Source organism: Lepisma saccharinum, chromosome 14 (assembly GCF_977018435.1).
Source record: "Lepisma saccharinum chromosome 14, izLepSacc3.1, whole genome shotgun sequence".
Classification (NCBI taxonomy): Eukaryota; Metazoa; Arthropoda; class Insecta; order Zygentoma; family Lepismatidae; genus Lepisma; species Lepisma saccharinum.
The window spans coordinates 2,594,720-2,666,808 of record NC_139242.1 but is presented as its reverse complement, the minus strand read 5'-3'; positions in this window follow the sequence as shown (position 1 = coordinate 2,666,808).

Below are 72,089 nucleotides of genomic sequence, written 5' to 3'. Positions count from 1 at the left end.
ACAATGTAATACATACTAAGGCCTCACGTTTTACAAAACATTATATAAAATTTCAAACTCGCATATCTTCGTTACTATAGAAGATACAGACGTGGTTTTACACTCAATGTAATCAGGTCGAAGATCTTTATTGCCTCATCATAAAAAATTTAATCCATGTGTAATATTCATGCTTAGTTACTATGGAAACTCTCATAACAAAAAAGGAAACAATATATTTGTGCACGATTTTAGTCGTCGTCTTGGAGATTAGAAATAACCACTTTGATTGTTGAAACAATGTAATACATACTAAGGCCTCACGTTTTACAAATACATTATATAAAATTTCAAATTCGCATATCTCCGTTACTATAGAAGATACAGATGTGGTTTTTCACTCAATGTAATCAGGTCGAAGATAACTCTATTGCCTCATCATAAAAAAATTAATCTATGTGTAATAATCATGCTTAGTAACTATGGAAACTCTCATAACAATAAAGTAAAGAATCTATTTGTGCATGATTGTTGTCGTCGTCGTGGAGATTTGAAATAACCACTTTGATTGTTGAAACAATGTAATACATACTAAGGCCTCACGTTTTACAAATACATTATATAAAATTTCAAACTCGCATATCTCCGTTACTATAGAAGATACAGATGTGGTTTTTCACTCAATGTTATCAGGTCGAAGATCTCAATTGCCTCATCACAAAAAATTTAATACATGTGTAATATTCATACTTAGTTACTATGGAATCTCTCATTACAATAAAGTAAACAATCTATTTGTGTATGATTGGAGTCGTCGTCGAGGATATTTGAAATAACCACTTTGATTGTTGAAACAATCTAATTCATACTAAGGCCTGACGTTTTACAAATACATTATATAAAATTTCAAACTCGCATATCTCCGTTACTATAGTAGATACAGATGTGCTTTTACACTCAATGTAATCAGGTCGAAGATTTCTATTGCCTCATCATAGAAAAATTAATCCATGTGTAATATTCATGTTTAGTTATTATGGAAACTCTCACAACAATAAAGTAAACAATCTATTTGTGCATGATTGTAGTCGTCGTCGTGGAGATTTGAAATAACCGCTTTGATTGTTGAAACAATCTAATTCATACTAAGGCCTGACGTTTTACAAATACATTATATAAAATTTCAAACGAGCACATCTCCGTTACTATAGAAGATACACACGTGGTTTTACACTCAATGTAATCAGGTCGAAGATCTCTATTGCCTCGTCATAAAATATTTAATCCATGTGTAATATTCACGATTAGTTACTATGGAAACTCTCATAACAAAAAAGGAAACAATATATTTGTGCATCATTTTAGTCGTCGTCTTGGAGATTTGAAATAACCACTTTGATTGTTGAAACAATGTAATACATACTAAGGCCTCACGTTTTACAAATACATTATATAAAATTTCAATCGCGCATATCTCCGTAACTATAGAAGATACAGATGTGGTTTTTCACTCAATGTAATCAGGTCGAAGATAACTCTATTGCCTCAACATAAAATATTTAATCCATGTGTAATATTCATGCTTAGTTACTATGGAAACTCTCATAACAATAAAGTAAAGAATCTATTTGTGCATGATTGTTGTCGTCGTCGTGGAGATTTGAAATAACCACTTTGATTGTTGAAATAATGTAATTCATACTAAGGCTTCAAGTTTTACAAATACATTATATACAATTTAAACGCGCATATCTCCGTTACTATAGAAGATACAGACGTGGTTTTACACTCAATGTTATCAGGTCGAAGATCTCAATTGCCTCATCACAAAAAATTTAATACATGTGTAATATTCATGCTTAGTTACTATGGAATCTCTCATTACAATAAAGTAAACAATCTATTTGTGTATTATTGGAGTCGTCGTCGAGGAGATTTGAAATAACCACTTTGATTGTTGAAACAATCTAATTCATACTAAGGCCTGACGTTTTACAAATACATTATATAAAATTTCAAACTCGCATATCTCCGTTACTGTAGTAGATACAGATGTGGTTTTACACTCAATTTAATCAGGTCGAAGATTTCTATTGCCTCATCATAAAAAATGTAATCCATGTGTAATATTCATGTTTAGTTACTATGGAAACTCTCATAACAATAAAGTAAACAATCTATTTGTCCATGATTGTAGTCGTCGTTGTGGAGATTTGAAATAACCACTTTGATTGTTGAAATAATGTAATTCATACTAAGGCCTCACGTTTTACAAATACATTATATAAAATTTCAAACTCGCATATCTCCGTTACTATAGTAGATACAGATGTGGTTTTACACTCAATGTAATCAGGTCGAAGATTTCTATTGCCTCATCATAAAAAATTTAATCCATGTGTAATATTCATGTTTAGTTACTATGGAAACTCTCATAACAATAAAGTAAACAATCTATTTGTGCATGATTGTAGTCGTCGTCGTGGAGATTTGAAATAACCACTTTGATTGTTGAAACAATCTAATTCATACTAAGGCCTGACGTTTTACAAATACATTATATAAAATTTCAAACTCGCATATCTCCGTTACTATAGTAGATACAGATGTGGATTTACACTCAATGTAATCAGGTCGAAGATTTCTATTGCCTCATCATAAAAAATTTAATCCATGTGTAATATTCATGCTTAGTTACTATGGAAACTCTCATAACAAAAAAGGAAACAATCTATTTGTGCATGATTTTAGTCGTCGTCTTGGAGATTTGAAATAACCACTTTGATTGTTGAAACAATGTAATACATACTAAGGCCTCACGTTTTACAAATACATTATATAAAATTCCAAACTCGCATATCTCCGTTACTATAGAAGATACAGAAGTGGTTTTACACTCAATGTAATCAGTTCGAAGATCTATTTTGCCTCATCTGGAAATATTTAGTCCATGTGTAATATTCATGATTAGTTACTATGGAAACTCTCATAACAATAAAGTAAACAATCTATTTGTGCATGATTGTAGTCGTCGTCTTGGACATTTGAAATAAACACTTTGATTGTTGAAAAAATGTAATACATACTAAGGCCTCACGTTTTACAAAACATTATATAAAATTTCAAACTCGCATATCCCCGTTACTATAGAAGATACAGACGTGGTTTTACACTCAATGTAATCAGGTCGAAGATCTTTATTGCCTCATCATAAAAAATTTAATCCATGTGTAATATTCATGCTTAGTTACTATGGAAACTCTCATAACAAAAAAGGAAACAATCTATTTGTGCATGATTTTAGTCGTCGTCTTTTAGATTTGAAATAAACACTTTGATTGTTGAAACAATGTAATACATACTAAGGCCTCACGTTTTACAAAACATTAAATAAAATTTCAAACGCGCATATCTCCGTTACTATAGAAGATACAGAAGTGGTTTTACACTCAATTTAATCAGGTCGAAGATCTCTTTTGCCTCCTCTGGAAAAAATTAATCCATGTGTAATATTCATGATTAGTTACTATGGAAACTCTCATAACAATAAAGTAAACAATCTATTTGTGCATTATTGTAGTCGTCGTATTGGACGTTTGAAATAAACACTTTGATTGTTGAAACAATGTAATACATACTAAGGCCTCACGTTTTACAAATACATTATATAAAATTTCAAACTCGCATATCTCCGTTACTATAGAAGATACAGATGTGGTTTTTCACTCAATGTAATCAGGTCGAAGATAACTCTATTGCCTCATCATAAAATATTTAATCTATGTGTAATATTCATGCTTAGTAACTATGGAAACTCTCATAACAATAAAGTAAAGAATCTATTTGTGCATGATTGTTGTCGTCGTCGTGGAGATTTGAAATAACCACTTTGATTGTTGAAACAATGTAATACATACTAAGGCCTCACGTTTTAAAAATACATTATATAAAATTTCAAACTCGCATATCTCCGTTACTATAGAAGATACAGATGTGGTTTTTCACTCAATGTTATCAGGTCGAAGAACTCAATTGCCTCATCACAAAAAATTTAATACATGTGTAATATTCATACTTAGTTACTATGGAATCTCTCATTACAATAAAGTAAACAATCTATTTGTGTATGATTGGAGTCGTCGTCGAGGAGATTTGAAATAACCACTTTGATTGTTGATACAATCTAATTCATACTAAGGCCTGACGTTTTACAAATACATTATATAAAATTTCAAACTCGCATATCTCCGTTACTATAGTAGATACAGATGTGGTTTTACACTCAATGTAATCAGGTCGAAGATTTCTATTGCCTCATCATAAAAAAATTAATCCATGTGTAATATTCATGTTTAGTTACTATGGAAACTCTCATAACAATAAAGTAAACAATCTATTTGTCCATGATTGTAGTCGTCGTCGTGGAGATTTGAAATAACCACTTTGATTGTTGAAATAATGTAATTCATACTAAGGCTTCAGGTTTTACAAATACATTATATACAATTTCAAACGCGCATATCTCCGTTACTATAGAAGATACAGACGTGGTTTTACACTCAATGTTATCAGGTCGAAGATCTCAATTGCCTCATCACAAAAAATTTAATACATGTGTAATATTCATGCTTAGTTACTATGGAATCTCTCATTACAATAAAGTAAACAATCTATTTGTGTATGATTGGAGTCGTCGTCGAGGATATTTGAAATAACCACTTTGATTGTTGAAACAATCTAATTCATACTAAGGCCTGACGTTTTACAAATACATTATATAAAATTTCAAACGAGCACATCTCCGTTACTATAGAAGATACACACGTGGTTTTACACTCAATGTAATCAGGTCGAAGATCTCTATTGCCTCGTCATAAAATATTTAATCCATGTGTAATATTCACGATTAGTTACTATGGAAACTCTCATAACAAAAAAGGAAACAATATATTTGTGCATCATTTTAGTCGTCGTCTTGGAGATTTGAAATAACCACTTTGATTGTTGAAACAATGTAATACATACTAAGGCCTCACGTTTTACAAATACATTATATAAAATTTCAATCGCGCATATCTCCGTAACTATAGAAGATACAGATGTGGTTTTTCACTCAATGTAATCAGGTCGAAGATAACTCTATTGCCTCAACATAAAATATTTAATCCATGTGTAATATTCATGCTTAGTTACTATGGAAACTCTCATAACAATAAAGTAAAGAATCTATTTGTGCATGATTGTTGTCGTCGTCGTGGAGATTTGAAATAACCACTTTGATTGTTGAAATAATGTAATTCATACTAAGGCTTCAAGTTTTACAAATACATTATATACAATTTAAACGCGCATATCTCCGTTACTATAGAAGATACAGACGTGGTTTTACACTCAATGTTATCAGGTCGAAGATCTCAATTGCCTCATCACAAAAAATTTAATACATGTGTAATATTCATGCTTAGTTACTATGGAATCTCTCATTACAATAAAGTAAACAATCTATTTGTGTATTATTGGAGTCGTCGTCGAGGAGATTTGAAATAACCACTTTGATTGTTGAAACAATCTAATTCATACTAAGGCCTGACGTTTTACAAATACATTATATAAAATTTCAAACTCGCATATCTCCGTTACTGTAGTAGATACAGATGTGGTTTTACACTCAATTTAATCAGGTCGAAGATTTCTATTGCCTCATCATAAAAAATGTAATCCATGTGTAATATTCATGTTTAGTTACTATGGAAACTCTCATAACAATAAAGTAAACAATCTATTTGTCCATGATTGTAGTCGTCGTTGTGGAGATTTGAAATAACCACTTTGATTGTTGAAATAATGTAATTCATACTAAGGCCTCACGTTTCACAAATACATTATATAAAATTTCAAACTCGCATATCTCCGTTACTATAGTAGATACAGATGTGGTTTTACACTCAATGTAATCAGGTCGAAGATTTCTATTGCCTCATCATAAAAAATTTAATCCATGTGTAATATTCATGTTTAGTTACTATGGAAACTCTCATAACAATAAAGTAAACAATCTATTTGTGCATGATTGTAGTCGTCGTCGAGGAGATTTGAAATAACCACTTTGATTGTTGAAACAATCTAATTCATACTAAGGCCTGACGTTTTACAAATACATTATATAAAATTTCAAACTCGCATATCTCCGTTACTGTAGTAGATACAGATGTGGTTTTACACTCAATTTAATCAGGTCGAAGATTTCTATTGCCTCATCATAAAAAATTTAATCCATGTGTAATATTCATGTTTAGTTACTATGGAAACTCTCATAACAATAAAGTAAACAATCTATTTGTGCATGATTGTAGTCGTCGTCGTGGAGATTTGAAATAACCACTTTGATTGTTGAAACAATCTAATTCATACTAAGGCCTGACGTTTTACAAATACATTATATAAAATTTCAAACTCGCATATCTCCGTTACTATAGTAGATACAGATGTGGATTTACACTCAATGTAATCAGGTCGAAGATCTTTATTGCCTCATCATAAAAAATTTAATCCATGTGTAATATTCATGCTTAGTTACTATGGAAACTCTCATAACAAAAAAGGAAACAATCTATTTGTGCATGATTTTAGTCGTCGTCTTTTAGATTTGAAATAAACACTTTGATTGTTGAAACAATGTAATACATACTAAGGCCTCACGTTTTACAAAACATTAAATAAAATTTCAAACGCGCATATCTCCGTTACTATAGAAGATACAGAAGTGGTTTTACACTCAATTTAATCAGGTCGAAGATCTCTTTTGCCTCCTCTGGAAAAAATTAATCCATGTGTAATATTCATGATTAGTTACTATGGAAACTCTCATAACAATAAAGTAAACAATCTATTTGTGCATTATTGTAGTCGTCGTATTGGACGTTTGAAATAAACACTTTGATTGTTGAAACAATGTAATACATACTAAGGCCTCACGTTTTACAAATACATTATATAAAATTTCAAACTCGCATATCTCCGTTACTATAGAAGATACAGATGTGGTTTTTCACTCAATGTAATCAGGTCGAAGATAACTCTATTGCCTCATCATAAAATATTTAATCTATGTGTAATATTCATGCTTAGTAACTATGGAAACTCTCATAACAATAAAGTAAAGAATCTATTTGTGCATGATTGTTGTCGTCGTCGTGGAGATTTGAAATAACCACTTTGATTGTTGAAACAATGTAATACATACTAAGGCCTCACGTTTTAAAAATACATTATATAAAATTTCAAACTCGCATATCTCCGTTACTATAGAAGTTACAGATGTGGTTTTTCACTCAATGTTATCAGGTCGAAGAACTCAATTGCCTCATCACAAAAAATTTAATACATGTGTAATATTCATACTTAGTTACTATGGAATCTCTCATTACAATAAAGTAAACAATCTATTTGTGTATGATTGGAGTCGTCGTCGAGGAGATTTGAAATAACCACTTTGATTGTTGATACAATCTAATTCATACTAAGGCCTGACGTTTTACAAATACATTATATAAAATTTCAAACTCGCATATCTCCGTTACTATAGTAGATACAGATGTGGTTTTACACTCAATTTAATCAGGTCGAAGATTTCTATTGCCTCATCATAAAAAAATTAATCCATGTGTAATATTCATGTTTAGTTACTATGGAAACTCTCATAACAATAAAGTAAACAATCTATTTGTCCATGATTGTAGTCGTCGTCGTGGAGATTTGAAATAACCACTTTGATTGTTGAAATAATGTAATTCATACTAAGGCTTCAGGTTTTACAAATACATTATATACAATTTCAAACGCGCATATCTCCGTTACTATAGAAGATACAGACGTGGTTTTACACTCAATGTTATCAGGTCGAAGATCTCAATTGCCTCATCACAAAAAATTTAATACATGTGTAATATTCATGCTTAGTTACTATGGAATCTCTCATTACAATAAAGTAAACAATCTATTTGTGTATGATTGGAGTCGTCGTCGAGGATATTTGAAATAACCACTTTGATTGTTGAAACAATCTAATTCATACTAAGGCCTGACGTTTTACAAATACATTATATAAAATTTCAAACGAGCACATCTCCGTTACTATAGAAGATACACACGTGGTTTTACACTCAATGTAATCAGGTCGAAGATCTCTATTGCCTCGTCATAAAATATTTAATCCATGTGTAATATTCACGATTAGTTACTATGGAAACTCTCATAACAAAAAAGGAAACAATATATTTGTGCATCATTTTAGTCGTCGTCTTGGAGATTTGAAATAACCACTTTGATTGTTGAAACAATGTAATACATACTAAGGCCTCACGTTTTACAAATACATTATATAAAATTTCAATCGCGCATATCTCCGTAACTATAGAAGATACAGATGTGGTTTTTCACTCAATGTAATCAGGTCGAAGATAACTCTATTGCCTCAACATAAAATATTTAATCCATGTGTAATATTCATGCTTAGTTACTATGGAAACTCTCATAACAATAAAGTAAAGAATCTATTTGTGCATGATTGTTGTCGTCGTCGTGGAGATTTGAAATAACCACTTTGATTGTTGAAATAATGTAATTCATACTAAGGCTTCAAGTTTTACAAATACATTATATACAATTTAAACGCGCATATCTCCGTTACTATAGAAGATACAGACGTGGTTTTACACTCAATGTTATCAGGTCGAAGATCTCAATTGCCTCATCACAAAAAATTTAATACATGTGTAATATTCATGCTTAGTTACTATGGAATCTCTCATTACAATAAAGTAAACAATCTATTTGTGTATTATTGGAGTCGTCGTCGAGGAGATTTGAAATAACCACTTTGATTGTTGAAACAATCTAATTCATACTAAGGCCTGACGTTTTACAAATACATTATATAAAATTTCAAACTCGCATATCTCCGTTACTGTAGTAGATACAGATGTGGTTTTACACTCAATTTAATCAGGTCGAAGATTTCTATTGCCTCATCATAAAAAATGTAATCCATGTGTAATATTCATGTTTAGTTACTATGGAAACTCTCATAACAATAAAGTAAACAATCTATTTGTCCATGATTGTAGTCGTCGTTGTGGAGATTTGAAATAACCACTTTGATTGTTGAAATAATGTAATTCATACTAAGGCCTCACGTTTCACAAATACATTATATAAAATTTCAAACTCGCATATCTCCGTTACTATAGTAGATACAGATGTGGTTTTACACTCAATGTAATCAGGTCGAAGATTTCTATTGCCTCATCATAAAAAATTTAATCCATGTGTAATATTCATGTTTAGTTACTATGGAAACTCTCATAACAATAAAGTAAACAATCTATTTGTGCATGATTGTAGTCGTCGTCGTGGAGATTTGAAATAACCACTTTGATTGTTGAAACAATCTAATTCATACTAAGGCCTGACGTTTTACAAATACATTATATAAAATTTCAAACTCGCATATCTCCGTTACTATAGTAGATACAGATGTGGATTTACACTCAATGTAATCAGGTCGAAGATTTCTATTGCCTCATCATAAAAAATTTAATCCATGTGTAATATTCATGCTTAGTTACTATGGAAACTCTCATAACAAAAAAGGAAACAATCTATTTGTGCATGATTTTAGTCGTCGTCTTGGAGATTTGAAATAACCACTTTGATTGTTGAAACAATGTAATACATACTAAGGCCTCACGTTTTACAAATACATTATATAAAATTCCAAACTCGCATATCTCCGTTACTATAGAAGATACAGAAGTGGTTTTACACTCAATGTAATCAGTTCGAAGATCTATTTTGCCTCATCTGGAAATATTTAGTCCATGTGTAATATTCATGATTAGTTACTATGGAAACTCTCATAACAATAAAGTAAACAATCTATTTGTGCATGATTGTAGTCGTCGTCTTGGACATTTGAAATAAACACTTTGATTGTTGAAACAATGTAATACATACTAAGGCCTCACGTTTTACAAAACATTATATAAAATTTCAAACTCGCATATCCCCGTTACTATAGAAGATACAGACGTGGTTTTACACTCAATGTAATCAGGTCGAAGATCTTTATTGCCTCATCATAAAAAATTTAATCCATGTGTAATATTCATGCTTAGTTACTATGGAAACTCTCATAACAAAAAAGGAAACAATCTATTTGTGCATGATTTTAGTCGTCGTCTTTTAGATTTGAAATAAACACTTTGATTGTTGAAACAATGTAATACATACTAAGGCCTCACGTTTTACAAAACATTAAATAAAATTTCAAACGCGCATATCTCCGTTACTATAGAAGATACAGAAGTGGTTTTACACTCAATTTAATCAGGTCGAAGATCTCTTTTGCCTCCTCTGGAAAAAATTAATCCATGTGTAATATTCATGATTAGTTACTATGGAAACTCTCATAACAATAAAGTAAACAATCTATTTGTGCATTATTGTAGTCGTCGTATTGGACGTTTGAAATAAACACTTTGATTGTTGAAACAATGTAATACATACTAAGGCCTCACGTTTTACAAATACATTATATAAAATTTCAAACTCGCATATCTCCGTTACTATAGAAGATACAGATGTGGTTTTTCACTCAATGTAATCAGGTCGAAGATAACTCTATTGCCTCATCATAAAATATTTAATCTATGTGTAATATTCATGCTTAGTAACTATGGAAACTCTCATAACAATAAAGTAAAGAATCTATTTGTGCATGATTGTTGTCGTCGTCGTGGAGATTTGAAATAACCACTTTGATTGTTGAAACAATGTAATACATACTAAGGCCTCACGTTTTAAAAATACATTATATAAAATTTCAAACTCGCATATCTCCGTTACTATAGAAGATACAGATGTGGTTTTTCACTCAATGTTATCAGGTCGAAGAACTCAATTGCCTCATCACAAAAAATTTAATACATGTGTAATATTCATACTTAGTTACTATGGAATCTCTCATTACAATAAAGTAAACAATCTATTTGTGTATGATTGGAGTCGTCGTCGAGGAGATTTGAAATAACCACTTTGATTGTTGATACAATCTAATTCATACTAAGGCCTGACGTTTTACAAATACATTATATAAAATTTCAAACTCGCATATCTCCGTTACTATAGTAGATACAGATGTGGTTTTACACTCAATTTAATCAGGTCGAAGATTTATATTGCCTCATCATAAAAAAATTAATCCATGTGTAATATTCATGTTTAGTTACTATGGAAACTCTCATAACAATAAAGTAAACAATCTATTTGTCCATGATTGTAGTCGTCGTCGTGGAGATTTGAAATAACCACTTTGATTGTTGAAATAATGTAATTCATACTAAGGCTTCAGGTTTTACAAATACATTATATACAATTTCAAACGCGCATATCTCCGTTACTATAGAAGATACAGACGTGGTTTTACACTCAATGTTATCAGGTCGAAGATCTCAATTGCCTCATCACAAAAAATTTAATACATGTGTAATATTCATGCTTAGTTACTATGGAATCTCTCATTACAATAAAGTAAACAATCTATTTGTGTATGATTGGAGTCGTCGTCGAGGATATTTGAAATAACCACTTTGATTGTTGAAACAATCTAATTCATACTAAGGCCTGACGTTTTACAAATACATTATATAAAATTTCAAACTCGCATATCTCCGTTACTATAGTAGATACAGATGTGCTTTTACACTCAATGTAATCAGTTCGAAGATTTCTATTGCCTCATCATAAAATATTTAATCAATGTGTAATATTCATGCTTAGTAACTATGGAAACTCTCATAACAATAAAGTAAAGAATCTATTTGTGCATGATTGTTGTCGTCGTCGTGGAGATTTGAAATAACCACTTTGATTGTTGAAACAATGTAATACATACTAAGGCCTCACGTTTTACAAATACATTATATAAAATTTCAAACTCGCATATCTCCGTTACTATAGAAGATACAGATGTGGTTTTTCACTCAATGTTATCAGGTCGAAGAACTCAATTGCCTCATCACAAAAAATTTAATACATGTGTAATATTCATACTTAGTTACTATGGAATCTCTCATTACAATAAAGTAAACAATCTATTTGTGTATGATTGGAGTCGTCGTCGAGGAGATTTGAAATAACCACTTTGATTGTTGATACAATCTAATTCATACTAAGGCCTGACGTTTTACAAATACATTATATAAAATTTCAAACTCGCATATCTCCGTTACTGTAGTAGATACAGATGTGGTTTTACACTCAATGTAATCAGGTCGAAGATTTCTATTGCCTCATCATAAAAAAATTAATCCATGTGTAATATTCATGTTTAGTTACTATGGAAACTCTCATAACAATAAAGTAAACAATCTATTTGTCCATGATTGTTGTCGTTTTCGTGGAGATTTGAAATATCCACTTTGATTGTTGAAATAATGTAATTCATACTAAGGCTTCAAGTTTACAAATACATTATATACAATTTAAACGCGCATATCTCCGTTACTATAGAAGATACAGACGTGGTTTTACACTCAATGTTATCAGGTCGAAGATCTCAATTGCCTCATCACAAAAAATTTAATACATGTGTAATATTCATGCTTAGTTACTATGGAATCTCTCATTACAATAAAGTAAACAATCTATTTGTGTATTATTGGAGTCGTCGTCGAGGAGATTTGAAATAACCACTTTGATTGTTGAAACAATCTAATTCATACTAAGGCCTGACGTTTTACAAATACATTATATAAAATTTCAAACTCGCATATCTCCGTTACTGTAGTAGATACAGATGTGGTTTTACACTCAATTTAATCAGGTCGAAGATTTCTATTGCCTCATCATAAAAAAATTAATCCATGTGTAATATTCATGTTTAGTTACTATGGAAACTCTCATAACAATAAAGTAAACAATCTATTTGTCCATGATTGTAGTCGTCCTCGTGGAGATTTGAAATAACCACTTTGATTGTTGAAATAATGTAATTCATACTAAGGCCTCACGTTTTACAAATACATTATATAAAATTTCAAACTCGCATATCTCCGTTACTATAGTAGATACAGATGTGGTTTTACACTCAATGTAATCAGGTCGAAGATTTCTATTGCCTCATCATAAAAAATTTAATCCATGTGTAATATTCATGCTTAGTTACTATGGAAACTCTAATAACAAAAAAGGAAACAATCTATTTGTGCATGATTTTAGTCGTCGTCTTGGAGATTTGAAATAACCACTTTGATTGTTGAAACAATGTAATACATACTAAGGCCTCACGTTTTACAAATACATTATATAAAATTCCAAACTCGCATATCTCCGTTACTATAGAAGATACAGAAGTGGTTTTACACTCAATGTAATCAGTTCGAAGATCTATTTTGCCTCATCTGGAAAAATTTAGTCCATGTGTAATATTCATGATTAGTTAGTATGGAAACTCTCATAACAATAAAGTAAACAATCTATTTGTGCATGATTGTAGTCGTCGTCTTGGACATTTGAAATAAACACTTTGATTGTTGAAACAATGTAATACATACTAAGGCCTCACGTTTTACAAAACATTATATAAAATTTCAAACTCGCATATCCCCGTTACTATAGAAGATACAGACGTGGTTTTACACTCAATGTAATCAGGTCGAAGATCTTTATTGCCTCATCATAAAAAAATTAATCCATGTGTAATATTCATGCTTAGTTACTATGGAAACTCTCATAACAAAAAAGGAAACAATCTATTTGTGCATGATTTTAGTCGTCGTCTTTTAGATTTGAAATAAACACTTTGATTGTTGAAACAATGTAATACATACTAAGGCCTCACGTTTTACAAAACATTAAATAAAATTTCAAACGCGCATATCTCCGTTACTATAGAACATACAGAAGTGGTTTTACACTCAATTTAATCAGGTCGAAGATCTCTTTTGCCTCCTCTGGAAAAAAATAATCCATGTGTAATATTCATGATTAGTTACTATGGAAACTCTCATAACAATAAAGTAAACAACCTATTTGTGCATTATTGTAGTCGTCGTATTGGACGTTTGAAATAAACACTTTGATTGTTGAAACAATGTAATACATACTAAGGCCTCACGTTTTACAAAACATTATATAAAATTTCAAACTCGCATATCTTCGTTACTATAGAAGATACAGACGTGGTTTTACACTCAATGTAATCAGGTCGAAGATCTTTATGGCCTCATCATAAAAAATTTAATCCATGTGTAATATTCATGCTTAGTTACTATGGAAACTCTCATAACAAAAAAGGAAACAATATATTTGTGCATGATTTTAGTCGTCGTCTTGGAGATTTGAAATAACCACTTTGATTGTTGAAACAATGTAATACATACTAAGGCCTCACGTTTTACAAATACATTATATAAAATTTCAAACTCGCATATCTCCGTTACTATAGAAGATACAGATGTGGTTTTTCACTCAATGTAATCAGGTCGAAGATTACTCTATTGCCTCATCATAAAATATTTAATCAATGTGTAATATTCATGCTTAGTAACTATGGAAACTCTCATAACAATAAAGTAAAGAATCTATTTGTGCATGATTGTTGTCGTCGTCGTGGAGATTTGAAATAACCACTTTGATTGTTGAAACAATGTAATACATACTAAGGCCTCACGTTTTACAAATACATTATATAAAATTTCAAACTCGCATATCTCCGTTACTATAGTAGATACAGATGTGGATTTACACTCAATGTAATCAGGTCGAAGATTTCTATTGCCTCATCATAAAAAATTTAATCCATGTGTAATATTCATGCTTAGTTACTATGGAAACTCTCATAACAAAAAAGGAAACAATCTATTTGTGCATGATTGTAGTCGTCGTCGTGGAGATTTGAAATAACCACTTTGATTGTTGAAAGCAATCTAATTCATACTAAGGCCTGACGTTTTACAAATACATTATATAAAATTTCAAACTCGCATATCTCCGTTACTATAGTAGATACAGATGTGGATTTACACTCAATGTAATCAGGTCGAAGATTTCTATTGCCTCATCATAAAAAATTTAATCCGTGTGTAATATTCATGCTTAGTTACTATGGAAACTCTCATAACAAAAAAGGAAACAATCTATTTGTGCATGATTTTAGTCGTCGTCTTGGAGATTTGAAATAACCACTTTGATTGTTGAAACAATGTAATACATACTAAGGCTTCACGTTTTACAAATATATTATATAAAATTCCAAACTCGCATATCTCCGTTACTATAGAAGATACAGAAGTGGTTTTACACTCAATGTAATCAGTTCGAAGATCTATTTAGCCTCATCTGGAAAAATTTAGTCCATGTGTAATATTCATGATTAGTTACTATGGAAACTCTCATAACAATAAAGTAAACAATCTATTTGTGCATGATTGTAGTCGCCGTCTTGGACATTTGAAATAAACACTTTGATTGTTGAAACAATGTAATACATACTAAGGCCTCACGTTTTACAAAACATTATATAAAATTTCAAACTCGCATATCAACGTTACTATAGAAGATACAGACGTGGTTTTACACTCAATGTAATCAGGTCGAAGATCTTTATTGCCTCATCATAAAAAATTTAATCCATGTGTAATATTCATGCTTAGTTACTATGGAAACTCTCATAACAAAAAAGGAAACAATCTATTTGTGCATGATTTTAGTCGTCGTCTTTTAGATTTGAAATAAACACTTTGATTGTTGAAACAATGTAATACATACTAAGGCCTCACGTTTTACAAAACATTAAATAAAATTTCAAACGCGCATATCTCCATTACTATAGAAGATACAGAAGTGGTTTTACACTCAATTTAATCTGGTCGAAGATCTCTTTTGCCTCCTTTGGAAAAAATTAATCCATGTGTAATATTCATGATTAGTTACTATGGAAACTCTCATAACAATAAAGTAAACAATCTATTTGTGCATTATTGTAGTCGTCGTATTGGACGTTTGAAATAAACACTTTGATTGTTGAAACAATGTAATACATACTAAGGCCTCACGTTTTACAAAACATTATATAAAATTTCAAACTCGCATATCTTCGTTACTATAGAAGATACAGACGTGGTTTTACACTCAATGTAATCAGGTCGAAGATCTTTATGGCCTCATCATAAAAAATTTAATCCATGTGTAATATTCATACTTAGTTACTATGGAAACTCTCATAACAAAAAAGGAAACAATATATTTGTGCATGATTTTAGTCGTCGTCTTGGAGATTTGAAATAACCACTTTGATTGTTGAAACAATGTAATACATACTAAGGCCTCACGTTTTACAAATACATTATATAAAATTTCAAACTCGCATATCTCCGTTACTATAGAAGATACAGATGTGGTTTTTCACTCAATGTAATCAGGTCGAAGATTACTCTATTGCCTCATCATAAAATATTTAATCTATGTGTAATATTCATGCCTAGTAACTATGGAAACTCTCATAACAATAAAGTAAAGAATCTATTTGTGCATGATTGTTGTCGTCGTCGTGGAGATTTGAAATAACCACTTTGATTGTTGAAACAATGTAATACATACTAAGGCCTCACGTTTTAAAAATACATTATATAAAATTTCAAACTCGCATATCTCCGTTACTATAGAAGATACAGATGTGGTTTTTCACTCAATGTTATCAGGTCGAAGATCTCAATTGCCTCATCACAAAAAATTTAATACATGTGTAATATTCATACTTAGTTACTATGGAATCTCTCATTACAATAAAGTAAACAATCTATTTGTGTATGATTGGAGTCGTCGTCGAGGAGATTTGAAATAACCACTTTGATTGTTGATACAATCTAATTCATACTAAGGCCTGACGTTTTACAAATACATTATATAAAATTTCAAACTCGCATATCTCCGTTACTGTAGTAGATACAGATGTGGTTTTACACTCAATTTAATCAGGTCGAAGATTTCTATTGCCTCATCATAAAAAAATTAATCCATGTGTAATATTCATGTTTAGTTACTATGGAAACTCTCATAACAATAAAGTAAACAATCTATTTGTCCATGATTGTAGTCGTCGTCGTGGAGATTTGAAATAACCACTTTGATTGTTGAAATAATGTAATTCATACTAAGGCCTCACGTTTTACAAATACATTATATAAAATTTCAAACTCGCATATCTCCGTTACTATAGTAGATACAGATGTGGTTTTACACTCAATGTAATCAGGTCGAAGATTTCTATTGCCTCATCATAAAAAATTTAATCCATGTGTAATATTCATGTCTAGTTACTATGGAAACTCTCATAACAATAAAGTAAACAATCTCTTTGTGCATGATTGTAGTCGTCGTCGTGGAGATTTGAAATAACCACTTTGATTGTTGAAAGCAATCTAATTCATACTAAGGCCTGACGTTTTACAAATACATTATATAAAATTTCAAACTCGCATATCTCCGTTACTATAGTAGATACAGATGTGGATTTACACTCAATGTAATCAGGTCGAAGATTTCTATTGCCTCATCATAAAAAATTTAATCCATGTGTAATATTCATGCTTAGTTACTATGGAAACTCTCATAACAAAAAAGGAAACAATCTATTTGTGCATGATTTTAGTCGTCGTCTTGGAGATTTGAAATAACCACTTTGATTGTTGAAACAATGTAATACATACTAAGGCTTCACGTTTTACAAATATATTATATAAAATTCCAAACTCGCATATCTCCGTTACTATAGAAGATACAGAAGTGGTTTTACACTCAATGTAATCAGTTCGAAGATCTATTTAGCCTCATCTGGAAAAATTTAGTCCATGTGTAATATTCATGATTAGTTACTATGGAAACTCTCATAACAATAAAGTAAACAATCTATTTGTGCATGATTGTAGTCGTCGTCTTGGACATTTGAAATAAACACTTTGATTGTTGAAACAATGTAATACATACTAAGGCCTCACGTTTTACAAAACATTATATAAAATTTCAAACTCGCATATCAACGTTACTATAGAAGATACAGACGTGGTTTTACACTCAATGTAATCAGGTCGAAGATCTTTATTGCCTCATCATAAAAAATTTAATCCATGTGTAATATTCATGCTTAGTTACTATGGAAACTCTCATAACAAAAAAGGAAACAATCTATTTGTGCATGATTTTAGTCGTCGTCTTTTAGATTTGAAATAAACACTTTGATTGTTGAAACAATGTAATACATACTAAGGCCTCACGTTTTACAAAACATTAAATAAAATTTCAAACGCGCATATCTCCGTTACTATAGAAGATACAGAAGTGGTTTTACACTCAATTTAATCAGGTCGAAGATCTCTTTTGCCTCCTTTGGAAAAAATTAATCCATGTGTAATATTCATGATTAGTTACTATGGAAACTCTCATAACAATAAAGTAAACAATCTATTTGTGCATTATTGTAGTCGTCGTATTGGACGTTTGAAATAATCACTTTGATTGTTGAAACAATGTAATACATACTAAGGCCTCACGTTTTACAAATACATTATATAAAATTTCAAACTCGCATATCTCCGTTACTATAGAAGATACAGATGTGGTTTTTCACTCAATGTAATCAGGTCGAAGATTACTCTATTGCCTCATCATAAAATATTTAATCAATGTGTAATATTCATGCTTAGTAACTATGGAAACTCTCATAACAATAAAGTAAAGAATCTATTTGTGCATGATTGTTGTCGTCGTCGTGGAGATTTGAAATAACCACCTTGATTGTTGAAACAATGTAATACATACTAAGGCCTCACGTTTTACAAATACATTATATAAAATTTCAAACTCGCATATCTCCGTTACTATAGTAGATACAGATGTGGATTTACACTCAATGTAATCAGGTCGAAGATTTCTATTGCCTCATCATAAAAAATTTAATCCATGTGTAATATTCATGCTTAGTTACTATGGAAACTCTCATAACAAAAAAGGAAACAATCTATTTGTGCATGATTGTAGTCGTCGTCGTGGAGATTTGAAATAACCACTTTGATTGTTGAAAGCAATCTAATTCATACTAAGGCCTGACGTTTTACAAATACATTATATAAAATTTCAAACTCGCATATCTCCGTTACTATAGTAGATACAGATGTGGATTTACACTCAATGTAATCAGGTCGAAGATTTCTATTGCCTCATCATAAAAAATTTAATCCATGTGTAATATTCATGCTTAGTTACTATGGAAACTCTCATAACAAAAAAGGAAACAATCTATTTGTGCATGATTTTAGTCGTCGTCTTGGAGATTTGAAATAACCACTTTGATTGTTGAAACAATGTAATACATACTAAGGCTTCACGTTTTACAAATATATTATATAAAATTCCAAACTCGCATATCTCCGTTACTATAGAAGATACAGAAGTGGTTTTACACTCAATGTAATCAGTTCGAAGATCTATTTAGCCTCATCTGGAAAAATTTAGTCCATGTGTAATATTCATGATTAGTTACTATGGAAACTCTCATAACAATAAAGTAAACAATCTATTTGTGCATGATTGTAGTCGCCGTCTTGGACATTTGAAATAAACACTTTGATTGTTGAAACAATGTAATACATACTAAGGCCTCACGTTTTACAAAACATTATATAAAATTTCAAACTCGCATATCAACGTTACTATAGAAGATACAGACGTGGTTTTACACTCAATGTAATCAGGTCGAAGATCTTTATTGCCTCATCATAAAAAATTTAATCCATGTGTAATATTCATGCTTAGTTACTATGGAAACTCTCATAACAAAAAAGGAAACAATCTATTTGTGCATGATTTTAGTCGTCGTCTTTTAGATTTGAAATAAACACTTTGATTGTTGAAACAATGTAATACATACTAAGGCCTCACGTTTTACAAAACATTAAATAAAATTTCAAACGCGCATATCTCCATTACTATAGAAGATACAGAAGTGGTTTTACACTCAATTTAATCTGGTCGAAGATCTCTTTTGCCTCCTTTGGAAAAAATTAATCCATGTGTAATATTCATGATTAGTTACTATGGAAACTCTCATAACAATAAAGTAAACAATCTATTTGTGCATTATTGTAGTCGTCGTATTGGACGTTTGAAATAAACACTTTGATTGTTGAAACAATGTAATACATACTAAGGCCTCACGTTTTACAAAACATTATATAAAATTTCAAACTCGCATATCTTCGTTACTATAGAAGATACAGACGTGGTTTTACACTCAATGTAATCAGGTCGAAGATCTTTATGGCCTCATCATAAAAAATTTAATCCATGTGTAATATTCATACTTAGTTACTATGGAAACTCTCATAACAAAAAAGGAAACAATATATTTGTGCATGATTTTAGTCGTCGTCTTGGAGATTTGAAATAACCACTTTGATTGTTGAAACAATGTAATACATACTAAGGCCTCACGTTTTACAAATACATTATATAAAATTTCAAACTCGCATATCTCCGTTACTATAGAAGATACAGATGTGGTTTTTCACTCAATGTAATCAGGTCGAAGATTACTCTATTGCCTCATCATAAAATATTTAATCTATGTGTAATATTCATGCCTAGTAACTATGGAAACTCTCATAACAATAAAGTAAAGAATCTATTTGTGCATGATTGTTGTCGTCGTCGTGGAGATTTGAAATAACCACTTTGATTGTTGAAACAATGTAATACATACTAAGGCCTCACGTTTTAAAAATACATTATATAAAATTTCAAACTCGCATATCTCCGTTACTGTAGAAGATACAGATGTGGTTTTTCAACAATGTTATCAGGTCGAAGATCTCAATTGCCTCATCACAAAAAATTTAATACATGTGTAATATTCATACTTAGTTACTATGGAATCTCTCATTACAATAAAGTAAACAATCTATTTGTGTATGATTGGAGTCGTCGTCGAGGAGATTTGAAATAACCACTTTGATTGTTGATACAATCTAATTCATACTAAGGCCTGACGTTTTACAAATACATTATATAAAATTTCAAACTCGCATATCTCCGTTACTGTAGTAGATACAGATGTGGTTTTACACTCAATTTAATCAGGTCGAAGATTTCTATTGCCTCATCATAAAAAAATTAATCCATGTGTAATATTCATGTTTAGTTACTATGGAAACTCTCATAACAATAAAGTAAACAATCTATTTGTCCATGATTGTAGTCGTCGTCGTGGAGATTTGAAATAACCACTTTGATTGTTGAAATAATGTAATTCATACTAAGGCCTCACGTTTTACAAATACATTATATAAAATTTCAAACTCGCATATCTCCGTTACTATAGTAGATACAGATGTGGTTTTACACTCAATGTAATCAGGTCGAAGATTTCTATTGCCTCATCATAAAAAATTTAATCCATGTGTAATATTCATGTCTAGTTACTATGGAAACTCTCATAACAATAAAGTAAACAATCTCTTTGTGCATGATTGTAGTCGTCGTCGTGGAGATTTGAAATAACCACTTTGATTGTTGAAAGCAATCTAATTCATACTAAGGCCTGACGTTTTACAAATACATTATATAAAATTTCAAACTCGCATATCTCCGTTACTATAGTAGATACAGATGTGGATTTACACTCAATGTAATCAGGTCGAAGATTTCTATTGCCTCATCATAAAAAATTTAATCCATGTGTAATATTCATGCTTAGTTACTATGGAAACTCTCATAACAAAAAAGGAAACAATCTATTTGTGCATGATTTTAGTCGTCGTCTTGGAGATTTGAAATAACCACTTTGATTGTTGAAACAATGTAATACATACTAAGGCTTCACGTTTTACAAATATATTATATAAAATTCCAAACTCGCATATCTCCGTTACTATAGAAGATACAGAAGTGGTTTTACACTCAATGTAATCAGTTCGAAGATCTATTTAGCCTCATCTGGAAAAATTTAGTCCATGTGTAATATTCATGATTAGTTACTATGGAAACTCTCATAACAATAAAGTAAACAATCTATTTGTGCATGATTGTAGTCGTCGTCTTGGACATTTGAAATAAACACTTTGATTGTTGAAACAATGTAATACATACTAAGGCCTCACGTTTTACAAAACATTATATAAAATTTCAAACTCGCATATCAACGTTACTATAGAAGATACAGACGTGGTTTTACACTCAATGTAATCAGGTCGAAGATCTTTATTGCCTCATCATAAAAAATTTAATCCATGTGTAATATTCATGCTTAGTTACTATGGAAACTCTCATAACAAAAAAGGAAACAATCTATTTGTGCATGATTTTAGTCGTCGTCTTTTAGATTTGAAATAAACACTTTGATTGTTGAAACAATGTAATACATACTAAGGCCTCACGTTTTACAAAACATTAAATAAAATTTCAAACGCGCATATCTCCGTTACTATAGAAGATACAGAAGTGGTTTTACACTCAATTTAATCAGGTCGAAGATCTCTTTTGCCTCCTTTGGAAAAAATTAATCCATGTGTAATATTCATGATTAGTTACTATGGAAACTCTCATAACAATAAAGTAAACAATCTATTTGTGCATTATTGTAGTCGTCGTATTGGACGTTTGAAATAAACACTTTGATTGTTGAAACAATGTAATACATACTAAGGCCTCACGTTTTACAAAACATTATATAAAATTTCAAACTCGCATATCTTCGTTACTATAGAAGATACAGACGTGGTTTTACACTCAATGTAATCAGGTCGAAGATCTTTATGGCCTCATCATAAAAAATTTAATCCATGTGTAATATTCATACTTAGTTACTATGGAAACTCTCATAACAAAAAAGGAAACAATATATTTGTGCATGATTTTAGTCGTCGTCTTGGAGATTTGAAATAACCACTTTGATTGTTGAGACAATGTAATACATACTAAGGCCTCACGTTTTACAAATACATTATATAAAATTTCAAACTCGCATATCTCCGTTACTATAGAAGATACAGATGTGGTTTTTCACTCAATGTAATCAGGTCGAAGATAACTCTATTGCCTCATCATAAAATATTTAATCTATGTGTAATATTCATGCCTAGTAACTATGGAAACTCTCATAACAATAAAGTAAAGAATCTATTTGTGCATGATTGTTGTCGTCGTCGTGGAGATTTGAAATAACCACTTTGATTGTTGAAACAATGTAATACATACTAAGGCCTCACGTTTTAAAAATACATTATATAAAATTTCAAACTCGCATATCTCCGTTACTATAGAAGATACAGATGTGGTTTTTCACTCAATGTTATCAGGTCGAAGATCTCAATTGCCTCATCACAAAAAATTTAATACATGTGTAATATTCATACTTAGTTACTATGGAATCTCTCATTACAATAAAGTAAACAATCTATTTGTGTATGATTGGAGTCGTCGTCGAGGAGATTTGAAATAACCACTTTGATTGTTGATACAATCTAATTCATACTAAGGCCTGACGTTTTACAAATACATTATATAAAATTTCAAACTCGCATATCTCCGTTACTATAGTAGATACAGATGTGGTTTTACACTCAATGTAATCAGGTCGAAGATTTCTATTGCCTCATCATAAAAAAATTAATCCATGTGTAATATTCATGTTTAGTTACTATGGAAACTCTCATAACAATAAAGTAAACAATCTATTTGTCCATGATTGTAGTCGTCGTCGTGGAGATTTGAAATAACCACTTTGATTGTTGAGATAATGTAATTCATACTAAGGCTTCAGGTTTTACAAATACATTATATACAATTTCAAACGCGCATATCTCCGTTACTATAGAAGATACAGACGTGGTTTTACACTCAATGTTATCAGGTCGAAGATCTCAATTGCCTCATCACAAAAAATTTAATACATGTGTAATATTCATGCTTAGTTACTATGGAATCTCTCATTACAATAAAGTAAACAATCTATTTGTGTATGATTGGAGTCGTCGTCGAGGATATTTGAAATAACCACTTTGATTGTTGAAACAATCTAATTCATACTAAGGCCTGACGTTTTACAAATACATTATATAAAATTTCAAACTCGCATATCTCCGTTACTATAGTAGATACAGATGTGCTTTTACACTCAATGTAATCAGGTCGAAGATTTCTATTGCCTCATCATAAAAAAATTAATCCATGTGTAATATTCATGTTTAGTTACTATGGAAACTCTCATAACAATAAAGTAAACAATCTATTTGTGCATGATTGTAGTCGTCGTCGTGGAGATTTGAAATAACCGCTTTGATTGTTGAAACAATCTAATTCATACTAAGGCCTGACGTTTTACAAATACATTATATAAAATTTCAAACTCGCATATCTCCGTTACTAAAGTAGATACAGATGTGGTTTTACACTCAATGTAATCAGGTCGAAGATTTCTATTGCCTCATCACAAAAAATTTAATACATGTGTAATATTCATGCTTAGTTACTATGGAATCTCTCATTACAATAAAGTAAACAATCTATTTGTGTATGATTGGAGTCGTCGTCTTTTAGATTTGAAATAAACACTTTGATTGTTGAAATAATGTAATTCATACTAAGGCCTCACGTTTTACAAATACATTATATAAAATTTCAAACGAGCACATCTCCGTTACTATAGAAGATACACACGTGGTTTTACACTCAATGTAATCAGGTCGAAGATCTCTATTGCCTCGTCATAAAATATTTAATCCATGTGTAATATACATGCTTAGTTACCATGGAAACTCTCATAACAGAAAAGGAAGCAATCTATTTGTGCATGATTGTAGTCGTCGTTTTGGAGATTTGAAATAACCACTTTGATTGTTGGAACAATGTAATTCATACTAAGGCCTCACGTTTTACAAATACATTATATAAAATTTCAAACGAGCACATCTCCGTTACTATAGAAGATACACACGTGGTTTTACACTCAATGTAATCAGGTCGAAGATCTCTATTGCCTCGTCATAAAATATTTAATCCATGTGTAATATTCATGCTTAGATACTATGGAATCTCTCATTACAATAAAGTAAACAATCTATTTGTGTATTATTGGAGTCGTCGTCGAGGAGATTTGAAATAACCACTTTGATTGTTGAAACAATCTAATTTATACTAAGGCCTGACGTTTTACAAATACATTATATAAAATTTCAAACTCGCATATCTGCGTTACTGTAGTAGATACAGATGTGGTTTTACACTCAATTTAATCAGGTCGAAGATTTCTATTGCCTCATCATAAAAAAATTAATCCATGTGTAATATTCATGTTTAGTTACTATGGAAACTCTCATAACAATAAAGTAAACAATCTATTTGTCCATGATTGTAGTCGTCGTCGTGGAGATTTGAAATAACCACTTTGACTGGTGAAACAATCTAATTCATACTAAGGCCTGACGTTTTACAAATACATTATATAAAATTTCAAACTCGCATATCTCCGTTACTATAGTAGATAAAGATGTGGATTTACACTCAATGTAATCAGGTCGAAGATTTCTATTGCCTCATCATAAAAAATTTAATCCATGTGTAATATTCATGCTTAGTTACTATGGAAACTCTCATAACACAAAAGGAAACAATCTATTTGTGCATGATTGTAGTCGTCGTCTTGGACATTTGAAATAACCACTTTGATTGTTGAAACAATGTAATACATACTAAGGCCTCACGTTTTACAAATACATTATATAAAATTCCAAACTCGCATATCTCCGTTACTATAGAAGATACAGAAGTGGTTTTACACTCAATGTAATCAGTTCGAAGATCTATTTTGCCTCATCTGGAAAAATTTAGTCCATGTGTAATATTCATGATTAGTTACTATGGAAACTCTCATAACAATAAAGTAAACAATCTATTTGTGCATGATTGTAGTCGTCGTCTTGGACATTTGAAATAAACACTTTGATTGTTGAAACAATGTAATACATACTAAGGCCTCACGTTTTACAAAACATGATATAAAATTTCAAACTCGCATATCCCAGTTACTATATAAGATACAGACGTGGTTTTACACTCAATGTAATCAGGTCGAAGATCTTTATTGCCTCATCATAAAAAATTTAATCCATGTGTAATATTCATGCTTAGTTACTATGGAAACTCTCATAACAAAAAAGGAAACAATCTATTTGTGCATGATTTTAGTCGTCGTCTTTTAGATTTGAAATAAACACTTTGATTGTTGAAACAATGTAATACATACTAAGGCCTCACGTTTTACAAAACATTAAATAAAATTTCAAACGCGCATATCTCCGTTACTATAGAAGATACAGAAGTGGTTTTACACTCAATTTAATCAGGTAGAAGATCTCTTTTGCCTCCTCTGGAAAAAATTAATCCATGTGTAATATTCATGATTAGTTACTATGGAAACTCTCATAACAATAAAGTAAACAATCTATTTGTGCATTATTGTAGTCGTCGTATTGGACGTTTGAAATAAACACTTTGATTGTTGAAACAATGTAATACATACTAAGGCCTCACGTTTTACAAAACATTATATAAAATTTCAAACTCGCATATCTTCGTTACTATAGAAGATACAGACGTGGTTTTACACTCAATGTAATCAGGTCGACGATAACTCTATTGCCTCATCATAAAATATTTAATCTATGTGTAATATTCATGCTTAGTAACTATGGAAACTCTCATAACAATAAAGTAAAGAATCTATTTGTGCATGATTGTTGTCGTCGTCGTGGAGATTTGAAATAACCACTTTGATTGTTGAAACAATGTAATACATACTAAGGCCTCACGTTTTACAAAACATTATATAAAATTTTAAACTCGCATATCTTCGTTACTATAGAAGGTACAGATGTGGTTTTACACTCAATGTAATCAGGTCGAAGATTTCTATTGCCTCAGCATAAAAAAATTAATCCATGTGTAATATTCATGTTTAGTTACTATGGAAACTCTCATAACAATAAAGTAAACAATCTATTTGTCCATGATTGTAGTCGTCCTCGTGGAGATTTGAAATAACCACTTTGATTGTTGAAATAATGTAATTCATACTAAGGCCTCACGTTTTACAAATACATTATATAAAATTTCAAACTCGCATATCTCCGTTACTATAGTAGATACAGATGTGGTTTTACACTCAATGTAATCAGGTCGAAGATTTCTATTGCCTCATCATAAAAAATTTAATCCATGTGTAATATTCATGTTTAGTTACTATGGAAACTCTCATAACAATAAAGTAAACAATCTCTTTGTGCATGATTGTAGTCGTCGTCGTGGAGATTTGAAATAACCACTTTGATTGTTGAAACAATCTAATTCATACTAAGGTCTGACGTTTTACAAATACATTATATAAAATTTCAAACTCGCATATCTCCGTTACTATAGTAGATACAGATGTGGATTTACACTCAATGTAATCAGGTCGAAGATTTCTATTGCCTCATCATAAAAAATTTAATCCATGTGTAATATTCATGCTTAGTTACTATGGAAACTCTAATAACAAAAAAGGAAACAATCTATTTGTGCATGATTTTTGTCGTCGTCTTGGAGATTTGAAATAACCACTTTGATTGTTGAAACAATGTAATACATACTAAGGCCTCACGTTTTACAAATACATTATATAAAATTCCAAACTCGCATATCTCCGTTACTATAGAAGATACAGAAGTGGTTTTACACTCAATGTAATAAGTTCGAAGATCTATTTTGCCTCATCTGGAAAAATTTAGTCCATGTGTAATATTCATGATTAGTTAGTATGGAAACTCTCATAACAATAAAGTAAACAATCTATTTGTGCATGATTGTAGTCGTCGTCTTGGACATTTGAAATAAACACTTTGATTGTTGAAACAATGTAATACATACTAAGGCCTCACGTTTTACAAAACATTATATAAAATTTCAAACTCGCATATCCCCGTTACTATAGAAGATACAGACGTGGTTTTACACTCAATGTAATCAGGTCGAAGATCTTTATTGCCTCATCATAAAAATATTAATCCATGTGTAATATTCATGCTTAGTTACTATGGAAACTCTCATAACAAAAAAGGAAACAATCTATTTGTGCATGATTTTAGTCGTCGTCTTTTAGATTTGAAATAAACACTTTGATTGTTGAAACAATGTAATACATACTAAGGCCTCACGTTTTACAAAACATTAAATAAAATTTCAAACGCGCATATCTCCGTTACTATAGAACATACAGAAGTGGTTTTACACTCAATTTAATCAGGTCGAAGATCTCTTTTGCCTCCTCTGGAAAAAATTAATCCATGTGTAATATTCATGATTAGTTACTATGGAAACTCTCATAACAATAAAGTAAACAATCTATTTGTGCATTATTGTAGTCGTCGTATTGGACGTTTGAAATAAACACTTTGATTGTTGAAACAATGTAATACATACTAAGGCCTCACGTTTTACAAAACATTATATAAAATTTCAAACTCGCATATCTTCGTTACTATAGAAGATACAGACGTGGTTTTACACTCAATGTAATCAGGTCGAAGATCTTTATGGCCTCATCATAAAAAATTTAATCCATGTGTAATATTCATGCTTAGTTACTATGAAAACTCTCATAACAAAAAAGGAAACAATATATTTGTGCATGATTTTAGTCGTCGTCTTGGAGATTTGAAATAACCACTTTGATTGTTGAAACAATGTAATACATACTAAGGCCTCACGTTTTACAAATACATTATATAAAATTTCAAACTCGCATATCTCCGTTACTATAGAAGATACAGATGTGGTTTTTCACTCAATGTAATCAGGTCGAAGATTACTCTATTGCCTCATCATAAAATATTTAATCAATGTGTAATATTCATGCTTAGTAACTATGGAAACTCTCATAACAATAAAGTAAAGAATCTATTTGTGCATGATTGTTGTCGTCGTCGTGGAGATTTGAAATAACCACTTTGATTGTTGAAACAATGTAATACATACTAAGGCCTCACGTTTTACAAATACATTATATAAAATTTCAAACTCGCATATCTCCGTTACTATAGAAGATACAGATGTGGTTTTTCACTCAATGTTATCAGGTCGAAGATCTCAATTGCCTCATCACAAAAAATTTAATACATGTGTAATATTCATACTTAGTTACTATGGAATCTCTCATTACAATAAAGTAAACAATCTATTTGTGTATGATTGGAGTCGTCGTCGAGGAGATTTGAAATAACCACTTTGATTGTTGATACAATCTAATTCATACTAAGGCCTGACGTTTTACAAATACATTATATAAAATTTCAATCTCGCATATCTCCGTTACTATAGTAGATACAGATGTGGTTTTACACTCAATGTAATTAGGTCGAAGATTTCTATTGCCTCATCATAAAAAATTAATCCATGTGTAATATTCATGTTTAGTTACTATGGAAACTCTCATAACAATAAAGTAAACAATCTATTTGTCCATGATTGTAGTCGTCGTCGTGGAGATTTGAAATAACCACTTTGATTGTTGAAATAATGTAATTCATACTAAGGCTTCAGGTTTTACAAATACATTATATACAATTTCAAACGCGCATATCTCCGTTACTATAGAAGATACAGACGTGGTTTTACACTCAATGTTATCAGGTCGAAGATCTCAATATCCTCATCACAAAAAATTTAATACATGTGTAATATTCATGATTAGTTACTATGGAATCTCTCATTACAATAAAGTAAACAATCTATTTGTGTATGATTGGAGTCGTCGTCGAGGATATTTGAAATAACCACTTTATTGTTGAAACAATCTAATTCATACTAAGGCCTGACGTTTTTCAAATACATTATATAAAATTTCAAACTCGCATATCTCCGTTACTATAGTAGATACAGATGTGCTTTTACACTCAATGTAATCAAGTCGAAGATTTCTATTGCCTCATCATAAAAAAATTAATCCATGTGTAATATTCATGTTTAGTTACTATGGAAACTCTCATAACAATAAAGTAAACAATCTATTTGTGCATGATTGTAGTCGTCGTCGTGGAGATTTGAAATAACCGCTTTGATTGTTGAAACAATCTAATTCATACTAAGGCCTGACGTTTTACAAATACATTATATAAAATTTCAAACGAGCACATCTCCGTTACTATAGAAGATACACACGTGGTTTTACACTCAATGTAATCAGGTTGAAGATCTCTATTGCCTCGTCATAAAATATTTAATCCATGATTAATATTCATGATTAGTTACTATGGAAACTCTCATAACAAAAAAGGAAACAATATATTTGTGCATCATTTTAGTCGTCGTCTTGGAGATTTGAAATAACCACTTTGATTGTTGAAACAATGTAATACATACTAAGGCCTCACGTTTTACAAATACATTATATAAAATTTCAATCGCGCATATCTCCGTAACTATAGAAGATACAGATGTGGTTTTTCACTCAATGTAATCAGGTCGAAGATAACTCTATTGCCTCAACATAAAATATTTAATCCATGTGTAATATTCATGCTTAGTTACTATGGAAACTCTCATAACAATAAAGTAAAGAATCTATTTGTGCATGATTGTTGTCGTCGTCGTGGAGATTTGAAATAACCACTTTGATTGTTGAAATAATGTAATTCATACTAAGGCTTCAAGTTTTACAAATACATTATATACAATTTAAACGCGCATATCTCCGTTACTATAGAAGATACAGACGTGGTTTTACACTCAATGTTATCAGGTCGAAGATCTCAATTGCCTCATCACAAAAAATTTAATACATGTGTAATATTCATACTTAGTTACTATGGAATCTCTCGTTACAATAAAGTAAACAATCTATTTGTGTATTATTGGAGTCGTCGTCGAGGAGATTTGAAATAACCACTTTGATTGTTGAAACAATCTAATTCATACTAAGGCCTGACGTTTAACAAATACATTATATAAAATTTCAAACTCGCATATCTCCGTTACTGTAGTAGATACAGATGTGGTTTTACACTCAATTTAATCAGGTCGAAGATTTCTATTGCCTCATCATAAAAAAATTAATCCATGTGTAATATTCATGTTTAGTTACTATGGAAACTCTCATAACAATAAAGTAAACAATCTATTTGTCCATGATTGTAGTCGTCGTCGTGGAGATTTGAAATAACCACTTTGATTGTTGAAATAATGTAATTCATACTAAGGCCTCACGTTTTACAAATACATTATATAAAATTTCAAACTCGCATATCTCCGTTACTATAGTAGATACAGATGTGGTTTTACACTCAATGTAATCAGGTCGAAGATTTCTATTGCCTCATCATAAAAAATTTAATCCATGTGTAATATTCATGTCTAGTTACTATGGAAACTCTCATAACAATAAAGTAAACAATCTCTTTGTGCATGATTGTAGTCGTCGTCGTGGAGATTTGAAATAACCACTTTGATTGTTGAAAGCAATCTAATTCATACTAAGGCCTGAAGTTTTACAAATACATTATATAAAATTTCAAACTCGCATATCTCCGTTACTATAGTAGATACAGATGTGGATTTACACTCAATGTAATCAGATCGAAGATTTCTATTGCCTCATCATGAAAAATTTAATCCATGTGTAATATTCATGCTTAGTTACTATGGAAACTCTCATAACAAAAAAGGAAACAATCTATTTGTGCATGATTTTAGTCGTCGTCTTGGAGATTTGAAATAACCACTTTGATTGTTGAAACAATGTAATACATACTAAGGCTTCACGTTTTACAAATATATTATATAAAATTCCAAACTCGCATATCTCCGTTACTATAGAAGATACAGAAGTGGTTTTACACTCAATGTAATCAGTTCGAAGATCTATTTAGCCTCATCTGGAAAAATTTAGTCCATGTGTAATATTCATGATTAGTTACTATGGAAACTCTCATAACAATAAAGTAAACAATCTATTTGTGCATGATTGTAGTCGTCGTCTTGGACATTTGAAATATACACTTTGATTGTTGAAACAATGTAATACATACTAAGGCCTCACGTTTTACAAAACATTATATAAAATTTCAAACTCGCATATCAACGTTACTATAGAAGATACAGACGTGGTTTTACACTCAATGTAATCAGGTCGAAGATCTTTATTGCCTCATCATAAAAAATTTAATCCATGTGTAATATTCATGCTTAGTTACTATGGAAACTCTCATAACAAAAAAGGAAACAATCTATTTGTGCATGATTTTAGTCGTCGTCTTTTAGATTTGAAATAAACACTTTGATTGTTGAAACAATGTAATACATACTAAGGCCTCACGTTTTACAAAACATTAAATAAAATTTCAAACGCGCATATCTCCATTACTATAGAAGATACAGAAGTGGTTTTACACTCAATTTAATCAGGTCGAAGATCTCTTTTGCCTCCTTTGGAAAAAATTAATCCATGTGTAATATTCATGATTAGTTACTATGGAAACTCTCATAACAATAAAGTAAACAATCTATTTGTGCATTATTGTAGTCGTCGTATTGGACGTTTGAAATAAACACTTTCATTGTTGAAACAATGTAATACATACTAAGGCCTCACGTTTTACAAAACATTATATAAAATTTCAAACTCGCATATCTTCGTTACTATAGAAGATACAGACGTGGTTTTACACTCAATGTAATCAGGTCGAAGATCTTTATGGCCTCATCATAAAAAATTTAATCCATGTGTAATATTCATACTTAGTTACTATGGAAACTCTCATAACAAAAAAGGAAACAATATATTTGTGCATGATTTTAGTCGTCGTCTTGGAGATTTGAAATAACCACTTTGATTGTTGAAACAATGTAATACATACTAAGGCCTCACGTTTTACAAATACATTATATAAAATTTCAAACTCGCATATCTCCGTTACTATAGAAGATACAGATGTGGTTTTTCACTCAATGTAATCAGGTCGAAGATTACTCTATTGCCTCATCATAAAATATTTAATCTATGTGTAATATTCATGCCTAGTAACTATGGAAACTCTCATAACAATAAAGTAAAGAATCTATTTGTGCATGATTGTTGTCGTCGTCGTGGAGATTTGAAATAACCACTTTGATTGTTGAAACAATGTAATACATACTAAGGCCTCACGTTTTAAAAATACATTATATAAAATTTCAAACTCGCATATCTCCGTTACTATAGAAGATACAGATGTGGTTTTTCACTCAATGTTATCAGGTCGAAGATCTCAATTGCCTCATCACAAAAAATTTAATACATGTGTAATATTCATACTTAGTTACTATGGAATCTCTCATTACAATAAAGTAAACAATCTATTTGTGTATGATTGGAGTCGTCGTCGAGGAGATTTGAAATAACCACTTTGATTGTTGATACAATCTAATTCATACTAAGGCCTGACGTTTTACAAATACATTATATAAAATTTCAAACTCGCATATCTCCGTTACTGTAGTAGATACAGATGTGGTTTTACACTCAATTTAATCAGGTCGAAGATTTCTATTGCCTCATCATAAAAAAATTAATCCATGTGTAATATTCATGTTTAGTTACTATGGAAACTCTCATAACAATAAAGTAAACAATCTATTTGTCCATGATTGTAGTCGTCGTCGTGGAGATTTGAAATAACCACTTTGATTGTTGAAATAATTTAATTCATACTAAGGCCTCACGTTTTACAAATACATTATATAAAATTTCAAACTCGCATATCTCCGTTACTATAGTAGATACAGATGTGGTTTTACACTCAATGTAATCAGGTCGAAGATTTCTATTGCCTCATCATAAAAAATTTAATCCATGTGTAATATTCATGTCTAGTTACTATGGAAACTCTCATAACAATAAAGTAAACAATCTCTTTGTGCATGATTGTAGTCGTCGTCGTGGAGATTTGAAATAACCACTTTGATTGTTGAAAGCAATCTAATTCATACTAAGGCCTGACGTTTTACAAATACATTATATAAAATTTCAAACTCGCATATCTCCGTTACTATAGTAGATACAGATGTGGATTTACACTCAATGTAATCAGGTCGAAGATTTCTATTGCCTCATCATAAAAAATTTAATCCATGTGTAATATTCATGCTTAGTTACTATGGAAACTCTCATAACAAAAAAGGAAACAATCTATTTGTGCATGATTTTAGTCGTCGTCTTGGAGATTTGAAATAACCACTTTGATTGTTGAAACAATGTAATACATACTAAGGCTTCACGTTTTACAAATATATTATATAAAATTCCAAACTCGCATATCTCCGTTACTATAGAAGATACAGAAGTGGTTTTACACTCAATGTAATCAGTTCGAAGATCTATTTAGCCTCATCTGGAAAAATTTAGTCCATGTGTAATATTCATGATTAGTTACTATGGAAACTCTCATAACAATAAAGTAAACAATCTATTTGTGCATTATTGTAGTCGTCGTATTGGACGTTTGAAATAAACACTTTGATTGTTGAAACAATGTAATACATACTAAGGCCTCACGTTTTACAAAACATTATATAAAATTTCAAACTCGCATATCTTCGTTACTATAGAAGATACAGACGTGGTTTTACACTCAATGTAATCAGGTCGAAGATCTTTATGGCCTCATCATAAAAAATTTAATCCATGTGTAATATTCATACTTAGTTACTATGGAAACTCTCATAACAAAAAAGGAAACAATATATTTGTGCATGATTTTAGTCGTCGTCTTGGAGATTTGAAATAACCACTTTGATTGTTGAAACAATGTAATACATACTAAGGCCTCACGTTTTACAAATACATTATATAAAATTTCAAACTCGCATATCTCCGTTACTATAGAAGATACAGATGTGGTTTTTCACTCAATGTAATCAGGTCGAAGATAACTCTATTGCCTCATCATAAAATATTTAATCTATGTGTAATATTCATGCCTAGTAACTATGGAAACTCTCATAACAATAAAGTAAAGAATCTATTTGTGCATGATTGTTGTCGTCGTCGTGGAGATTTGAAATAACCACTTTGATTGTTGAAACAATGTAATACATACTAAGGCCTCACGTTTTAAAAATACATTATATAAAATTTCAAACTCGCATATCTCCTTTACTATAGAAGATACAGATGTGGTTTTTCACTCAATGTTATCAGGTCGAAGATCTCAATTGCCTCATCACAAAAAATTTAATACATGTGTAATATTCATACTTAGTTACTATGGAATCTCTCATTACAATAAAGTAAACAATCTATTTGTGTATGATTGGAGTCGTCGTCGAGGAGATTTGAAATAACCACTTTGATTGTTGATACAATCTAATTCATACTAAGGCCTGACGTTTTACAAATACAAAATATAAAATTTCAAACTCGCATATCTCCGTTACTATAGTAGATACAGATGTGGTTTTACACTCAATGTAATCAGGTCGAAGATTTCTATTGCCTCATCATAAAAAAATTAATCCATGTGTAATATTCATGTTTAGTTACTATGGAAACTCTCATAACAATAAAGTAAACAATCTATTTGTCCATGATTGTAGTCGTCGTCGTGGAGATTTGAAATAACCACTTTGATTGTTGAAATAATGTAATTCATACTAAGGCTTCAGGTTTTACAAATACATTATATACAATTTCAAACGCGCATATCTCCGTTACTATAGAAGATACAGACGTGGTTTTACACTCAATGTTATCAGGTCGAAGATCTCAATTGCCTCATCACAAAAAATTTAATACATGTGTAATATTCATGCTTAGTTACTATGGAATCTCTCATTACAATAAAGTAAACAATCTATTTGTGTATGATTGGAGTCGTCGTCGAGGATATTTGAAATAACCACTTTGATTGTTGAAACAATCTAATTCATACTAAGGCCTGACGTTTTACAAATACATTATATAAAATTTCAAACTCGCATATCTCCGTTACTATAGTAGATACAGATGTGCTTTTACACTCAATGTAATCAGGTCGAAGATTTCTATTGCCTCATCATAAAAAAATTAATCCATGTGTAATATTCATGTTTAGTTACTATGGAAACTCTCATAACAATAAAGTAAACAATCTATTTGTGCATGATTGTAGTCGTCGTCGTGGAGATTTGAAATAACCGCTTTGATTGTTGAAACAATCTAATTCATACTAAGGCCTGACGTTTTACAAATACATTATATAAAATTTCAAACTCGCATATCTCCGTTACTAAAGTAGATACAGATGTGGTTTTACACTCAATGTAATCAGGTCGAAGATTTCTATTGCCTCATCATAAAAAATTTAGTCCATGTGTAATATTCATGATTAGTTACTATGGAAACTCTCATAACAATAAAGTAAACAATCTATTTGTGCATGATTGTAGTCGTCGTCTTGGACGTTTGAAATAACCACTTTGATTGTTGGAACAATGTAATTCATACTAAGGCCTCACGTTTTACAAATACATTATATAAAATTTCAAACGAGCACATCTCCGTTACTATAGAAGATACACACGTGGTTTTACACTCAATGTAATCAGGTCGAAGATCTCAATTGCCTCATCACAAAAAATTTAATACATGTGTAATATTCATACTTAGTTACTATGGAATCTCTCATTACAATAAAGTAAACAATCTATTTGTGTATGATTGGAGTCGTCGTCGAGGAGATTTGAAATAACCACTTTGATTGTTGATACAATCTAATTCATACTAAGGTCTGACGTTTTACAAATACATTATATAAAATTTCAAACTCGCATATCTCCGTTACTATAGTAGATACAGATGTGGTTTTACACTCAATGTAATCAGGTCGAAGATTTCTATTGCGTCATCATAAAAAAATTAATCCATGTGTAATATTCATGTTTAGTTACTATGGAAACTCTCATAACAATAAAGTAAACAATCTATTTGTCCATGATTGTAGTCGTCGTCGTGGAGATTTGAAATAACCACTTTGATTGTTGAAATAATGTAATTCATACTAAGGCTTCAGGTTTTACAAATACATTATATACAATTTCAAACGCGCATATCTCCGTTACTATAGAAGATACAGACGTGGTTTTACACTCAATGTTATCAGGTCGAAGATCTCAATTGCCTCATCACAAAAAATTTAATACATGTGTAATATTCATACTTAGTTACTATGGAATCTCTCATTACAATAAAGTAAACAATCTATTTGTGTATGATTGGAGTCGTCGTCGAGGAGATTTGAAATAACCACTTTGATTGTTGAAAGAATGTAATACATACTAAGGCCTCACGTTTTACAAATACATTATATAAAATTTCAAACTCGCATATCTCCGTTACTATAGAAGATACAGATGTGGTTTTTCACTCAATGTTATCAGGTCGAAGATCTCAATTGCCTCATCACAAAAAATTTAATACATGTGTAATATTCATACTTAGTTACTATGGAATCTCTCATTACAATAAAGTAAACAATCTATTTGTGTATGATTGGAGTCGTCGTCGAGGAGATTTGAAATAACCACTTTGATTGTTGATACAATCTAATTCATACTAAGGTCTGACGTTTTACAAATACATTATATAAAATTTCAAACTCGCATATCTCCGTTACTATAGTAGATACAGATGTGGTTTTACACTCAATGTAATCAGGTCGAAGATTTCTATTGCGTCATCATAAAAAAATTAATCCATGTGTAATATTCATGTTTAGTTACTATGGAAACTCTCATAACAATAAAGTAAACAATCTATTTGTCCATGATTGTAGTCGTCGTCGTGGACATTTGAAATAACCACTTTGATTGTTGAAATAATGTAATTCATACTAAGGCTTCAGGTTTTACAAATACATTATATACAATTTCAAACGCGCATATCTCCGTTACTATAGAAGATACAGACGTGGTTTTACACTCAATGTTATCAGGTCGAAGATCTCAATTGCCTCATCACAAAAAATTTAATACATGTGTAATATTCATGCTTAGTTACTATGGAATCTCTCATTACAATAAAGTAAACAATCTATTTGTGTATGATTGGAGTCGTCGTCGAAGATATTTGAAATAACAACTTTGATTGTTAAACAATCTAATTCATACTAAGGCCTGACGTTTTACAAATACATTATATAAAATTTCAAACTCACATATCTCCGTTACTATAGTAGATACAGATGTGCTTTTACACTCAATGTAATCAGGTCGAAGATTTCTATTGCCTCATCATAAAAAATTAATCCATGTGTAATATTCATGTTTAGTTACTATGGAAACTCTCATAACAATAAAGTAAACAATCTTTTTGTCCATGATTGTAGTCGTCGTCGTGGAGATTTGAAATAACCACTTTGATTGTTGAAATAATGTAATTCATACTAAGGCCTCACGTTTTACAAATACATTATATAAAATTTCAAACTCGCATATCTCCGTTACTACAGTAGATACAGATGTGGTTTTACACTCAATGTAATCAGGTCGAAGATTTCTATTGCCTCATCATAAAAATTTTAGTCCATGTGTAATATTCATGATTAGTTACTATGGAAACTCTCAAAACAATAAAGTAAACAATCTATTTGTGCATGATTGTAGTCGTCGTCTTGGAAATTTGAAATAAACACTTTGATTGTTGAAACAATGTAATACATACTAAGGCCTCACGTTTTACAAAACATTATATAAAATTTCAAACTCGCATATCCCCGTTACTATAGAAGATACAGACGTGGTTTTACACTCAATGTAATCAGGTCGAAGATCTTTATTGCCTCATCATAAAAAATTTAATCCATGTGTAATATTCATGCTTAGTTACTATGGAAACTCTCATAACAAAAAAGGAAACAATCTATTTGTGCATGATTTTAGTCGTCGTCTTTTAGATTTGAAATAAACACTTTGATTGTTGAAACAATGTAATACATACTAAGGCCTCACGTTTTACAAAACATTATATAAAATTTCAAACGCGCATATCTCCGTTACTATAGAAGATACAGAAGTGGTTTTACACTCAATTTAATCAGGTCGAAGATCTCTTTTGCCTCTTCTGGAAAAAATTAATCCATGTGTAATATTCATGATTAGTTACTATGGAAACTCTCAAAACAATAAAGTAAACAATCTATTTGTGCATGATTGTAGTCGTCGTCTTGGACGTTTGAAATAAACACTTTATTTGTTGAAACAATGTAATACATACTAAGGCCTCACGTTTTACAAAACATTATATAAAATTTCAAACTCGCATATCTTCGTTACTATAGAAGATACAGACGTAGTTTTACACTCAATGTAATCAGGTCGAAGATCTTTATTGCCTCATCATAAAAAATTTAATCCATGTGTAATATTCATGCTTAGTTACTATGGAAACTCTCATAACAAAAAAGGAAACAATATATTTGTGAATGATTTTAGTCGTCGTCTTGGAGATTTGAAATAACCACTTTGATTGTTGATACAATCTAATTCATACTAAGGCCTCACGTTCTACATATACATTATATAAAATTTCAAACACGCATATCTCCGTTACTATAGAAGATACAGATGTGGTTTTTCACTCAATGTAATCAGGTCGAAGATAACTCTATTGCCTCATCATAAAATATTTAATCCATGTGTAATATTCATGCTTAGTTACTATGGAAACTCTCATAACAATAAAGTAAAGAATCTATTTGTGCATGATTGTTGTCGTCGTCGTGGAGATTTGAAATAACCACTTTGATTGTTGAAATAATGTAATTCATACTAAGGCCTCACGTTTTACAAATACATTATATAAAATTTCAAACGAGCACATCTCCGTTACTATAGAAGATACAGACGTGGTTTTACACTCAATGTAATCAGGTCGAAGATCTCTATTGCGTCGTCATAAAAAATTTAATCCATGTGTAATATACATGTTTAGTTACCATGGAAACTCTCATAACAGAAAAGGAAACAATCTATTTGTGCATGATTGTAGTCGTCGTTTTGGAGATTTGAAATAACCACTTTGATTGTAGGAACAATGTAATACATACTAAGACCTTCCGTTTAACAAATACATTATATGAAATTTCAAACTCGCATATCTCCGTTACTATAGAATATACAGAAGTGGTTTTACACTCAATGTTATCAGGTCGAAGATCTCTATTGCCTCATCATAAAAAATTTAATCCATGTGTAATATTCATGTTTAGTTACTATGGAAACTCTCATAACAATAAAGTAAACAATCTTTTTGTCCATGATTGTAGTCGTCGTCGTGGAGATTTGAAATAACCACTTTGATTGTTGAAATAATGTAATTCATACTAAGGCCTCACGTTTTACAAATACATTATATAAAATTTCAAACTCGCATATCTCCGTTACTACAGTAGATACAGATGTGGTTTTACACTCAATGTAATCAGGTCGAAGATTTCTATTGCCTCATCATAAAAATTTTAGTCCATGTGTAATATTCATGATTAGTTACTATGGAAACTCTCAAAACAATAAAGTAAACAATCTATTTGTGCATGATTGTAGTCGTCGTCTTGGAAATTTGAAATAAACACTTTGATTGTTGAAACAATGTAATACATACTAAGGCCTCACGTTTTACAAAACATTATATAAAATTTCAAACTCGCATATCCCCGTTACTATAGAAGATACAGACGTGGTTTTACACTCAATGTAATCAGGTCGAAGATCTTTATTGCCTCATCATAAAAAATTTAATCCATGTGTAATATTCATGCTTAGTTACTATGGAAACTCTCATAACAAAAAAGGAAACAATCTATTTGTGCATGATTTTAGTCGTCGTCTTTTAGATTTGAAATAAACACTTTGATTGTTGAAACAATGTAATACATACTAAGGCCTCACGTTTTACAAAACATTATATAAAATTTCAAACGCGCATATCTCCGTTACTATAGAAGATACAGAAGTGGTTTTACACTCAATTTAATCAGGTCGAAGATCTCTTTTGCCTCTTCTGGAAAAAATTAATCCATGTGTAATATTCATGATTAGTTACTATGGAAACTCTCAAAACAATAAAGTAAACAATCTATTTGTGCATGATTGTAGTCGTCGTCTTGGACGTTTGAAATAAACACTTTATTTGTTGAAACAATGTAATACATACTAAGGCCTCACGTTTTACAAAACATTATATAAAATTTCAAACTCGCATATCTTCGTTACTATAGAAGATACAGACGTAGTTTTACACTCAATGTAATCAGGTCGAAGATCTTTATTGCCTCATCATAAAAAATTTAATCCATGTGTAATATTCATGCTTAGTTACTATGGAAACTCTCATAACAAAAAAGGAAACAATATATTTGTGAATGATTTTAGTCGTCGTCTTGGAGATTTGAAATAACCACTTTGATTGTTGATACAATCTAATTCATACTAAGGCCTCACGTTCTACATATACATTATATAAAATTTCAAACACGCATATCTCCGTTACTATAGAAGATACAGATGTGGTTTTTCACTCAATGTAATCAGGTCGAAGATAACTCTATTGCCTCATCATAAAATATTTAATCCATGTGTAATATTCATGCTTAGTTACTATGGAAACTCTCATAACAATAAAGTAAAGAATCTATTTGTGCATGATTGTTGTCGTCGTCGTGGAGATTTGAAATAACCACTTTGATTGTTGAAATAATGTAATTCATACTAAGGCCTCACGTTTTACAAATACATTATATAAAATTTCAAACGAGCACATCTCCGTTACTATAGAAGATACAGACGTGGTTTTACACTCAATGTAATCAGGTCGAAGATCTCTATTGCGTCGTCATAAAAAATTTAATCCATGTGTAATATACATGTTTAGTTACCATGGAAACTCTCATAACAGAAAAGGAAACAATCTATTTGTGCATGATTGTAGTCGTCGTTTTGGAGATTTGAAATAACCACTTTGATTGTAGGAACAATGTAATACATACTAAGACCTTCCGTTTAACAAATACATTATATGAAATTTCAAACTCGCATATCTCCGTTACTATAGAATATACAGAAGTGGTTTTACACTCAATGTTATCAGGTCGAAGATCTCTATTGCCTCATCATAAAAAATTTAATCCATGTGTAATATTCATACTTAGTTACTATGGAAACTCTCATAACAAAAAAGGAAACAATCTATTTGTGCATGATTGTAGTCGTCGTCTTGGAGATTTGAAATAACAACTTTGATTGTTGAAATAATGTAATTCATACTAAGGCTTCAGGTTTTACAAATACATTATATACAATTTCAAACGCGCATATCTCCGTTACTATAGAAGATACAGATGTGGTTTTACACTCAATGTTATCAGGTCGAAGATCTCAATTGCCTCATCACAAAAAATTTTTTTCATGTGTAATATTCATGCTTAGTTACTATGGAATCTCTCATTACAATAAAGTAAATAATCTATTTGTGTATGATTGGAGTCGTCGTCGTGGAGATTTGAAATAACCACTTTGATTGTTAAACAATCTAATTCATACTAAGGCCTGACGTTTTACAAATACATTATATAAAATTTCAAACTCACATATCTCCGTTACTATAGTAGATACAGATGTGCTTTTACACTCAATGTAATCAGGTCGAAGATTTCTATTGCCTCATCATAAAAAATTAATCCATGTGTAATATTCATGTTTAGTTACTATGGAAACTCTCATAACAATAAAGTAAACAATCTTTTTGTCCATGATTGTAGTCGTCGTCGTGGAGATTTGAAATAACCACTTTGATTGTTGAAATAATGTAATTCATACTAAGGCCTCACGTTTTACAAATACATTATATAAAATTTCAAACTCGCATATCTCCGTTACTACAGTAGATACAGATGTGGTTTTACACTCAATGTAATCAGGTCGAAGATTTTTATTGCCTCATCATAAAAAATTTAGTCCATGTGTAATATTCATGATTAGTTACTATGGAAACTCTCAAAACAATAAAGTAAACAATCTATTTGTGCATGATTGTAGTCGTCGTCTTGGAAATTTGAAATAAACACTTTGATTGTTGAAACAATGTAATACATACTAAGGCCTCACGTTTTACAAAACATTATATAAAATTTCAAACTCGCATATCCCCGTTACTATAGAAGATACAGACGTGGTTTTACACTCAATGTAATCAGGTCGAAGATCTTTATTGCCTCATCATAAAAAATTTAATCCATGTGTAATATTCATGCTTAGTTACTATGGAAACTCTCATAACAAAAAAGGAAACAATCTATTTGTGCATGATTTTAGTCGTCGTCTTTTAGATTTGAAATAAACACTTTGATTGTTGAAACAATGTAATACATACTAAGGCCTCACGTTTTACAAAACATTATATAAAATTTCAAACGCGCATATCTCCGTTACTATAGAAGATACAGAAGTGGTTTTACACTCAATTTAATCAGGTCGAAGATCTCTTTTGCCTCCTCTGGAAAAAATTAATCCATGTGTAATATTCATGATTAGTTACTATGGAAACTCTCAAAACAATAAAGTAAACAATCTATTTGTGCATGATTGTAGTCGTCGTCTTGGACGTTTGAAATAAACACTTTATTTGTTGAAACAATGTAATACATACTAAGGCCTCACGTTTTACAAAACATTATATAAAATTTCAAACTCGCATATCTTCGTTACTATAGAAGATGCAGACGTAGTTTTACACTCAATGTAATCAGGTCGAAGATCTTTATTGCCTCATCATAAAAAATTTAATCCATGTGTAATATTCATGCTTAGTTACTATGGAAACTCTCATAACAAAAAAGGAAACAATATATTTGTGAATGATTTTAGTCGTCGTCTTGGAGATTTGAAATAACCACTTTGATTGTTGATACAATCTAATTCATACTAAGGCCTCACGTTCTACATATACATTATATAAAATTTCAAACACGCATATCTCCGTTACTATAGAAGATACAGATGTGGTTTTTCACTCAATGTAATCAGGTCGAAGATAACTCTATTGCCTCATCATAAAATATTTAATCCATGTGTAATATTCATGCTTAGTTACTATGGAAACTCTCATAACAATAAAGTAAAGAATCTATTTGTGCATGATTGTTGTCGTCGTCGTGGAGATTTGAAATAACCACTTTGATTGTTGAAATAATGTAATTCATACTAAGGCTTCAGGTTTTACAAATACATTATATACAATTTCAAACGCGCATATCTCCGTTACTATAGAAGATACAGACGTGGTTTTACACTCAATGTTATCAGGTCGAAGATCTCAATTGCCTCATCACAAAAAATTTAATTCATGTGTAATATTCATGCTTAGTTACTATGGAATCTCTCATTACAATAAAGTAAACAATCTATTTGTGTATGATTGGAGTCGTCGTCGTGGAGATTTGAAATAACCACTTTGATTGTTGAAACAATCTAATTCATACTAAGGCCTGACGTTTTACAAATACATTATATAAAATTTCAAACTCGCATATCTCCGTTACTATAGTAGATACAGATGTGCTTTTACACTCAATGTAATCAGGTCGAAGATTTCTATTGCCTCATCATAAAAAAAATAATCCATGTGTAATATTCATGTTTAGTTACTATGGAAACTCTCATAACAATAAAGTAAACAATCTATTTGTCCATGATTGTAGTCGTCGTCGTGGAGATTTGAAATAACCACTTTGATTGTTGAAATAATGTAATTCATACTAAGGCGTCACGTTTTACAAATACATTATATAAAATTTCAAACTCGCATATCTCCGTTACTACAGTAGATACAGATGTGGTTTTACACTCAATGTAATCAGGTCGAAGATTTCTATTGCCTCATCATAAAAAATTTAGTCCATGTGTAATATTCATGATTAGTTACTATGGAAACTCTCAAAACAATAAAGTAAACAATCTATTTGTGCATGATTGTAGTCGTCGTCTTGGAAATTTGAAATAAACACTTTGATTGTTGAAACAATGTAATACATACTAAGGCCTCACGTTTTACAAAACATTATATAAAATTTCAAACTCGCATATCCCCGTTACTATAGAAGATACAGACGTGGTTTTACACTCAATGTAATCAGGTCGAAGATCTTTATTGCCTCATCATAAAAAATTTAATCCATGTGTAATATTCATGCTTAGTTACTATGGAAACTCTCATAACAAAAAAGGAAACAATCTATTTGTGCATGATTTTAGTCGTCGTCTTTTAGATTTGAAATAAACACTTTGATTGTTGAAACAATGTAATACATACTAAGGCCTCACGTTTTACAAAACATTATATAAAATTTCAAACTCGCATATCTTCGTTACTATAGAAGATACAGACGTGGTTTTACACTCAATGTAATCAGGTCGATGATCTTTATTGCCTCATCATAAAATATTTAATCCATGTGTAATATTCATGATTAGTTTCTATGGAAACTCTCATAACAATAAAATAAACAATCTATTTGTGCATGATTGTAGTCGTCGTCTTGGACGTTTGAAATAAACACTTTGATTGTTGAAACAATGTAATACATACTAAGCCCTCACGTTTTACAAAACATTATATAAAATTTCAAACTCGCATATCTTCGTTACTATAGAAGATACAGACGTGGTTTTACACTCAATGTAATCAGGTCGAAGATCTTTATTGCCTCATCATAAAATATTTAATCCATGTGTAATATTCATGCTTAGTTACTATGGAAACTCTCATAACAATAAAGTAAAGAATCTATTTGTGCATGATTGTTGTCGTCGTCGTGGAGATTTGAAATAACCACTTTGATTGTTGAAATAATGTAATTCATACTAAGGCCCCAAGTTTTACAAATACATTATATACAATTTCAAACCCGCATATCTCCGTTACTTTAGAAGATACAGACGTGGTTTTACACTCAATGTTATCAGGTCGAAGATCTCAATTGCCTCATCACAAAAACTTTAATACATGTGTAATATTTATGCTTAGTTACTATGGAATCTCTCATTACAATAAAGTAAACAATCTATTTGTGTATGATTGGAGTCGTCGTCGAGGAGATTTGAAATATCCACTTTGATTGTTGATACAATCTAATTCATACTAAGGCCTGACGTTTTACAAATACATTATATAAAATTTCAAACTCGCATATCTCCGTTGCTATAGTAGATACAGATGTGGTTTTACACTCAATGTAATCAGGTCGAAGATTTATATTGCCTCATTATAAAAAAATTAATCCATGTGTAATATTCATGTTTAGTTACTATGGAAACTCTCATAACAATAAAGTAAACAATCTATTTGTCCATGATTGTAGTCGTCGTCATGGAGATTTGAAATATCCACTTTGATTGTTGATACAATCTAATTCATACTAAGGCCTGACGTTTTACAAATACATTATATAAAATTTCAAACGAGCATATCTCCGTTACTATAGAAGATACAGAAGTGGTTTTACACTCAATTTAATCAGGTCGAAGATCTCTTTTGCCTCCTCTGGAAAAAATTAATCCATGTGTAATATTCATGATTAGTTACTATGGAAACTCTCAAAACAATAAAGTAAACAATCTATTTGTGCATGATTGTAGTCGTCGTCTTGGACGTTTGAAATAAACACTTTCTTTGTTGAAACAATGTAATACATACTAAGGCCTCACGTTTTACAAAACATTATATAAAATTTAAACTCGCATATCTTCGTTACTATAGAAGATACAGACGTAGTTTTACACTCAATGTAATCAGGTCGAAGATATTTATTGCCTCATCATAAAAAATTTAATCCATGTGTAATATTCATGCTTAGTTACTATGGAAACTCTCATAACAAAAAAGGAAACAATATATTTGTGAATGATTTTAGTCGTCGTCTTGGAGATTTGAAATAACCACTTTGATTGTTCATACAATCTAATTCATACTAAGGCCTCACGTTCTACATATACATTATATAAAATTTCAAACACGCATATCTCCGTTACTATAGAAGATACAGATGTGGTTTTCCACTCAATGTAATCAGGTCGAAGATAACTCTATTGCCTCATCATAAAATATTTAATCCATGTGTAATATTCATGCTTAGTTACTATGGAAACTCTCATAACAATAAAGTAAAGAATCTATTTGTGCATGATTGTTGTCGTCGTCGTGGAGATTTGAAATAACCACTTTGATTGTTGAAATAATGTAATTCATACTAAGGCCTCAAGTTTTACAAATACATTATATACAATTTCAAACCCGCATATCTCCGTTACTTTAGAAGATACAGACGTGGTTTTACACTCAATGTTATCAGGTCGAAGATCTCAATTGCCTCATCACAAAAAATTTAATACATGTGTAATATTCATGCTTAGTTACTATGGAATCTCTCATTACAATAAAGTAAACAATCTATTTGTGTATGATTGGAGTCGTCGTCGAGGAGATTTGAAATAACCACTTTGATTGTCGATACAATCTAATTCATACTAAGGCCTGACGTTTTACAAATACATTATATAAATTTTCAAACTCGCATATCTCCGTTACTATAGTAGATACAGATGTGGTTTTACACTCAATGTAATCAGGTCGAAGATTTCTATTGCTTTATCATAAAAAAATTAATCCATGTGTAATATTCATGTTTAGTTACTATGGAAACTCTCATAACAATAATGTAAACAATCTATTTGTCCATGATTGTAGTCGTCGTCGTGGAGATTTGAAATAACCACTTTGATTGTTGAAATAATGTAATTCATACTAAGGCCTCACGTTTTACAAATACATTATATAAAATTTCAAACGAGCACATCTCCGTTACTATAGAAGATACAGACGTGGTTTTACACTCAATGTAATCAGGTCGAAGATCTCTATTGCCTCGTCATAAAAAATTTAATCCATGTGTAATATACATGCTTAGTTACCATGGAAACTCTCATAACAGAAAAGGAAACAATCTATTTGTGCATGATTGTAGTCGTCGTTTTGGAGATTTGAAATAACCACTTTGATTGTAGGAACAATGTAATACATACTAAGACCTTCCGTTTAACAAATACATGATATGAAATTTCAAACTCGCATATCTCCGTTACTATAGAATATACAGAAGTGGTTTTACACTCAATGTTATCAGGTCGAAGATCTCAATTGCCTCATCACAAAAACTTTAATACATGTGTAATATTTATGCTTAGTTACTATGGAATCTCTCATTACAATAAAGTAAACAATCTATTTGTGTATGATTGGAGTCGTCGTCGAGGAGATTTGAAATATCCACTTTGATTGTTGATACAATCTAATTCATACTAAGGCCTGACGTTTTACAAATACATTATATAAAATTTCAAACTCGCATATCTCCGTTGCTATAGTAGATACAGATGTGGTTTTACACTCAATGTAATCAGGTCGAAGATTTATATTGCCTCATCATAAAAAATTTAATCCATGTGTAATATTCATACTTAGTTACTATGGAAACTCTCATAACAAAAAAGGAAACAATCTATTTGTGCATGATTGTAGTCGTCGTCTTGGAGATTTGAAATAACAACTTTGATTGTTGAAATAATGTAATTCATACTAAGGCTTCAGGTTTTACAAATACATTATATACAATTTCAAACGCGCATATCTCCGTTACTATAGAAGATACAGACGTGGTTTTACACTCAATGTTATCAGGTCGAAGATCTCAATTGCCTCATCACAAAAAATTTAATTCATGTGTAATATTCATGCTTAGTTACTATGGAATCTCTCATTACAATAAAGTAAACAATCTATTTGTGTATGATTGGAGTCGTCGTCTTGGAGATTTGAAATAACAACTTTGATTGTTGAAATAATGTAATTCATACTAAGGCTTCAGGTTTTACAAATACATTATATAAAATTTCAAACTCGCATATCTCCGTTACTACAGTAGATACAGATGTGGTTTTACACTCAATGTAATCAGGTCGAAGATTTCTATTGCCTCATCATAAAAAATTTAGTCCATGTGTAATATTCATGATTAGTTACTATGGAAACTCTCAAAACAATAAAGTAAACAATCTATTTGTGCATGATTGTAGTCGTCGTCTTGGAAATTTGAAATAAACACTTTGATTGTTGAAACAATGTAATACATACTAAGGCCTCACGTTTTACAAAACATTATATAAAATTTCAAACTCGCATATCCCCGTTACTATAGAAGATACAGACGTGGTTTTACACTCAATGTAATCAGGTCGAAGATCTTTATTGCCTCATCATAAAAAATTTAATCCATGTGTAATATTCATGCTTAGTTACTATGGAAACTCTCATAACAAAAAAGGAAACAATCTATTTGTGCATGATTTTAGTCGTCGTCTTTTAGATTTGAAATAAACACTTTGATTGTTGAAACAATGTAATACATACTAAGGCCTCACGTTTTACAAAACATTATATAAAATTTCAAACTCGCATATCTTCGTTACTATAGAAGATACAGACGTGGTTTTACACTCAATGTAATCAGGTCGAAGATCTTTATTGCCTCATCATAAAATATTTAATCCATGTGTAATATTCATGATTAGTTACTATGGAAACTCTCATAACAATAAAATAAACAATCTATTTGTGCATGATTGTAGTCGTCGTCTTGGACGTTTGAAATAAACACTTTGATTGTTGAAACAATGTAATACATACTAAGCCCTCACGTTTTACAAAACATTATATAAAATTTCAAACTCGCATATCTTCGTTACTATAGAAGATACAGACGTGGTTTTACACTCAATGTAATCAGGTCGAAGATCTTTATTGCCTCATCATAAAATATTTAATCCATGAGTAATATTCATGCTTAGTTACTATGGAAACTCTCATAACAATAAAGTAAAGAATCTATTTGTGCATGATTGTTGTCGTCGTCGTGGAGATTTGAAATAACCACTTTGATTGTTGAAATAATGTAATTCATACTAAGGCCCCAAGTTTTACAAATACATTATATACAATTTCAAACCCGCATATCTCCGTTACTTTAGAAGATACAGACGTGGTTTTACACTCAATGTTATCAGGTCGAAGATCTCAGTTGCCTCATCACAAAAACTTTAATACATGTGTAATATTTATGCTTAGTTACTATGGAATCTCTCATTACAATAAAGTAAACAATCTATTTGTGTATGATTGGAGTCGTCGTCGAGGAGATTTGAAATATCCACTTTGATTGTTGATACAATCTAATTCATACTAAGGCCTGACGTTTTACAAATACATTATATAAAATTTCAAACTCGCATATCTCCGTTGCTATAGAAGATACAGACGTAGTTTTACACTCAATGTAATCAGGTCGAAGATATTTATTGCCTCATCATAAAAAAATTAATCCATGTGTAATATTCATGCTTAGTTACTATGGAAACTCTCATAACAAAAAAGGAAACAATATATTTGTGAATGATTTTAGTCGTCGTCTTGGAGATTTGAAATAACCACTTTGATTGTTGATACAATCTAATTCATACTAAGGCCTCACGTTCTACATATACATTATATAAAATTTCAAACACGCATATCTCCGTTACTATAGAAGATACAGATGTGGTTTTTCACTCAATGTAATCAGGTCGAAGATAACTCTATTGCCTCATCATAAAATATTTAATCCATGTGTAATATTCATGCTTAGTTACTATGGAAACTCTCATAACAATAAAGTAAAGAATCTATTTGTGCATGATTGTTGTCGTCGTCGTGGAGATTTGAAATAACCACTTTGATTGTTGAAATAATGTAATTCATACTAAGGCCTCAAGTTTTACAAATACATTATATACAATTTCAAACCCGCATATCTCCGTTACTTTAGAAGATACAGACGTGGTTTTACACTCAATGTTATCAGGTCGAAGATCTCAATTGCCTCATCACAAAAAATTTAATACATGTGTAATATTCATGCTTAGTTACTATGGAATCTCTCATTACAATAAAGTAAACAATCTATTTGTGTATGATTGGAGTCGTCGTCGAGGAGATTTGAAATAACCACTTTGATTGTCGATACAATCTAATTCATACTAAGGCCTGACGTTTTACAAATACATTATATAAATTTTCAAACTCGCATATCTCCGTTACTATAGTAGATACAGATGTGGTTTTACACTCAATGTAATCAGGTCGAAGATTTCTATTGCCTCATCATAAAAAAATTAATCCATGTGTAATATTCATGTTTAGTTACTATGGAAACTCTCATAACAATAAAGTAAACAATCTATTTGTCCATGATTGTAGTCGTCGTCGTGGAGATTTGAAATAACCACTTTGATTGTTGAAATAATGTAATTCATACTAAGGCCTCACGTTTTACAAATACATTATATAAAATTTCAAACGAGCACATCTCCGTTACTATAGAAGATACAGACGTGGTTTTACACTCAATGTAATCAGGTCGAAGATCTCTATTGCCTCGTCATAAAAAATTTAATCCATGTGTAATATACATGCTTAGTTACCATGGAAACTCTCATAACAGAAAAGGAAACAATCTATTTGTGCATGATTGTAGTCGTCGTTTTGGAGATTTGAAATAACCACTTTGATTGTAGGAACAATGTAATACATACTAAGACCTTCCGTTTAACAAATACATGATATGAAATTTCAAACTCGCATATCTCCGTTACTATAGAATATACAGAAGTGGTTTTACACTCAATGTTATCAGGTCGAAGATCTCTATTGCCTCATCATAAAAAATTTAATCCATGTGTAATATTCATACTTAGTTACTATGGAAACTCTCATAACAAAAAAGGAAACAATCTATTTGTGCATGATTGTAGTCGTCGTCTTGGAGATTTGAAATAACAACTTTGATTGTTGAAATAATGTAATTCATACTAAGGCTTCAGGTTTTACAAATACATTATATACAATTTCAAACGCGCATATCTCCGTTACTATAGAAGATACAGACGTGGTTTTACACTCAATGTTATCAGGTCGAAGATCTCAATTGCCTCATCACAAAAAATTTAATTCATGTGTAATATTCATGCTTAGTTACTATGGAATCTCTCATTACAATAAAGTAAACAATCTATTTGTGTATGATTGGAGTCGTCGTCGTGGAGATTTGAAATAACCACTTTGATTGTTGAAATAATGTAATTCATACTAAGGCGTCACGTTTTACAAATACATTATATAAAATTTCAAACTCGCATATCTCCGTTACTACAGTAGATACAGATGTGGTTTTACACTCAATGTAATCAGGTCGAAGATTTCTATTGCCTCATCATAAAAAATTTAGTCCATGTGTAATATTCATGATTAGTTACTATGGAAACTCTCAAAACAATAAAGTAAACAATCTATTTGTGCATGATTGTAGTCGTCGTCTTGGAAATTTGAAATAAACACTTTGATTGTTGAAACAATGTAATACATACTAAGGCCTCACGTTTTACAAAACATTATATAAAATTTCAAACTCGCATATCCCCGTTACTATAGAAGATACAGACGTGGTTTTACACTCAATGTAATCAGGTCGAAGATCTTTATTGCCTCATCATAAAAAATTTAATCCATGTGTAATATTCATGCTTAGTTACTATGGAAACTCTCATAACAAAAAAGGAAACAATCTATTTGTGCATGATTTTAGTCGTCGTCTTTTAGATTTGAAATAAACACTTTGATTGTTGAAACAATGTAATACATACTAAGGCCTCACGTTTTACAAAACATTATATAAAATTTCAAACTCGCATATCTTCGTTACTATAGAAGATACAGACGTGGTTTTACACTCAATGTAATCAGGTCGAAGATCTTTATTGCCTCATCATAAAATATTTAATCCATGTGTAATATTCATGATTAGTTACTATGGAAACTCTCATAACAATAAAATAAACAATCTATTTGTGCATGATTGTAGTCGTCGTCTTGGACGTTTGAAATAAACACTTTGATTGTTGAAACAATGTAATACATACTAAGCCCTCACGTTTTACAAAACATTATATAAAATTTCAAACTCGCATATCTTCGTTACTATAGAAGATACAGACGTGGTTTTACACTCAATGTAATCAGGTCGAAGATCTTTATTGCCTCATCATAAAATATTTAATCCATGTGTAATATTCATGCTTAGTTACTATGGAAACTCTCATAACAATAAAGTAAAGAATCTATTTGTGCATGATTGTTGTCGTCGTCGTGGAGATTTGAAATAACCACTTTGATTGTTGAAATAATGTAATTCATACTAAGGCCCCAAGTTTTACAAATACATTATATACAATTTCAAACCCGCATATCTCCGTTACTTTAGAAGATACAGACGTGGTTTTACACTCAATGTTATCAGGTCGAAGATCTCAATTGCCTCATCACAAAAACTTTAATACATGTGTAATATTTATGCTTAGTTACTATGGAATCTCTCATTACAATAAAGTAAACAATCTATTTGTGTATGATTGGAGTCGTCGTCTTGGACGTTTGAAATATCCACTTTGATTGTTGATACAATCTAATTCATACTAAGGCCTGACGTTTTACCAATACATTATATAAAATTTCAAACTCGCATATCTCCGTTGCTATATTAGATACAGATGTGGTTTTACACTCAATGTAATCAGGTCGAAGATTTCTATTGCCTCATTATAAAAAAATTAATCCATGTGTAATATTCATGTTTAGTTTCTATGGAAACTCTCATAACAATAAAGTAAACAATCTATTTGTCCATGATTGTAGTCGTCGTCATGGAGATTTGAAATAACCACTTTGATTGTTGAAATAATGTAATTCATACTAAGGCCTCACGTTTTACAAATACATTATATAAAATTTCAAACGAGCACATCTCCGTTACTATAGAAGATACACACGTGGTTTTACACTCAATGTAATCAGGTCGAAGATCTCTATAGCCTCGTCATAAAATATTTAATCCATGTGTAATATACATGCTTAGTTACCTAGGAAACTCTCATAACAGAAAAGGAAACAATCTATTTGTGCGTGATTGTAGTCGTCGTTTTGGAGATTTGAAATAACCACTTTGATTGTTGGAACAATGTAATACATACTAAGGCCTTCCGTTTAACAAATACATTATATGAAATTTCAAACTCGCATATCTCCGTTACTATAGAAGATACAGAAGTGGTTTTACACTCATTGTTATCAGGTCGAAGATCTCTATTGCCCCATCATAAAAAAATTAATCCATGTGTAATATTCATGCTTAGTTACTATGGAAACTCTCATAACAATAAAGTAAACAATCTATTTGTGCATGATTGTAGTCGTCGTCTTGATATTTGAAATAACCACTTTGATTGTTGAAACAAAATGTAATACATACTAAGGCCTCACGTTTTACAAATACATTATATAAAATTTCAAACTCGCATATCTTCGTTTCTATAGAATATACAGAAGTGGTTTTACACTCAATGTTATCAGGTCGAAGATCTCTATTGCCTCATCATAAAAAAGTTAATCCATGTGTAATATTCATAATTAGTTACTATGGAAACTCTCATAACAAAAAAGGAAACAATCTATTTGTGCATGATTGTAGTCGTCGTCTTGGAGATTTGAAATAACCACTTTGATTGTTGAAATAATGTAATTCATACTAAGGCTTCAGGTTTTACAAATACATTATATACAATTTCAAACGCGCATATCTCCGTTACTATAGAAGATACAGACGTGGTTTTACACTCAATGTTATCAGGTCGAAGATCTCAATTGCCTCATCACAAAAAATTTAATACATGTGTAATATTCATGCTTAGTTACTATGGAATCTCTCATTACAATAAAGTAAACAATCTATTTGTGTATGATTGGAGTCGTCGTCGAGGAGATTTGAAATAACCACTTTGATTGTTGAAACAATCTAATTCATACTAAGGCCTGACGTTTTACAAATACATTATATAAAATTTCAAACTCGCATATCTCCGTTACTATAGTAGATACAGATGTGCTTTTACACTAAATGTAATCATGTCGAAGATTTCTATTGCCTCATCATAAAAAAATTAATCCATGTGTAATATTCATGTTTAGTTACTATGGAAACTCTCATAACAATAAAGTAAACAATCTATTTGTCCATGATTGTAGTCGTCGTCGTGGAGATTTGAAATAACCACTTTGATTGTTGAAATAATGTAATTCATACTAAGGCCTCACGTTTTACAAATACATTATACAAAATTTCAAACTCGCATATCTCCGTTACTATAGTAGATACAGATGTGGTTTTACACTCAATGTAATCAGGTCGAAGATTTCTATTGTCTCATCATAAAAAATTTAATCCATGTGTAATATTCATGTTTAGTTACTATGGAAACTCTCATAACAATAAAGTAAACAATCTATTTGTGCATGATTGTAGTCGTCGTCGTGGAGATTTGAAATAACCACTTTGATTGTTGTAACAATCTAATTCATAATAAGGCCTGACGTTTTACAAAACATTATATAAAATTTCAAACTCTCATATCTTCGTTACTATAGAAGATACAGACGTAGTTTTACACTCAATGTAATCAGGTCGAAGATATTTATTGCCTCATCATAAAAAATTTAATCCATGTGTAATATTCATGCTTAGTTACTATGGAAACTCTCATAACAAAAAAGGAAACAATATATTTGTGAATGATTTTAGTCGTCGTCTTGGAGATTTGAAATAACCACTTTGATTGTTGAAACAATCTAATTCATACTAAGGCCTCACGTTCTACATATACATTATATAAAATTTCAAACACGCATATCTCCGTTACTATAGAAGATACAGATGTGGTTTTTCACTCAATGTAATCAGGTCGAAGATAACTCTATTGCCTCATCATAAAATATTTAATCCATGTGTAATATTCATGCTTAGTTACTATGGAAACTCTCATAACAATAAAGTAAAGAATCTATTTGTGCATGATTGTTGTCGTCGTCGTGGAGATTTGAAATAACCACTTTGATTGTTGAAATAATGTAATTCATACTAAGGCCTCAAGTTTTACAAATACATTATATACAATTTCAAACCCGCATATCTCCGTTACTTTAGAAGATACAGACGTGGTTTTACACTCAATGTTATCAGGTCGAAGATCTCAATTGCCTCATCACAAAAAATTTAATACATGTGTAATATTCATGCTTAGTTACTATGGAATCTCTCATTACAATAAAGTAAACAATCTATTTGTGTATGATTGGAGTCGTCGTCGAGGAGATTTGAAATAACCACTTTGATTGTCGATACAATCTAATTCATACTAAGGCCTGACGTTTTACAAATACATTATATAAATTTTCAAACTCGCATATCTCCGTTACTATAGTAGATACAGATGTGGTTTTACACTCAATGTAATCAGGTCGAAGATTTCTATTGCCTCATCATAAAAAAATTAATCCATGTGTAATATTCATGTTTAGTTTCTATGGAAACTCTCATAACAATAAAGTAAACAATCTATTTGTGCATGATTGTAGTCGTCGTCGTGGAGATTTGAAATAACCACTTTGATTGTTGAAATAATGTAATTCATACTAAGGCCTCACGTTTTACAAATACATTATATAAAATTTCAAACGAGCACATCTCCGTTACTATAGAAGATACAGACGTGGTTTTACACTCAATGTAATCAGGTCGAAGATCTCTATTGCCTCGTCATAAAAAATTTAATCCATGTGTAATATACATGCTTAGTTACCATGGAAACTCTCATAACAGAAAAGGAAACAATCTATTTGTGCATGATTGTAGTCGTCGTTTTGGAGATTTGAAATAACCACTTTGATTGTAGGAACAATGTAATACATACTAAGACCTTCCGTTTAACAAATACATGATATGAAATTTCAAACTCGCATATCTCCGTTACTATAGAATATACAGAAGTGGTTTTACACTCAATGTTATCAGGTCGAAGATCTCTATTGCCTCATCATAAAAAAATTAATCCATGTGTAATATTCATGCTTAGTTACTATGGAAACTCTCATAACAAAAAAGGAAACAATCTATTTGTGCATGATTTTAGTCGTCGTCTTTTAGATTTGAAATAAACACTTTGATTGTTGAAACAATGTAATACATACTAAGGCCTCACGTTTTACAAAACATTATATAAAATTTCAAACTCGCATATCCCCGTTACTATAGAAGATACAGACGTGGTTTTACACTCAATGTAATCAGGTCGAAGATCTTTATTGCCTCATCATAAAAAATTTAATCCATGTGTAATATTCATGCTTAGTTACTATGGAAACTCTCATAACAAAAAAGGAAACAATCTATTTGTGCATGATTTTAGTCGTCGTCTTTTAGATTTGAAATAAACACTTTGATTGTTGAAACAATGTAATACATACTAAGGCCTCACGTTTTACAAAACATTATATAAAATTTCAAACTCGCATATCTTCGTTACTATAGAAGATACAGACGTGGTTTTACACTCAATGTAATCAGGTCGAAGATCTTTATTGCCTCATCATAAAATATTTAATCCATGTGTAATATTCATGATTAGTTACTATGGAAACTCTCATAACAATAAAATAAACAATCTATTTGTGCATGATTGTAGTCGTCGTCTTGGACGTTTGAAATAAACACTTTGATTGTTGAAACAATGTAATACATACTAAGCCCTCACGTTTTACAAAACATTATATAAAATTTCAAACTCGCATATCTTCGTTACTATAGAAGATACAGACGTGGTTTTACACTCAATGTAATCAGGTCGAAGATCTTTATTGCCTCATCATAAAATATTTAATCCATGTGTAATATTCATGCTTAGTTACTATGGAAACTCTCATAACAATAAAGTAAAGAATCTATTTGTGCATGATTGTTGTCGTCGTCGTGGAGATTTGAAATAACCACTTTGATTGTTGAAATAATGTAATTCATACTAAGGCCCCAAGTTTTACAAATACATTATATACAATTTCAAACCCGCATATCTCCGTTACTTTAGAAGATACAGACGTGGTTTTACACTCAATGTTATCAGGTCGAAGATCTCAATTGCCTCATCACAAAAACTTTAATACATGTGTAATATTTATGCTTAGTTACTATGGAATCTCTCATTACAATAAAGTAAACAATCTATTTGTGTATGATTGGAGTCGTCGTCGAGGAGATTTGAAATATCCACTTTGATTGTTGATACAATCTAATTCATACTAAGGCCTGACGTTTTACAAATACATTATATAAAATTTCAAACTCGCATATCTCCGTTGCTATAGAAGATACAGACGTAGTTTTACACTCAATGTAATCAGGTCGAAGATATTTATTGCCTCATCATAAAAAAATTAATCCATGTGTAATATTCATGCTTAGTTACTATGGAAACTCTCATAACAAAAAAGGAAACAATATATTTGTGAATGATTTTAGTCGTCGTCTTGGAGATTTGAAATAACCACTTTGATTGTTGATACAATCTAATTCATACTAAGGCCTCACGTTCTACATATACATTATATAAAATTTCAAACACGCATATCTCCGTTACTATAGAAGATACAGATGTGGTTTTTCACTCAATGTAATCAGGTCGAAGATAACTCTATTGCCTCATCATAAAATATTTAATCCATGTGTAATATTCATGCTTAGTTACTATGGAAACTCTCATAACAATAAAGTAAAGAATCTATTTGTGCATGATTGTTGTCGTCGTCGTGGAGATTTGAAATAACCACTTTGATTGTTGAAATAATGTAATTCATACTAAGGCCTCAAGTTTTACAAATACATTATATACAATTTCAAACCCGCATATCTCCGTTACTTTAGAAGATACAGACGTGGTTTTACACTCAATGTTATCAGGTCGAAGATCTCAATTGCCTCATCACAAAAAATTTAATACATGTGTAATATTCATGCTTAGTTACTATGGAATCTCTCATTACAATAAAGTAAACAATCTATTTGTGTATGATTGGAGTCGTCGTCGAGGAGATTTGAAATAACCACTTTGATTGTCGATACAATCTAATTCATACTAAGGCCTGACGTTTTACAAATACATTATATAAATTTTCAAACTCGCATATCTCCGTTACTATAGTAGATACAGATGTGGTTTTACACTCAATGTAATCAGGTCGAAGATTTCTATTGCCTCATCATAAAAAAATTAATCCATGTGTAATATTCATGTTTAGTTACTATGGAAACTCTCATAACAATAAAGTAAACAATCTATTTGTCCATGATTGTAGTCGTCGTCGTGGAGATTTGAAATAACCACTTTGATTGTTGAAATAATGTAATTCATACTAAGGCCTCACGTTTTACAAATACATTATATAAAATTTCAAACGAGCACATCTCCGTTACTATAGAAGATACAGACGTGGTTTTACACTCAATGTAATCAGGTCGAAGATCTCTATTGCCTCGTCATAAAAAATTTAATCCATGTGTAATATACATGCTTAGTTACCATGGAAACTCTCATAACAGAAAAGGAAACAATCTATTTGTGCATGATTGTAGTCGTCGTTTTGGAGATTTGAAATAACCACTTTGATTGTAGGAACAATGTAATACATACTAAGACCTTCCGTTTAACAAATACATGATATGAAATTTCAAACTCGCATATCTCCGTTACTATAGAATATACAGAAGTGGTTTTACACTCAATGTTATCAGGTCGAAGATCTCTATTGCCTCATCATAAAAAATTTAATCCATGTGTAATATTCATACTTAGTTACTATGGAAACTCTCATAACAAAAAAGGAAACAATCTATTTGTGCATGATTGTAGTCGTCGTCTTGGAGATTTGAAATAACAACTTTGATTGTTGAAATAATGTAATTCATACTAAGGCTTCAGGTTTTACAAATACATTATATACAATTTCAAACGCGCATATCTCCGTTACTATAGAAGATACAGACGTGGTTTTACACTCAATGTTATCAGGTCGAAGATCTCAATTGCCTCATCACAAAAAATTTAATTCATGTGTAATATTCATGCTTAGTTACTATGGAATCTCTCATTACAATAAAGTAAACAATCTATTTGTGTATGATTGGAGTTGTCGTCGTGGAGATTTGAAATAACCACTTTGATTGTTGAAATAATGTAATTCATACTAAGGCGTCACGTTTTACAAATACATTATATAAAATTTCAAACTCGCATATCTCCGTTACTACAGTAGATACAGATGTGGTTTTACACTCAATGTAATCAGGTCGAAGATTTCTATTGCCTCATCATAAAAAATTTAGTCCATGTGTAATATTCATGATTAGTTACTATGGAAACTCTCAAAACAATAAAGTAAACAATCTATTTGTGCATGATTGTAGTCGTCGTCTTGGAAATTTGAAATAAACACTTTGATTGTTGAAACAATGTAATACATACTAAGGCCTCACGTTTTACAAAACATTATATAAAATTTCAAACTCGCATATCCCCGTTACTATAGAAGATACAGACGTGGTTTTACACTCAATGTAATCAGGTCGAAGATCTTTATTGCCTCATCATAAAAATTTTAATCCATGTGTAATATTCATGCTTAGTTACTATGGAAACTCTCATAACAAAAAAGGAAACAATCTATTTGTGCATGATTTTAGTCGTCGTCTTTTAGATTTGAAATAAACACTTTGATTGTTGAAACAATGTAATACATACTAAGGCCTCACGTTTTACAAAACATTATATAAAATTTCAAACTCGCATATCTTCGTTACTATAGAAGATACAGACGTGGTTTTACACTCAATGTAATCAGGTCGAAGATCTTTATTGCCTCATCATAAAATATTTAATCCATGTGTAATATTCATGATTAGTTACTATGGAAACTCTCATAACAATAAAATAAACAATCTATTTGTGCATGATTGTAGTCGTCGTCTTGGACGTTTGAAATAAACACTTTGATTGTTGAAACAATGTAATACATACTAAGCCCTCACGTTTTACAAAACATTATATAAAATTTCAAACTCGCATATCTTCGTTACTATAGAAGATACAGACGTGGTTTTACACTCAATGTAATCAGGTCGAAGATCTTTATTGCCTCATCATAAAATATTTAATCCATGTGTAATATTCATGCTTAGTTACTATGGAAACTCTCATAACAATAAAGTAAAGAATCTATTTGTGCATGATTGTTGTCGTCGTCGTGGAGATTTGAAATAACCACTTTGATTGTTGAAATAATGTAATTCATACTAAGGCCCCAAGTTTTACAAATACATTATATACAATTTCAAACCCGCATATCTCCGTTACTTTAGAAGATACAGACGTGGTTTTACACTCAATGTTATCAGGTCGAAGATCCCAATTGCCTCATCACAAAAACTTTAATACATGTGTAATATTTATGCTTAGTTACTATGGAATCTCTCATTACAATAAAGTAAACAATCTATTTGTGTATGATTGGAGTCGTCGTCGAGGAGATTTGAAATATCCACTTTGATTGTTGATACAATCTAATTCATACTAAGGCCTGACGTTTTACCAATACATTATATAAAATTTCAAACTCGCATATCTCCGTTGCTATATTAGATACAGATGTGGTTTTACACTCAATGTAATCAGGTCGAAGATTTCTATTGCCTCATTATAAAAAAATTAATCCATGTGTAATATTCATGTTTAGTTACTATGGAAACTCTCATAACAATAAAGTAAACAATCTATTTGTCCATGATTGTAGTCGTCGTCATGGAGATTTGAAATAACCACTTTGATTGTTGAAATAATGTAATTCATACTAAGGCCTCACGTTTTACAAATACATTATATAAAATTTCAAACGAGCACATCTCCGTTACTATAGAAGATACACACGTGGTTTTACACTCAATGTAATCAGGTCGAAGATCTCTATAGCCTCGTCATAAAATATTTAATCCATGTGTAATATACATGCTTAGTTACCTAGGAAACTCTCATAACAGAAAAGGAAACAATCTATTTGTGCGTGATTGTAGTCGTCGTTTTGGAGATTTGAAATAACCACTTTGATTGTTGGAACAATGTAATACATACTAAGGCCTTCCGTTTAACAAATACATTATATGAAATTTCAAACTCGCATATCTCCGTTACTATAGAAGATACAGAAGTGGTTTTACACTCATTGTTATCAGGTCGAAGATCTCTATTGCCCCATCATAAAAAAATTAATCCATGTGTAATATTCATGCTTAGTTACTATGGAAACTCTCATAACAATAAAGTAAACAATCTATTTGTGCATGATTGTAGTCGTCGTCTTGATATTTGAAATAACCACTTTGATTGTTGAAACAAAATGTAATACATACTAAGGCCTCACGTTTTACAAATACATTATATAAAATTTCAAACTCGCATATCTTCGTTTCTATAGAATATACAGAAGTGGTTTTACACTCAATGTTATCAGGTCGAAGATCTCTATTGCCTCATCATAAAAAAGTTAATCCATGTGTAATATTCATAATTAGTTACTATGGAAACTCTCATAACAAAAAAGGAAACAATCTATTTGTGCATGATTGTAGTCGTCGTCTTGGAGATTTGAAATAACAACTTTGATTGTTGAAATAATGTAATTCATACTAAGGCTTCAGGTTTTACAAATACATTATATACAATTTCAAACGCGCATATCTCCGTTACTATAGAAGATACAGACGTGGTTTTACACTCAATGTTATCAGGTCGAAGATCTCAATTGCCTCATCACAAAAAATTTAATTCATGTGTAATATTCATGCTTAGTTACTATGGAATCTCTCATTACAATAAAGTAAACAATCTATTTGTGTATGATTGGAGTTGTCGTCGTGGAGATTTGAAATAACCACTTTGATTGTTGAAATAATGTAATTCATACTAAGGCGTCACGTTTTACAAATACATTATATAAAATTTCAAACTCGCATATCTCCGTTACTACAGTAGATACAGATGTGGTTTTACACTCAATGTAATCAGGTCGAAGATTTCTATTGCCTCATCATAAAAAATTTAGTCCATGTGTAATATTCATGATTAGTTACTATGGAAACTCTCAAAACAATAAAGTAAACAATCTATTTGTGCATGATTGTAGTCGTCGTCTTGGAAATTTGAAATAAACACTTTGATTGTTGAAACAATGTAATACATACTAAGGCCTCACGTTTTACAAAACATTATATAAAATTTCAAACTCGCATATCCCCGTTACTATAGAAGATACAGACGTGGTTTTACACTCAATGTAATCAGGTCGAAGATCTTTATTGCCTCATCATAAAAATTTTAATCCATGTGTAATATTCATGCTTAGTTACTATGGAAACTCTCATAACAAAAAAGGAAACAATCTATTTGTGCATGATTTTAGTCGTCGTCTTTTAGATTTGAAATAAACACTTTGATTGTTGAAACAATGTAATACATACTAAGGCCTCACGTTTTACAAAACATTATATAAAATTTCAAACTCGCATATCTTCATTACTATAGAAGATACAGACGTGGTTTTACACTCAATGTAATCAGGTCGAAGATCTTTATTGCCTCATCATAAAATATTTAATCCATGTGTAATATTCATGATTAGTTACTATGGAAACTCTCATAACAATAAAATAAACAATCTATTTGTGCATGATTGTAGTCGTCGTCTTGGACGTTTGAAATAAACACTTTGATTGTTGAAACAATGTAATACATACTAAGCCCTCACGTTTTACAAAACATTATATAAAATTTCAAACTCGCATATCTTCGTTACTATAGAAGATACAGACGTGGTTTTACACTCAATGTAATCAGGTCGAAGATCTTTATTGCCTCATCATAAAATATTTAATCCATGTGTAATATTCATGCTTAGTTACTATGGAAACTCTCATAACAATAAAGTAAAGAATCTATTTGTGCATGATTGTTGTCGTCGTCGTGGAGATTTGAAATAACCACTTTGATTGTTGAAATAATGTAATTCATACTAAGGCCCCAAGTTTTACAAATACATTATATACAATTTCAAACCCGCATATCTCCGTTACTTTAGAAGATACAGACGTGGTTTTACACTCAATGTTATCAGGTCGAAGATCCCAATTGCCTCATCACAAAAACTTTAATACATGTGTAATATTTATGCTTAGTTACTATGGAATCTCTCATTACAATAAAGTAAACAATCTATTTGTGTATGATTGGAGTCGTCGTCGAGGAGATTTGAAATATCCACTTTGATTGTTGATACAATCTAATTCATACTAAGGCCTGACGTTTTACCAATACATTATATAAAATTTCAAACTCGCATATCTCCGTTGCTATATTAGATACAGATGTGGTTTTACACTCAATGTAATCAGGTCGAAGATTTCTATTGCCTCATTATAAAAAAATTAATCCATGTGTAATATTCATGTTTAGTTACTATGGAAACTCTCATAACAATAAAGTAAACAATCTATTTGTCCATGATTGTAGTCGTCGTCATGGAGATTTGAAATAACCACTTTGATTGTTGAAATAATGTAATTCATACTAAGGCCTCACGTTTTACAAATACATTATATAAAATTTCAAACGAGCACATCTCCGTTACTATAGAAGATACACACGTGGTTTTACACTCAATGTAATCAGGTCGAAGATCTCTATAGCCTCGTCATAAAATATTTAATCCATGTGTAATATACATGCTTAGTTACCTAGGAAACTCTCATAACAGAAAAGGAAACAATCTATTTGTGCGTGATTGTAGTCGTCGTTTTGGAGATTTGAAATAACCACTTTGATTGTTGGAACAATGTAATACATACTAAGGCCTTCCGTTTAACAAATACATTATATGAAATTTCAAACTCGCATATCTCCGTTACTATAGAAGATACAGAAGTGGTTTTACACTCATTGTTATCAGGTCGAAGATCTCTATTGCCCCATCATAAAAAAATTAATCCATGTGTAATATTCATGCTTAGTTACTATGGAAACTCTCATAACAATAAAGTAAACAATCTATTTGTGCATGATTGTAGTCGTCGTCTTGATATTTGAAATAACCACTTTGATTGTTGAAACAAAATGTAATACATACTAAGGCCTCACGTTTTACAAATACATTATATAAAATTTCAAACTCGCATATCTTCGTTTCTATAGAATATACAGAAGTGGTTTTACACTCAATGTTATCAGGTCGAAGATCTCTATTGCCTCATCATAAAAAAGTTAATCCATGTGTAATATTCATAATTAGTTACTATGGAAACTCTCATAACAAAAAAGGAAACAATCTATTTGTGCATGATTGTAGTCGTCGTCTTGGAGATTTGAAATAACCACTTTGATTGTTGAAATAATGTAATTCATACTAAGGCTTCAGGTTTTACAAATACATTATATACAATTTCAAACGCGCATATCTCCGTTACTATAGAAGATACAGACGTGGTTTTACACTCAATGTTATCAGGTCGAAGATCTCAATTGCCTCATCACAAAAAATTTAATACATGTGTAATATTCATGCTTAGTTACTATGGAATCTCTCATTACAATAAAGTAAACAATCTATTTGTGTATGATTGGAGTCGTCGTCGAGGAGATTTGAAATAACCACTTTGATTGTTGAAACAATCTAATTCATACTAAGGCCTGACGTTTTACAAATACATTATATAAAATTTCAAACTCGCATATCTCCGTTACTATAGTAGATACAGATGTGCTTTTACACTAAATGTAATCATGTCGAAGATTTCTATTGCCTCATCATAAAAAAATTAATCCATGTGTAATATTCATGTTTAGTTACTATGGAAACTCTCATAACAATAAAGTAAACAATCTATTTGTCCATGATTGTAGTCGTCGTCGTGGAGATTTGAAATAACCACTTTGATTGTTGAAATAATGTAATTCATACTAAGGCCTCACGTTTTACAAATACATTATACAAAATTTCAAACTCGCATATCTCCGTTACTATAGTAGATACAGATGTGGTTTTACACTCAATGTAATCAGGTCGAAGATTTCTATTGTCTCATCATAAAAAATTTAATCCATGTGTAATATTCATGTTTAGTTACTATGGAAACTCTCATAACAATAAAGTAAACAATCTATTTGTGCATGATTGTAGTCGTCGTCGTGGAGATTTGAAATAACCACTTTGATTGTTGTAACAATCTAATTCATAATAAGGCCTGACGTTTTACAAAACATTATATAAAATTTCAAACTCTCATATCTTCGTTACTATAGAAGATACAGACGTAGTTTTACACTCAATGTAATCAGGTCGAAGATATTTATTGCCTCATCATAAAAAATTTAATCCATGTGTAATATTCATGCTTAGTTACTATGGAAACTCTCATAACAAAAAAGGAAACAATATATTTGTGAATGATTTTAGTCGTCGTCTTGGAGATTTGAAATAACCACTTTGATTGTTGAAACAATCTAATTCATACTAAGGCCTCACGTTCTACATATACATTATATAAAATTTCAAACACGCATATCTCCGTTACTATAGAAGATACAGATGTGGTTTTTCACTCAATGTAATCAGGTCGAAGATAACTCTATTGCCTCATCATAAAATATTTAATCCATGTGTAATATTCATGCTTAGTTACTATGGAAACTCTCATAACAATAAAGTAAAGAATCTATTTGTGCATGATTGTTGTCGTCGTCGTGGAGATTTGAAATAACCACTTTGATTGTTGAAATAATGTAATTCATACTAAGGCCTCAAGTTTTACAAATACATTATATACAATTTCAAACCCGCATATCTCCGTTACTTTAGAAGATACAGACGTGGTTTTACACTCAATGTTATCAGGTCGAAGATCTCAATTGCCTCATCACAAAAAATTTAATACATGTGTAATATTCATGCTTAGTTACTATGGAATCTCTCATTACAATAAAGTAAACAATCTATTTGTGTATGATTGGAGTCGTCGTCGAGGAGATTTGAAATAACCACTTTGATTGTCGATACAATCTAATTCATACTAAGGCCTGACGTTTTACAAATACATTATATAAATTTTCAAACTCGCATATCTCCGTTACTATAGTAGATACAGATGTGGTTTTACACTCAATGTAATCAGGTCGAAGATTTCTATTGCCTCATCATAAAAAAATTAATCCATGTGTAATATTCATGTTTAGTTTCTATGGAAACTCTCATAACAATAAAGTAAACAATCTATTTGTGCATGATTGTAGTCGTCGTCGTGGAGATTTGAAATAACCACTTTGATTGTTGAAATAATGTAATTCATACTAAGGCCTCACGTTTTACAAATACATTATATAAAATTTCAAACGAGCACATCTCCGTTACTATAGAAGATACAGACGTGGTTTTACACTCAATGTAATCAGGTCGAAGATCTCTATTGCCTCGTCATAAAAAATTTAATCCATGTGTAATATACATGCTTAGTTACCATGGAAACTCTCATAACAGAAAAGGAAACAATCTATTTGTGCATGATTGTAGTCGTCGTTTTGGAGATTTGAAATAACCACTTTGATTGTAGGAACAATGTAATACATACTAAGACCTTCCGTTTAACAAATACATGATATGAAATTTCAAACTCGCATATCTCCGTTACTATAGAATATACAGAAGTGGTTTTACACTCAATGTTATCAGGTCGAAGATCTCTATTGCCTCATCATAAAAAAATTAATCCATGTGTAATATTCATGTTTAGTTACTATGGAAACTCTCAAAACAATAAAGTAAACAATCTATTTGTGCATGATTGTAGTCGTCGTCTTGGAAATTTGAAATAAACACTTTGATTGTTGAAACAATGTAATACATACTAAGGCCTCACGTTTTACAAAACATTATATAAAATTTCAAACTCGCATATCCCCGTTACTATAGAAGATACAGACGTGGTTTTACACTCAATGTAATCAGGTCGAAGATCTTTATTGCCTCATCATAAAAAATTTAATCCATGTGTAATATTCATGCTTAGTTACTATGGAAACTCTCATAACAAAAAAGGAAACAATCTATTTGTGCATGATTTTAGTCGTCGTCTTTTAGATTTGAAATAAACACTTTGATTGTTGAAACAATGTAATAAATACTAAGGCCTCACGTTTTACAAAACATTATATAAAATTTCAAACTCGCATATCTTCGTTACTATAGAAGATACAGACGTGGTTTTACACTCAATGTAATCAGGTCGAAGATCTTTATTGCCTCATCATAAAATATTTAATCCATGAGTAATATTCATGATTAGTTACTATGGAAACTCTCATAACAATAAAATAAACAATCTATTTGTGCATGATTGTAGTCGTCGTCTTGGACGTTTGAAATAAACACTTTGATTGTTGAAACAATGTAATACATACTAAGCCCTCACGTTTTACAAAACATTATATAAAATTTCAAACTCGCATATCTTCGTTACTATAGAAGATACAGACGTGGTTTTACACTCAATGTAATCAGGTCGAAGATCTTTATTGCCTCATCATAAAATATTTAATCCATGTGTAATATTCATGCTTAGTTACCATGGAAACTCTCATAACAATAAAGTAAAGAATCTATTTGTGCATGATTGTTGTCGTCGTCGTGGAGATTTGAAATAACCACTTTGATTGTTGAAATAATGTAATTCATACTAAGGCCCCAAGTTTTACAAATACATTATATACAATTTCAAACCCGCATATCTCCGTTACTTTAGAAGATACAGACGTGGTTTTACACTCAATGTTATCAGGTCGAAGATCTCAATTGCCTCATCACAAAAACTTTAATACATGTGTAATATTTATGCTTAGTTACTATGGAATCTCTCATTACAATAAAGTAAACAATCTATTTGTGTATGATTGGAGTCGTCGTCGAGGAGATTTGAAATATCCACTTTGATTGTTGATACAATCTAATTCATACTAAGGCCTGACGTTTTACAAATACATTATATAAAATTTCAAACTCGCATATCTCCGTTGCTATATTAGATACAGATGTGGTTTTACACTCAATGTAATCAGGTCGAAGATTTCTATTGCCTCATTATAAAAAAATTAATCCATGTGTAATGTTCATGTTTAGTTACTATGGAAACTCTCATAACAATAAAGTAAACAATCTATTTGTCCATGATTGTAGTCGTCGTCATGGAGATTTGAAATAACCACTTTGATTGTTGAAATAATGTAATTCATACTAAGGCCTCACGTTTTACAAATACATTATATAAAATTTCAAACGAGCACATCTCCGTTACTATAGAAGATACACACGTGGTTTTACACTCAATGTAATCAGGTCGAAGATCTCTATAGCCTCGTCATAAAATATTTAATCCATGTGTAATATACATGCTTAGTTACCTAGGAAACTCTCATAACAGAAAAGGAAACAATCTATTTGTGCGTGATTGTAGTCGTCGTTTTGGAGATTTGAAATAACCACTTTGATTGTTGGAACAATGTAATACATACTAAGGCCTTCCGTTTAACAAATACATTATATGAAATTTCAAACTCGCATATCTCCGTTACTATAGAAGATACAGAAGTGGTTTTACACTCATTGTTATCAGGTCGAAGATCTCTATTGCCCCATCATAAAAAAATTAATCCATGTGTAATATTCATGCTTAGTTACTATGGAAACTCTCATAACAATAAAGTAAACAATCTATTTGTGCATGATTGTAGTCGTCGTCTTGATATTTGAAATAACCACTTTGATTGTTGAAACAAAATGTAATACATACTAAGGCCTCACGTTTTACAAATACATTATATAAAATTTCAAACTCGCATATCTTCGTTTCTATAGAATATACAGAAGTGGTTTTACACTCAATTTTATCAGGTCGAAGATCTCTATTGCCTCATCATAAAAAAGTTAATCCATGTGTAATATTCATAATTAGTTACTATGGAAACTCTCATAACAAAAAAGGAAACAATCTATTTGTGCATGATTGTAGTCGTCGTCTTGGAGATTTGAAATAACCACTTTGATTGTTGAAATAATGTAATTCATACTAAGGCTTCAGGTTTTACAAATACATTATATACAATTTCAAACGCGCATATCTCCGTTACTATAGAAGATACAGACGTGGTTTTACACTCAATGTTATCAGGTCGAAGATCTCAATTGCCTCATCACAAAAAATTTAATACATGTGTAATATTCATGCTTAGTTACTATGGAATCTCTCATTACAATAAAGTAAACAATCTATTTGTGTATGATTGGAGTCGTCGTCGAGGAGATTTGAAATAACCACTTTGATTGTTGAAACAATCTAATTCATACTAAGGCCTGACGTTTTACAAATACATTATATAAAATTTCAAACTCGCATATCTCCGTTACTATAGTAGATACAGATGTGCTTTTACACTAAATGTAATCATGTCGAAGATTTCTATTGCCTCATCATAAAAAAATTAATCCATGTGTAATATTCATGTTTAGTTACTATGGAAACTCTCATAACAATAAAGTAAACAATCTATTTGTCCATGATTGTAGTCGTCGTCGTGGAGATTTGAAATAACCACTTTGATTGTTGAAATAATGTAATTCATACTAAGGCCTCACGTTTTACAAATACATTATACAAAATTTCAAACTCGCATATCTCCGTTACTATAGTAGATACAGATGTGGTTTTACACTCAATGTAATCAGGTCGAAGATTTCTATTGTCTCATCATAAAAAATTTAATCCATGTGTAATATTCATGTTTAGTTACTATGGAAACTCTCATAACAATAAAGTAAACAATCTATTTGTGCATGATTGTAGTCGTCGTCGTGGAGATTTGAAATAACCACTTTGATTGTTGTAACAATCTAATTCATAATAAGGCCTGACGTTTTACAAATACATTATATAAAATTTCAAACTCGCATATCTCCGTTACTATAGTAGATACAGATGTGGTTTTACACTCAATGTAATCAGGTCGAAGATTTCTATTGCCTCATCATAAAAAATTTAATCCATGTGTAATATTCATGCTTAGTTACTATGGAAACTCTCATAACAAAAAAGGAAACAATCTATTTGTGCATGATTTTAGCCGTCGTCTTGGAGATTTGAAATAACCACTTTGATTGTTGAAACAATGTAATACATACTAAGGCCTCACGTTTTACAAATACATTATATAAAATTTCAAACTCGCATATCTCCGTTACTATAGTAGATACAGATGTGGTTTTACACTCAATGTAATCAGGTCGAAGATCTTTATTGCCTCATCATAAAAAATTTAATCCATGTGTAATATTCATGCTTAGTTACTATGGAAACTCTCATAACAAAAAAGGAAACAATCTATTTGTGCATGATTTTAGTCGTCGTCTTTTAGATTTGAAATAAACACTTCGATTGTTGAAACAATGTAATACATACTAAGGCCTCACGTTTACAAAACATTATATAAAATTTCAAACGCGCATATCTCCGTTACTATAGAAGATACAGATGTGGTTTTTCAATCAATGTAATCAGGTCGAAGATAACTCTATTGCCTCATCATAAAATATTTAATCCATGTGTAATATTCATGCTTAGTTACTATGGAAACTCTCATAACAATAAAGTAAAGAATCTATTTGTGCATGATTGTTGTCGTCGTCGTGGAGATTTGAAATAACCACTTTGATTGTTGAAATAATGTAATTCATACTAAGGCCCCAAGTTTTACAAATACATTATATACAATTTCAAACCCGCATATCTCCGTTACTTTAGAAGATA